The 72,089-nt window shown below is 45.9% G+C and overlaps 1 protein-coding gene across 2 annotated transcripts; it reads right to left on the reverse strand.

Moving 5' to 3' along the window:
• Positions 1–10,193: 10,193 nt before the first annotated feature.
• Positions 10,194–59,064, reverse strand: CBFA2T2 (CBFA2/RUNX1 partner transcriptional co-repressor 2). Of its 2 annotated transcripts, none has more exons than XM_066587756.1 (11): positions 58,930–59,064; positions 28,512–28,655; positions 25,566–25,807; positions 24,064–24,153; positions 23,802–23,980; positions 23,439–23,701; positions 23,246–23,343; positions 18,503–18,695; positions 15,789–15,857; positions 15,407–15,594; positions 10,194–14,751 (listed from the first exon to the last, which is right to left on the reverse strand). In XM_066587756.1, exons 1-11 carry the CDS (start codon positions 58,955–58,957, stop codon positions 14,476–14,478), a joined length of 1,770 nt encoding a protein of 589 aa, XP_066443853.1. In that variant the 5' UTR covers positions 58,958–59,064; the 3' UTR covers positions 10,194–14,475. The 2 variants fall into 2 exon arrangements, with proteins under 2 accessions (XP_066443853.1, XP_066443852.1); XM_066587755.1 differs by having other exon boundaries at positions 15,407–15,597.
• Between the last annotated feature and the right edge of the window lie 13,025 nt (positions 59,065–72,089).

A 72,089-nucleotide genomic window follows, 5' to 3' on the forward strand; every position in this document is an offset into this window, starting at 1 on the left:
AATCGCCCAAAAATAGGATATGCTGCAATTTTTTCGATCTCGGACGCTTGATCTAATAGAAATATCACCTATGTGTACAAACCCATAGAAAATAATAGCTTCTTTACTTCCTTACTGGTCTTGCTATCAGACAGAACTTGTGCATGAAAATGGTTTGTGTAACTACAGCCTTATGCATTAGGGGAAGGTAGATGGCTGGACATTCAGGTCAAATCAATCATAAGCTTTTTCTGAGCTGAACCTACTTGATGCTGTAGGTGATCACGGTGTAGTGTCCCAGAGTAGAGTAGGGACCCCACAAAACTCTTTCATGTTTTCCTTGTCATGTGTTGTCTGTGTTTGGTGTCTATGTCATTACCTTTAACGTGTCTGTGTCCTTGTCACCCTAACGTGCTCCGGGTTGGCGGATTAGTGAGTGGGCGGGTTAGGGAGAATGGGGTGAGTGAGAGAAAGTGGAGAAGACGAGATGTAGTCAGGAAGGGAGGACATGTGTAGGAGGCTCAGGCCCCAACACCATCATGGTCCGGGAGAGAGCCAAAAGGAAAACCCATCTTCTGCTTACCCACAGAAGGATGCAATGGGTCCGGCTGCACGTCTGCTGATTGGAGTATAAGTCGAGCGTGAGTGAGTGTATGGCGTGCTCGTTAGATTCAAGAAGAGAGAAACTAAAAAACAGAGAGACAGTCCGTCCATTGTCCCTGCTGCGCTGACAGCACTCGTTCAGGCAATCCACCGTTAGGTAACTGAGACTGATGGCAATTGTGCTTTTGGGCCAGACTGTTAGCAAACAGAAAATGGTTGGCAACTGTCATGGAGAAGATCTGTTGTTACTTAAGACTGTTACCGTATGTACTGAAGAGACCCATGTTACAAATGTTAAATAAACCATGTGCCTCTAGTTTAACCAAGGATTGGATTATTGACTCTTTATTGGATTCATCTGTTTCATTACTTTAAAGGGGCACTAATGTCACGTGAACATTTTCAGCTCTGGGGGTCTCCATGCCCGCACTAACGGTCCTATTACCTGGGCTGCGGGGGTACGGCACAGAGGAGCTTGGTGACCTCCCCTGGCTGCCATGATCCGCTACCACGGCTCTGGGCACAGGCTCCCATGCGCAGGGAGCATGCGCCTAGTTAGCTGGGTTGCTGGGGACGTGGCGGATTACCGCCCCACAGCGTGTCCCCATTGCCATGACACCTGGGCACGCTTGCTCTGCACTCGTTGTTGATGTCTGGGTTTCTGCTCTGGATTCTCTGCTTAATGTTTGGGTTCTGCTGCTGTCAATCAGCTGCCAAGATGGGAGTTCTGACAGCATTTAAACTGCTCAGTTCCTTCAGACCATTGCCAATGTATGTTTGGTCTTCAATTACACCCGCAGTTCCTGCATTTGACGACCAGCTTTGACTTATTGCTTCGGACTTTGACTTGTCTTTGCCTGACTGCTTGTACCTCATTCCCCTCTGTTGCTGACCCGGATTGCCTGACCTGCCTTTGTGTGTGTTTGTTTCTTGTATCTGTCTGTGTGTCTGGCTCCTGCCTCGCATCCCTAGCCAGTCTATGGACTGTCGCCCAGTTGTTGCCCTAGGGCCTAGCCTAGGGGGCAAGTAGGTAAGGACAGGGGTTGCAGGAAGTTTTCAGGGACTCCTAGTTACCCGGACCCCAGTTCCTTGACAAGATTGTTTTCATCTCGCTATCATTTTTTACCACTGTGAGCTGCCGGGTTGGGCCAATTAATGTCAGGGTGCTCTAGGGAGGAACAGTAGACCTGCCATTGACAACAACATCTTTATCCCCGCTGTCTCTTCCCGAAGGCCTACGATCGGCGGCAACAATGGCTACTTTACATTTTTTTTCATACAGACCCCTTGTTACCTGCTATGCACCATTTGCTCTACTCTCAACTCCCAAAAGAAATGGGCAGCACATTGTTGGAGCTTTAACCCTTTCCAATCCAATTTGTATCCTGGTTTTTCTAGAGGGGCTTACTCTTTTTCTGACATTATACAACGGCGCTATCTGCTGGCTAAAGCCAGTACTACATGAGGTGACACGTTGGATAGGCTCCGACAGCAGAGAGGCTGGCAATATACAGTAAGAGAACCCCGACAGATGTCTTCCAACATTGGAGCTGTACAGCCTTAATTCATAATGGCTTCAGAGGTCAGACAGTGGATTGGAGAGGGTTAAGGGCAAATCTAGTGACTTTTCTTAGTTCATTCCACATGTAGCTATTCCCCCAGTATATATAAGTGAGCAAGAGTTACCTTGGTCGATTGCTAAGCTCTTTTATTGGCTAAATCCCCTGTGATGTCCCGTAAACACAGCAAGACTGGAGCTATCAACGGAGACTGATGCGGGGGAACGAGCACCGCAGCGGGACACAGCATGAGTGGGGAGAAGTGAGTATATGAAAGTTTGTTATGTTAGTGCATGGGGAAGGGTTGTCCAGAGATAGAACTTGGAGAACCCCATTAACCAGGGGCGTAACTAAAGGCTCACGGAGCCGGGTGCAAATGTGCAGCTGGCGCCCCCACCTCCATCTGTACTCGTACCTGTACTTAAACCATGTAAATTTACATACATGATCTAGACCCTTGGCATAAGCTTTCTAAACATGACTCATTTCCTGGACTCCATGAAAATTTCTTTGTAACCCCTTTTAGGCCGCTTTCACACGCCTGCAAAAATCGCGCAAGATTTGTGCGTTGCAAGATTCACAAATCGCACAGGAATATGAATCCCATTCTTTTGAATGGGGGCATACACATGAGCAATGAAAATATCACAGCATGTCCCATCTTTGGGCGTTCCCTTAGAATGCCTTGCATCACCCATTGTTTTAAATGGGGCTGGCACAGCATAGCATGGCATGTGAGGTGCATGCGAGTGTGATGCAAGTTTTACCCAATGAAAACAATGGGAAACACACTGCGATCCTCCGCCACGTCTTAGAGCATCGCTACTTCCCCAATGTGTTGCGAGCAAGTTTTAAAGCAAAAACCCCTTCCATCCGTGGGGACATCACACGTTGGGGAGAGTGATATTGAGCGGAGTTTCACGGGAAATTGGCCTAAGGCCGACTGCTCACGGCCAGATTTGCAATGCGGAATCCGAAGCGGGAGTCCAACTCTGGATTCCGCACAAGTACCGCCCATAGCATGCTATGGAAAAGCATCTTTACCTGTACACAAGTAGAAATCAATTGCGATTATCCACTCATGGACGACAACCGTCTGACTCGTGTCCCTTTTGCAATAACAGGCGCAACAGCGTGAGAAAAGCACGGACTTATAAAAAAAAACAAAAAAAAACTGTACTGTGCATGTTCGACGGCTCGCTGTGCGGACCATCCACAGTGCAAAAAGAAGAAAAGACAGGTATGCGTTGTGTGCAGCCAGCCTGAGGCTGTGTTCCTGTTTTTTGTTGTATTTTTGAACCACAATTAAAATCACATCAAAAACTGCATGCACTATTAAAAAACTGCATGTGGTTTTAAACAATACATGCGCTTTTGTTTTTTTTTTTAACTGCATGCAGGCTTCTGATGTGTATTTTAGTTGTGTGTAGACTGTGCAATCATATACGGTATATACCTAGGTTATACCAGCGGTACATATATAATTCTATACAGTATATACCCAGGTTATACTATCTGTACATATATAATTCTATAAAATAGATCTCCAGGTTATATCAGCTGTACACATATAATTATATACAGTAGATGTCCAGGTTATACGAGCATGCTCCATAGCACTATATACAGGGAGAAGTATATATATATATATATATACATATATATATATAAATATTGTAGCAAGGGGGGTTCTCTTGCCTCGGGATCGCTGACCTCTCATACCAGAAATGGCGCACCACACGAGTAAACACGGCTCAGGAATAGCGTATGTCTTTGTCTGTCTCCTGCCAGCGTTTATTTCACAGCACGTTACAGCACAGCAAATCACAAATGTCCATAAGCACCCCAACTTGGGTGGGAGTCCAGGGGCGTCATCCCTGTCGGACTCTTGCCTTTCCAGGCCACCAGCCTCCGCTCTGCTTGGGTGAGTCCAGGGGCGCCATCCCTGTCGGACTCTTGCCTTTTTAGGCCACCAGCCTGCAGCACCTTCCTATGCTGCGCTGGACCTCTCTCTCTCCTCTTGTCTTTGGCAGGAACTGGCTTTTATCTGGTTCCTGCTCCACCCCTTGGTTAACCCTCGCACCAGAAGTCCTGTCTCTGGCCCTCTACAGGCCCTTCTGTGTACTGCACTACTACAATATATATATCCTGTATACCGTGATATTGGCTATGCTGGTATAAGGCCAGGTTCACATCTGCATCGAAACCTCTGGTCGGAGATTCTGTCAGAAAACACTGAAAAAGAAAAGCGTTCAAGGAGCAGGAAAGGGGAATTCCTGCGGCCGAACGGCTCCATCTCAGGATGTAACCAAACAGTGCTGGACGGACCCCATTGGTTTCTGCTCAGCTGTCCAGTTTTTAGATAGAAGAAAAAGCGTTGCATGCAGCACGTTTTTTTCTAGTATTTTGAGCTAGATTTGTGACACAGATGTAAAACTGGTCTTACAGGGAAACCTAGTGACAGATGTATGCAACAATGTAGCATGCCATTGTGACTGTCACATATTTCTATGAGCAGATATTAATATGTTGCCAATATGCCACTTCCACAGAAAACACGTATATCTTGTATATCCACATTAACAATCACAGTGATGCTTGCATCTTAATTGATGTTGTCAAAAGTAGCTACCTTTGTCACCCAAAAAATACTGGCCAAGGTAAAAGGGAGTGTGGTATAGGGTCATAGTTTGGGACATGGCTTATGACGACGTATGATGTTATTCCATGTGGCAATGCATGAATATACTGACAAATGGCTGATACCCTTCTTATATTGTAGCGCTATACTCTAAGGTCCCAAGCAAGAACTATAAATATATATATATTTTTCTGTAAGACAACATTAATAACATGAACGACTCAGATACAGCAGCTGAATTCTAAGATATCTTTAAATAATAGACCTGTTAGCTGTACACAGTGATAGTGATCACAGCTGGTGGCCCTGGGTGCAAAACTTCAGCTAGGATCCTCCACCCCCCCCCCCCCCCCCCCACAAAAAAAAGTAAAAATATACTATACATTGGAGACAACATAATATATCAGATAGGCATATCTATGAGACAACTATTATAAAACAGCAGTCTTAAACGCAGCAGTCGTCATTAGGGGCGTAAGTAAAGGCTCAGGGGCCCTAATGCAAAAGGTGAGCTGGGCCCCCCCCCCTCTATCTGTATCTGTACCCGTACCCATACCTAAACCATGCTGCACAGAAACATAACTTGAAGCTTCTGGGCCCCAATGCAAAACCTGTAACAGGGCCCCAACTATAATGCTTTATTCATAGTACTGGGCTCCCTATATGGAGATGAGAGGCCTTATGGGCCCCCTAAGGCTCTAGGGCCCGGGTGCAACCGCCTCCCCTGCACCCTTTATAAGTTACACCCCTGATCGTCATCATATAACTGTCAGATTGCATTGCTACTCCGTGATAGTGATTATAGTGCAGTTACCTACAGTGATCATAGGTGACCTTCCCCTGGACTTGAGACGTCCGCTTTAGTTTATTTGGCCCACCGCCATAAAGTCTTTTTACAGCCATGATTCGCAACTTCCCATCCTGCTGCTACCCCTATTAAATGTGTCAGTAATCGCCCCATAGAACTACTGCCCCCTCTATGATCCCAAGTAGTAAGTGTGGACCTCTCTTGTTTGGCCCAAATAGTAATGGTGACCCCCCTCTCTGTGATGCCGACAGTAATAGCAGACCCATCTCTGTGGCCCCAACAAGTAACCTGGCAATGCTTTCACTTAATCTCTGTTCCAGCTGTACTCCGAGAAGACCCAAACTCCCCCCACCCCCCAGCATCTACGATGTGCAGGAGCGTGCAGATGCCGGGGGAAGAGGTGCTCAAAGGAAGCAATAATTTTTTTACCGGCTATTAACATGGCCGGGAAACAATAACTACCAGCAATGGTGTCCTGGATAAATTACCAGCCAGGCCGGTGGTTTACCGGCTGGGGGACAACCTTATATACTTCCGTCATTGGAAACCCTTGCAAAGTCTATAAAGAATAAAAAAGTAAATGCAAAACGTATTAAACATTATGTAAAAGTATTGAGGGACAGATATACAATATTTCTAAGCCTTTTAGGCATTAGTGAAAGTAAAGCTCAGAGGGACATCTAGTGGCAGGCAAGGTTACAAGTGCATAAAGACGGTCAACAATGTGCTGCAGAGAAAGTTTTTAGACTTTTTTCATTTTTCAGGCCGCACTTTAGAAATCCTGATATTGATATATGAATTAACAATCAGTGGCGTACACAGAAGAAATGGGACCCCATAGCAAAAATCTAAACGAGCCCCCAATTATGGTGTCCGATTTTGCAACACAGGACAGGAGGGCCTGTTTTTTGTTTCCCATTCTATGCCCTTTAAATGACCATTGGGCCAGTTCTGTACCTAATTGGTTGCTAACAGTGCACTTCCTCTTTGTACAGGAGTTCTACATGTGTTCTATATGCTTATTAGCAAAAGGGATGGTGCAGTCAGAGATAGGGCCGCCTTTCCCCATAAGAGTCGCACGATCTGCCTTTATGGCATGTATGCTCTTGATTAACATCCATAATTCTATAAAGTCCCAGATAGATAATAGAGCACGCGTTGCTCTTAGAGTGTCATGCAGTTTCCAGACTGTGCCATACAGCACTCATTTACGGTATACTATCACAGACAGTACAGAGTGCCCAAATACACTCATTGTCAAAAATGCAGGATTGAGGCGCTCACCCCATGGTATTCAGACAGGAACACGGCCGACATCAGTGCCCAAACTAAACCTGGGTTTATCACTGAAGCCACCCCAGTTGCACTCTGTAGCATCCAGTTTAGTCATTCACTACACCACTGCAAATAGAGGCGATGGTGGGTGGGTGTCAAAGGCAGTACCTGCAATTGGCTCTGTGAGATCAAATGTCCTTCAAACAAGCACCTGGAAATGGTTCCGACAAACATGGAGGCCTGTAACGATGGGGCCACCTGTCTTTGGATGGCGGACAACGAAACAGTTGGCACTACTCGTGCTTGTCGGACGATCCTCTCTACTTATGGGCTGATGAGGGCATCCTGAGCCCGGTCGCCTTGTTTGCCCTCACACATTCAATGGCCCCAACACCTCCTAACAGTCTGGTAAGAACGGCCCAGGCGGCGGGCAATTCGTCAATATGACCATCCAGCTTCGTACTTTCCAATAATGCGCCCCTCTCAAACTCTGTTAACTGGGCGAAATCTCTTTGATTGCATCATGGAGACGTCTAGTGGTCAACAAGCTCCACACGAGCAAAAAAAAACGTCACTGCACACAGGGAGCCTCTGAGAGCCTTTTATAGGCTAAGCGTGGAACCACTTTTAGGGCCTCCAGTGGCAAGCCCATTCATCTAATCACGCCACAACTCTAATCATTTGCATATCTGCCTGAGATGTAACTGCATGCCGAGTTTTGCATGAAAATGACATTACAGTTAGCAATGTCCCATAGACATCACTAACTAGAGCTTCCTACAAGCTTCCAAATTCTAAAGCATCTCCTAGCTTCCGGACTGGACAGAACAGAGAAAAGGACAGTTCATGGTCCACAGTATCCACTTATACTAAGCTTAACCCCTTAATGACGCGTCCCTTTTTTTCCCCCCATTTTTGTTTTTTCCTCAGCCCTTTTAAAAAAAATTGCAACTCCTTTATTTATCCATCGACATTGCATGATGGCTTGCTTTTTGCGGGACGATTTGCATTTTGAATTGGTACCATTTAATGTACCATATGCTGTACTGAAAAACGTAAAAAAGTGGAGTAAAATAAAAAAACAACAACATTCTGCCATCTTTCAACGTGTCTTGTTTCTACAAACTGCAACAAAAAGGACATGAAAACTTTATTCTATGGATCAGTACAATTGCTACGATACCAAACATATAAAGGTTTTTTTGCTGTACTACTTTTATTTATTTTTTCAAAAGCATATAATTTTTAAAAATTATTTTCTGCCGCCATTTTCTGCACGCAAGGCCTCATTTTTTGCAAGATGTCCTGTAGTTTACGATGGTACCATTTAGGAATACATACGACTTTTTGATCCTCCGCAGGGGGAGATCACAGGGATCGTAACCGGGCGTTATCTTAAAGGGGTTGTCCCGCGCCGAAACGGGTTTTTTTTTTTTCTACAGCCCCCCCGTTCGGCGCGAGACAAACCCGATGCAGGGGTTAAACAAGAACACCGGACAGCGCTTACCTGAATTCCCGCGCTCCGGTGACTTCTTACTTACCGGCTGAAGATGGCCGCCGGGATCTTCTCCCTCGGTGGACCGCAGGGCTTCTGTGCGGTCCATTGCCGATTCCAGCCTCCTGATTGGCTGGAATCGGCACGTGATGGGGCAGAGCTACACGGAGCTACACGGAGCCCCATTGAGAAAAGAAGAAGACCCGGACTGCGCAAGCGCGTCTAATTTGGCGATTAGACGCTGAAAATTAGACGGCTCCATGGAAACGAGGACGCTAGCAACGGAACAGGTAAGTGAAAAATTTCTGATAACTTCTGTATGGCTCATAATTAATGCACAATGTACATTACAAAGTGCATTAATATGGCCATACAGAAGTGTATAGACCCACTTGCTTTCGCGGGACAACCCCTTTAAGTCCAATTGTCACTCGTGACGCCACCGTTCCTTCTTCTGGAGTGGATCTTGTAGAAGAATAAAATAGTCCAACACCAGAAGGATATATTTTGGCACAAAACCAGGAACGGTCGATCTTGTCCATTTGCCTAAATTCTCATTAATGTTGATAACAATAGCAGTAATTACAGAATACAAGACTTTCTATCTCGGTGGGACTCACAGGGTATTGGATCAATCTACAGTCCAAGTTATCTGCAGGTCCTTACACTCCTGGCAATCACTTCTTCCACCGGCAAAAACACTCACACTTGTTCTGTTCTCTTCTCGCTGATAGTACTGAGAGAAAGAAATCGCCTAAGCAGTAGTACAGAGGATTCCTGGGTTGGTTAGGCCCAGGCTGAGCATCAGGCAATCGATCAGCCTCTTCCATGCTCCACTCACTTGCCTCTCTGTAGTGTCTGTGTAACTGACTGACTTACTGACTGACCTGCATTGCATCCTTTGAAAACACATAAATGTAACACCATCACGTGACCACAAACAATACATTTTCCAAAAATGACAGAACATACCAGACATCAACTCTTACAGTTCTGCAAACATCCAATACACATACTTCAGATGCATTCTACAAACAAGACATTGACACGAAACAAACATAAAAGATTATGGAGGGTCCCCACTAACTCTGGGCCATTACACTACCCCACATAGTAAGCACCAGCCCCATGTAAGCAGCAGCCGCACAGAATTTCTGTGATTATTTGCATTTTGGGAAATTTGCTGACACATTCTTCCTCCAACACAGCCATACCAAGTCTTGTTTTTTGTGCGACAAGTTGTATTTTTTAAAGGCATCATTTGTGGGTACATCTAATATAATTCCACCATTTTTTTAAAATTTCATTTCTATGGTGTTGAGTGTGCAGAATAAATAAATGATGTGGTAACGTTATTCCCTGGGTCAGCGAGATTCCAGCTATACCAATTTTATATAGTTTTGTTTAGGTTTTGCTATGTCTGTACAGTAAAAACACGTTTTTTTGCATTTGTGTTGCCGCATGCAAGAGCCATAAAATTTGTATTTTTCTATTAACGGAGCTCTAGGAGACCTTGTTTTTTGCGGGACGAACTGTAGGCCACTGTAGCTTGCAGGGCCAAAGGCCATGTTCAACCATCCAGGTGCCTTAGAAACCCATCGGACTCCCGAGATCACATCACGGTGGTCCGATGGGTGCCAAGTTGTAACCCTACAGCTCGCACCAGCTCCCCCGGCACTGGAAACCCATGCCAGGCTTTTGATAAAGTACCGTAAAAAGGTGCATGCATCCAAATAAGGCCCCTTAATGACTGCCTTCAAAAGGCACGTGTTCACATACGGACGTGCCTTTTTATTAAAAGCCGCAATGAGTATAAACAGCGATCTTTCCGTAGACATTGATAAAACAGAATTTATTGAATAAACTTGGTAATAAACGCCCAGCTTCTCCAACCAGAATACACATTTACATAGCTTATTTATGAAATATCTGATAATATAGAAAATTCGGGCTTCTTTAAGGGATGCAGCTGTGAAGCAAACCAAAAACTCATTTAAATAAGACAGACATTTGTGTAGAAAAAATAGACAACTCCAAGACAGACACAGCGAGGTTTGCATTTGGTGGTGCATTGTCTTTGGGTGTAGAGGGTATTCTCCATTACTACTGACAGAGTAGGAGTGATGCAGGATATAGGGGATGGTCAAGGGCTGCGGAATACACACATCATGATGTAACCGGACCGGAAAGGCTGCAAGCCCAACTGCTGATTGTAGATCTTGTACAGATGGAGCAGAGAGTTTATCATGTGCCTCAGCTTCTGTAAACCAACTCAATGCATTAACAATGAGACCAGAGAGCATGAAATAACAAATCCGGCTCTGCTACATTAAAATGTTACGACAGAACAGTTGATGGTCATTCTGAGCAATGGGCAGAGTTTAAGCTAGGCTCAACGGGAAAAAAAACATTTGCTGCCCTGTCCTGGAAAGGGGCTTGTTGGCCCTACCTGGCAAACAGAACCCAGGGAATGTGCCCTGTCTGGCATAAACTGAGCCCAAAAAAGTCCGACTTGTGCAAAGAGTTGCACAAAGTGCCAAAATTGCTTAAAAATGGAAATTTTTGTGCTTGGCTCGCCAAAATTTGAAAAGTGGATGTGGTTTACTGGAGGGGGCATGGACAACGCCTTTTAGACAGATTTATTAAGCCCACAGCCAGAAAATGCCGCAAATCTACGACTGCTCATAATAGGCATGGATTTAATTTTCTGACGTTAGGACAGTCCAAAATGCGCCAAATTTATTAAGAGGAGAACACCTTTTAATACATTTGGCACAATTGATTTTAATGTTTTTTTTTTCCTTTACTGTAATAAATATTAAACCTGCCCCAATTTTTGCCACTTTGGACATTTTGTTTCTTTCTTCAGCATCTAAAAATATTTTAAGAACACATGCAAAAAGTCCTTAAGATAAAATCTCCTGTTTTGCGTATACAGCTTGTCTCCATAGCTATTTATCTCAGGAGGTAATTTCCTGGTCACCACTTCCATTTTAGGGGTTGTAGACAGCTAATGTGAGGGGCTCATACAAAGGGGCGGGGCTTAGACATAATAAGTTACCATGGAAGAGCTGTGAGGGGAGGCTCCTTCTGTAGTCACGCACAGGATTGTGGGTATTACAGTGAGATAATATGGCTGATCTCTTGGAAAACATAAGTTTTTTTTAAAATATATTTTTCTTTTTTAATTGCCCGAGATGCTCAGGCACGACTCGCATCGCATAGAACATGGACACCATGCCCGTGTTCTGTGCGGTGTGAAGGAGATCAAATATCCACATGTTTTACTCTCGTGTGAGACTCGTATGCAAATAGGACATGAGCGATTTTTCAAAAAATTTGCAGCGTGTAAATAGACCCATTGCAATTAATGGGATCTGTTTGAGCCCGAGTTTTCTGCATCTCACAATGCACAAAACTCATGTTAGAATATCGGCTGTGTAAATACAGTCTAAAAGGGGAGGAGGAAAAGCTAAAAAATACTTTTATGTATTCCTTTGAAGGTGGTTGGTAAAAGAGCAAAATAGGGGCCTTTTAGGGAGCTTTTCACTCGCACCAGAATATTCCACAATCTGCCGCCGAATATTCCGCCGTGCTGAAGAATATGTATCGGGATCTAACATGTAGATTCGAAAATGGCTTTATTTTGCCGGCAATTACGTAGCAAAATCTGAATTTAGACATGGAAATTTTGGTATAGATTTTGACAGCAGAATATTCTGGCTGTGGGATTTAAGCCTTGTATTTCAAGATTTGAATTCCACAGCATAAATAGACCTGCTACAAACTTAGAATCTGCAGAGTTTTTCAAAAACAGAGATATCTGAAATGGCTTGTACTGTAAATACTGCAGAGCATCTGCAGCAGAATTCACTGTGGAAATTCCATAGCATTTACAGCCTGTGTGCCCTAACTGTGGAGACACATAGGCCTGTGTGCCCTAACTGTGGAGACACATAGGCCTGTGTGCCCTAACTGTGGAGACACATAGGCCTGTGTGCCCTAACTGTGGAGACACATAGGCCTGTGTGCCCTAACTGTGGAGACACATAGGCCTGTGTGCCCTAACTGTGGAGACACATAGGCCTGTGCGCCCTAACTGTGGAGACACATAGGCCTGTGCGCCCTAACTGTGGAGACACATAGGCCTGTGCGCCCTAACTGTGGAGACACATAGGCCTGTGCGCCCTAACTGTGGAGACACATAGGCCTGTGCGCCCTAACTGTGGAGACACATAGGCCTGTGCGCCCTAACTGTGGAGACACATAGGCCTGTGCGCCCTAACTGTGGAGACACATAGCTCTGTGCGCCCTAACTGTGGAGACACATAGCTCTGTGCGCCCTAACTGTGGAGACACATAGCTCTGTGCGCCCTAACTGTGGAGACACATAGCTCTGTGTGCCCTAACTGTGGAGACACATAGCCCTGTGTGCCCTAACTGTGGAGACACATAGCCCTGTGTGCCCTAACTGTGGAGACACATAGCCCTGTGTGCCCTAACTGTGGAGGCACATAGCTCTGTGTGCCCTAACTGTGGAGGCACATAGCTCTGTGTGCCCTAACTGTGGAGGCACATAGCTCTGTGTGCCCTAACTGTGGAGGCACATAGCTCTGTGTGCCCTAACTGTGGAGGCACATAGCTCTGTGTGCCCTAACTGTGGAGGCACATAGCTCTGTGTGCCCTAACTGTGGAGGCACATAGCTCTGTGTGCCCTAACTGTGGAGGCACATAGCTCTGTGTGCCCTAACTGTGGAGGCACATAGCTCTGTGTGCCCTAACTGTGGAGGCACATAGCTCTGTGTGCCCTAACTGTGGAGGCACATAGGTCTGTGTGCCCTAACTGTGGAGGCACATAGCTCTGTGTGCCCTAACTGTGGAGGCACATAGCTCTGTGTGCCCTAACTGTGGAGGCACATAGCTCTGTGTGCCCTAACTGTGGAGGCACATAGCTCTGTGTGCCCTAACTGTGGAGACACATAGGTCTGTGTGCCCTAACTGTGGAGACACATAGGTCTGTGTGCCCTAACTGTGGAGACACATAGGTCTGTGTGCCCTAACTGTGGAGACACATAGGTCTGTGTGCCCTAACTGTGGAGACACATAGGTCTGTGTGCCCTAACTGTGGAGACACATAGGTCTGTGTGCCCTAACTGTGGAGACACATAGGTCTGTGTGCCCTAACTGTGGAGACACATCGGTCTGCACAAGAGCTGTATACATGAAATGGGAAAAGGTAATCAAGACTATTTACAGATTTTTTGATGCACTGGAGCAGTGAAAAGGAAAAGCCCCATTACTACAGCGTGTATTTACAAATGATGACTAGTTACACAATGAGAAACGTGCTTGCCAAATCTGGACGTATTTAGAGGATCGGTAAAGCTAAAGTCTGTCAAATCCCAGTTTGAAACATGTATACGAGCTATTTTGCATAGTAACCGTGCAGCACATTTAATTTTCCTGTTACATCCCTATTTCTAGGACTGGGCTGGTTCTTTAGGACAACCTCTGTCTCACGAGGCCAATGTCCCTTATTAGCGTCACCTTTTACCTATTAGAAGGATCACTTTCTACCTGAGCCGGCCCTTTTTCCATTACTTCCGATCTACTCTTCTCAGTTATATTCCTAAGTGAAGGGGCTTAGCAGCCATTTTCCATAGATACACATTTAAAGTCAATTATAAAAATGAAGACCTATGTACAAGAAGGGGACATAAAAAAGAACATGCACAGTAACAATGTGATTTCTTGTGCTGCCATTTTGGTGTAGCTCAGTTTATAAGTCTTTGAGTCTCAGCCAGGCCAAGAAGTTCTTAGCTTATAAATCATGGATTTCTATCTTCAGAACCAAAATTGGAGGCAGTACATGCCGGCTGAAGTGGTATCAATGGCAGAGAACTATGTGAGTGATATTTGGTTGTGACAGCAGTTCTTCCATGTTGCAACTCTTTGAATGGTTTGGTCCACCATGTACACGAAACTAAAGAATATATCAAATTCGGCAGGGCTTCAGAGGAACGTTTTTATATATATTCTTATAGTATAATCCAAAGTCCTTGTAGGTGGAAGTCGTAACAGATGACACAGGACATTGTAGACCATGTTTCCCCATTCACAAGCTTTCGACAGCGGTGACAGATGCAGGAGTGGAGGAACGTGAAGTGGCACTGGATGACCTTTCAACACCAGGACTAAGCAAAATGGGGTCTGAGGGTTTGGGTACTAAGGAGCGGACAGGAGTTAGTGCCTTGGTAGGGCCATGTAGGGTTTGTCCGCAGATGCGATGGTGCTTTTCCCAGTCTTTGTGCTGGCAGAATGAACCGCAGTATCGAGCAATGTTACACCCGCTGCAGGTCTCACTGGCTTTACGACCGCAGTTCCAGCAGCTCTGCAAAAAAGTATTGTAAGATTATAAACATACAAGGATTAGGTACAATACAAGAGAGCTGAACTTGGCTATTAAACCATCCCCACCGTATTTAGTTGTGCCATAAAACAAGTGAAAATGACCAATCAGATCATTTTGTCTAGAAGAAAGGGGTGGGGGAATCCCTGTTCTTACATGTGCAATTTTAGAAGTCAGACCCTTAACTATCAGAGAAATAGCTTATGGATAATCCATAAATGTGCAAGAATGGAAAGCTCTATAAGAGGACTGGCTGGTCAATCAGAGTGTACAGGTAGTGGAGACCCCCACAGATCTCTTCAGTTAAAGGGTTGTACCAGGCTCACAATTTATCCTCTATTCTGTGGATAGGGAATAACTCACCGAGAACCTCACCGATCTTGAGAAAGTGAATGAAGCATCCATGCACTTATGCGACTGTTGCTCCATTCAGGCTCCTCCTCTCTGCAGAGCATACAGTAAACCCGCAGTGAGGAGGATGGGGCAAAGTAGACCCACGTTCTTGGGATTGGTAGAAGTCTCAGAAGTGAGACCCCCACCAATCAGTAAGTCATCCCCTAGCCTATGGATAGGGCATAACTTGTGATCTTGGTATAACTCCTTTAATGGATCAGGATCTATATTGTCCATTCCATACCTCGGTTGACTCTTCCTGCTCATTCACTACAAGGAACGCGTCTTCAGTCGCCCTTCTTTTAGCGTCAGCAATAGTTTGTTCCATTCTGGCCCTCTCCGATGCAATCATCTCAAACGCTTTCTGTTCAGCCTCGGAGACAGCCTTTTGTACCTCAGACATGGCCTGTCGCTTCACTTCATTAACCGCTTCTTCTGTGCAAGTAAGAGGAGAATTAAAGGCAACAGTTCCATTTACTGTATTAATATCTTAAATGGTAAAATTAACATATATGTATATATATATATATATATATATATATATATATATAATTAAAAATATTTCACTCAAAAATACCATTTCTACTGAAAACACAAATGGCAGTACAGTAGATGATGCGTAATACCTGCTTTCCTCCAGATTTCATCAGTAACATAGTTTCCTCCAGTTCGGTTTCCAAAGTCCCTCTGAGATTCTGCAAGGAGAAAAGTATAGGAAGTCATTCCATGACCCTTTACAATTGTCGTGTTCATTGCAATCCACATACTTTGTAATTTATTGGCCTCAATAGGGGTTGGGGGTGGAATATGATCTTCATGCTCCTCTCATATATTTAATGGCTAGCTGTGGGAAAGGGAAAGTATCACATCTGCGATGGAACCTCTTGTTGGTGGTTTCTTCGCAGGTCCAGCTCAAACACTGCAAGAAAAAGTGCCGCATGCAGCGCCTTTTCTACAGTCCAAAAGCTGGGCGGAAACCGAATGGACACCGCTATAGTTATACTCGGCACTGGTCGGAGATGGAGCCATTTGGCTTCGGGGATTCCCCTTTCCAGCTCCCCGAATGGAGCGGGAAAGCAGAACCCAGAGCGCAGATGTGAAGCCACCTTGAGCTTTGCATTTATTTGATATGAAGAGATATCCTTGTTCTTGTGTTGTTGCCTATTAAATGTGCTCCTGTTTTTTTTCTTAAAGGGCACATAAGGAGTCGAGGTGTCCCTCATAGGACTGATGTACTTATTCCATACTATGTTTTTCTATACCGATAAGGTTTCAGAAAAACATCCTTATGATTTTTAACTGTGTATTTGGGTCTTCTATCGTCACCATCTACAATTCCCTGAGTGCTTCTATCAACGCTACCATGGTCCCATTCTTAGCATTTATTAGTAGAACTTCATTATTAGAGATGAGCGAGCATGCTCGGATAAGTCAGTTACTCGAGCGAGCCTCGCTCTTCCTGAGTAACTTAATTCTTGTCCGAGTGTGCTCGGGGGGTGGCGGGGGGTAGAGAGAGAGATCTCTCTTACTCTCTCCCCTGCTATCCCCCGTCGCCCCCCGAGCACGCTCGGACAAGAATGCAGTTACTCAAGAAGAGCGAGGCTCGCTCGAGTAACTGACTTATCCGAGCATGCTCGCTCATCTCTATTCATTATCAACGCTGAAATTCTCAAACAGGTGGAAACCCATAGGTATTGAAGCCATGCTGTTGAAGATGCAATTACGCTGGGCAGGACCCATTTCCAGGATGGAGAATCATCATTTGCCTAATATTATAGCGAGTTCAGAACTGGTCACCAAACACAGGGGCCAAAAAAAGTGGTATAGCAATTCTCTGAAGAGGCCCCTTGAAGCCTGTCATACTTATTACAACGAGTGGTCTACTCCAGCCTCCGATTGTAGAGCTTGGAGGCATGTCACGTACCAAGCTGCCTCCTTTTTTGAGGATGCTCGTTGGGGTGATCTCAAGGACAAGAGAATATAGATACTGAGACAATACTGTCGCACCAAATTCAGGACAAACCTTCTTCTGCAATCGCTGTAGCTGCTGATCCCAAATTGGACTAGTTAGCCAACGCTGAGCCTGTAGCAGATGCGGACAGTCTCCTACTTAAATCTTTGTTTGCAAAGCAAATCCATGCCTATACTATACCTCTCCTTTCCCATTGTTATGCGACAGAGACCCATGTTGTCTTGTGGAGCGAGTAGCACTGCATTAGGGCGCTTTTAGACGGGCCGATAAATCGTCTAGTGTAAATGCATGCCCCAAGGGAACGACGAATGAGAATTAGTTTGTTTCTCGTCTGTAGTTTAGTTTCTGCATGCAGAAAACTGAACCACAGATCGGCCCGTATAAACAGGCAGTCGTTCATGTATGTAGCGAGCTGCAGTGCTGGATCTCAGCAGCTGTGGAGGGAAAGGTATCTCTTCGTTTTTTTATTTTCACACAGGGGCGTCCTATTGAAAAGTGTCGGTCCACTAACTGGACAACCGCTTTAGAGGCGTTTTCCAGGCAAATCCTATTGATGATCTATTCTCAGGACACGTCAATAGTTGATCGCCACTCAAGATCCCTGGTGATCAGATAATCACACTGCCTGTTGTCAGTGCAGAAAAGCTGGACATTGTCATCGTGGTCGGAGGCAGAAGCATCACAGAGGGCTTCACTCCCACTGAAATAATGGGAGCTGAAGTCTTTGGTTACACTTTCGGCACTTCCAGTACCAAATTCGGGGTCGGACGTGGACTCATTGATTTTAATGAGAGTGAAGGCCTCAATGATGTTTTTGCCTGAAAAATCCCATTAATTTGGATCTATGAGGGTTCCAGCAGATAATTTTGACCGTAAGAATATTGCTATGTACTCCAATGCAATTGTGAACAAAGCTTCATTAAACACTTTCTGTGATCAAGCTCGAAATTGGTAGGTTGAGTTCTCATTAGCATGGCTGCCTCTAAAGGGTGTACATACTATGAAGACAGACCATGTGGATGGTTCCATCCCCTTTGCTATTGAGGGCAAGAACACATGTAGGACTTCCTTCTCCAGGCTTATACGTTGTTAGCAAACTATTGGGTACATAATTGTAAAAGACCATGGAAAGACTATCTACAGGGAATTAAACACCATCTCTCTTCTGTTCTGCGCAATAACGGGGGCCCAGTTTGGTCTTTGCTATGGGGCCCTCTCTCTTCCAAGTATGACTGTGTCCAATGACTTTCATATTCCAATCCAATGCAAAATACAAGGTGCAAAAACATTCCACTGACTACAACCAGTTCAGCATTATCATTATACAACTATATACCATTGAAATGTGTGTTAGAACGTTTTTCTCACCGCTGGTGCCCGAGTCGGTAGAAGTTGGACTGTGCTGTCTGCTTAAGTGCTCACTTCCTTTCCTAAGCTCGGAGGACTCACTGTAACGTCTCTTCCAGTAATTTAGCTCATCCCTGTCCACTTCTTGACACCTGCGCAGTACCGCCATAGAGCGTTTTGTCTTTTCCACCATCTCCATGATGCAATTCAAGGCCTGTGCAAAAATTACAGAAGCAAAAATATTCAATATGCTTTCTTGAACACTAGAGGGCGCTGTAAATGTTCAGCAAAGTCAATAAATGCGACAGTGCATGTCTTATACTGGGGAAAGCATTGCTTTAAATATGCATTTCTCAATTCTACGTACGCAAAAGATAAGAGATAAGTACTATAGAAAATTATCCGTCTGCTGTCCAATGTGACTTACCCGTCTGAATAAAGCCTTAGGGCCATTTGGCATGGAACGATTATTGTTCAGTTAATCGCTGGATTGTGCGTGACAGAATAATAATTGTTCAGTTTGAACACAACCAACGACGAGTGACAATTGTTTGCTTATTCAATCTGAATGGAGGCAGGCAGCTGGGAAATATCTGTGGCGCACTCCGCCTCCATTCAATGAAAGATTATCGCTCCTGTGCTGGGCGCTTAAGCAGTTTGCAAATGACCCCTTCTCAAGAAGTAAGAAAACTTTCTCCTACCAGAGACTGCATGAGGTTTATTACCCCTTACCACTACAGAGGAGGGTACTGCTTAGCTGGTAAAGATGCCTTAAACCGAGATTTGGGGTGTTTTACAGTGGATTCAAAGGCGGTTATGAATAAAGATGGTAAACCCGATAACGGTATAATTAAAGGGGTACTCCGGTTGTATAAAGTTGATGTCGAATGGTTATCAAAAGTTATTAAACTTTGCATTGTGGTTCTGCTTTGGATCTTGTGCCTATGGTTCTATGAACCATCATCTTCTCCCAGCACTTCAGAAGTGTTTATTCCCAGGTTGCGGTGGATACGACCTGTAGGTATTTCAGCGCTACAGGACAGGCATGCTCGGTGGGATTGGCCAGGGACGGTTTTTTTATGTTCCGCTATCGGGACTGGATTGCTGACTCATAACAGGGTGGGGCTTACTGGGGTACGTGTAGGTAGGAAGTGCAGAGCGGGGAATAGTGCAAAATGTAGTTTCAAGCTGCATGTCGGCAGGGATGCAGCGGCCATCTTGGAAAATGGTGAATCGGAGGACAGGATAAGAAGGTAATGGCGGCATGATTTATACCCATAGCCAGTTGTGCATAAACATGGTGCAAATATATCTGCCATTTTTGAGAATTCACTGCAAAACCAGAATACCCCTTTAATGTGGATTTTACAGAACATAAAAAAACCAGAATAATCAGTACATAATACATAAAGTACGAGTAATTAAAGGGGTTATACCAAGATTACAAGTTATCCTCCATCCACAGTACATAGGGTATAACTTGCTGATTAGAGGGTGACCTCCACCGATCAAGAGAATGGAGGTCCCATGTCTCCCCTCCTGCTCACTGCCGCCCCCGTGGTGAGGATGACACCAAATAACGCACTGCTCGCGCAAACCCGACGACACTCTATTCACTTTCAACGGGGCTGCCTGAAACAGCGGCGCATCAAGCACTTAGATGTTTCCGTCAAATTGACATGAATGGAGCACAGACAGCGCATACGTGCCAAGTGCGCCATTCACTGTGACGTCACTGCGGAGGGGAGAGGCATCCACTGCAGTGACAGGCAGAGGGAGACATACCTCGTTCCTGAGATCGATGGGGAATACTGTGGATAACTTGTCATCTTGGTACAAGCCCATTAAATAAAGTAAACTAAGCAAAGACTTATTTAGGTTCGGTCAGTAGTCGTGTGATGGTGAAACGTGACGGCGGTAATAGACATAGGAAGGGCATCATTTTATCAAAAATAAATTTACTGAACAGCAGCCACATCATTTCCCCCCGTGAAGAGGGTTCTCCTACTTAGACATAGCGTAATAACGCCTCAACAATTGCTTCCCATTCGGTTTAAGCAGCAATCACTCAATCTTTCACATTCCCTTATACAGTGAATGTGAAAGACTGAAGGATTCTCATTTGAACGAGCCAACAGATTGCACGAGAGCAAATGAGCTAGAGGGGACGTCACTCGCTCGGTCAAACGAGAATCGGCTTGTCTACAAAGGACCCTTATTGCTTTCTAGCTCACTCTGCTGCCTCCCCTTCTGCTGCCTTGCTCTTGCAGCCGAGTCACATTCCTCTCTGTGGCGCAGCTCAGATGCTGTTATAGCGGGCAGTCTTCGGGCAGGAGGCGGACTATTCCCATACACTTTCCCTACCTGGGCAGGCGTAACTTGAAGCTTCTGGGCTCCGGTGCAAAACCTGTAACAGGGCCCCCAACTGTAATGCTTTATTCATAGTACCGGGCACCCTATATAGAGAAGAGAGGCCTTATGGACCCGCTAAGGGTCCTAGGTCCGGGTGCCCTAGGCCCGCATTCTCTATAGTTACGCCAGTGCCTGGGCCCAGATCTTCCCAATGGTGATGCACTAACTGCTGTCACTGTTGACCTCCTCATAAGGTGGAGCCTTTTCTCTCCCCACCCCAGCTGTGACACTGGCCAGCGGTAAGGAGTCCGCTCTTCAGCTCTTACAAATGAGCATTGATTAGCGCTGTTGGAGGTACTTCAGTGTGCCTACATTACTCTGTTCCCTGCTACTGTCCTGGTGGGGTAGCAAGATCTCTACCAGGCACCTACAGTTCTGGACACAGCGGGCAGCTGGGAGTTACATAAGCTGGTTTGTTATTTTAGCACATGGGTAACATGTTTGCATAACAGTTAAATAGGTCAAATAACTCATTTAAGTTACTTTTACATGGAGCGACTATTGTCCAGATAATGGCTCAGAAAAGTCGCTGAAGCGTACGAATGACAGTTGTTTGCTTATTGTTCATTAGTTTAGTGAGACGTCATTCATTCACAGGTTGTTCAAATATGAAGGACTTTAACTTTACGCCAGACGACTTTTCACCAACCGCCGACTATTTTTTGGTAAGCTGAAGTTAAACGAGTAATAACTATTGAGCGACTTTTTGCTGGTTAGCGGCCATTGTTTACACCCTGTTAGCGGCCATTGTTTACACCCTGTTAGCGGCCATTGTTTACACTGATCAGATGTTAGAATTTGCTCTTTTGAGTGATTAGGCCGTCTGCACACGGGCGGGTTGGACTCGCATTCAGGATTCCCGCAGCGGAGTTCAACCTGGTGCCTGGCCGGTGACCCCTGCTTACCTGTTAGTGTCTTCTTCTCTGCTGCTGATGTGTCGGCCGGTACATACGGTACGTAGTACAAAGGACTTGGTGCTGTCGCTATTGCAATGACGTGGCTGCCGCGACCGTTCTGCAATGATGATTGCAGAATAGCTGCGAGACAAACGGCTTCCGTTGACTTCAATGGAAGCCAGCCGTGCGCAGCCCGCACAAAATCGCAGCATGCTGTGATTTCTCCCCCACGAAAGGAAAATCGCAATTGATTTCCACTCATGGGCAGGAAATTGCGTTTTGCCATAGCATGCTATGGGCTGGATTTGCTGCAGAATACAGAGGTGGACTCCCGCTCCAGTTTTCGCAATGCAAATCCGCTCGTGTGCAGGAGGCCGATAAATAGGTACTGTACCTATACCATGACTAATAGAGGACTGATTGCTCTTTTAGATCAGCTGATTTACTGTTTGAACGGGCAAGTGACGTCATCGCAGTGTTTTACCGTTCTGTGTGAGCCAGCAAAAACCACGTATGGCAGCGAGTGCACTGCATGTGAAAGCGTATCTCACGCACGCGGTCATGCTCAGTGTGACTGCCTTTTTTTTAATAAACTTCCTACTCTGTCTCATAGGAGAGATTGGTATGCATCGCTGCCTGTACGCACTGTATTGTGTATGTACAGCGTTGTATACGCTGCCCGTAAAAAAGAATATGGCTCAGGCTGTGTGGTAGGCGGTGACATAGAGCATGCTGCAATCTATCTCTTGAGCATATCTACATGCAGTGTTTGCATGCTAATGTGAATGGATCAATGAAAGTTCATTTACTTTCATTGACCGCCCTGACCATGTGTCACCTGCCCATACATCATAGGTGTAATATGTGCGTCGTGTGAATGAGCCCTAAACAATACGCAATGCTGATTTGTATATAATGTTGTTTGATCTCCCATAAACCCCTGCTCCGTGTTTGAAGATAATTAGCTATTAAGTGCTGAAACCATAAACAAAAGTCAGTTCTTACTTACAGAGGGCATAGCCTTTTTTATTGAAGAGACATAGCACAAGTATAGGTACTTACTTGTTCTCCATGGTGCATTGCCTTAAAAATATGCAAATTAGCTTTTCACCAAAAGGAAGAAAAAAACTCTTTCCCAGCAGCATCTAAGGCATCTTGACCAGCCACCCAACCAATAAACCCTGAAATAGTTGTGCTTTCCCATGGGAGTCCCTGGTTTGGCTGGTACAAGAAAATGTTCTTCCTTCTTTAAGAGAGGCTTATTTGCATACTTTTTTTTCCCATGGATCATTGCCAGAAAAATACGCCTCTACACCTGAATCTCTTCAATGAGAACCAGTATCGCACTAACATCATACTGTAGTAGTTGAAGTATTCTTATAAACATAAAATGCAGGAATGAAGATAATTTTAGAATCGCCTACAGGTGAAAAGAGAATAAATTAAGTGCCCTTACATGATCCAGATGTTTCCATTCCTCTGCCCATTCTCTCTCCGTCAGCCGGTGATCTACAAGTTCTTCTTGGTAACCATTGTTTAAGCTACCATTGATCCCTATGAACAGAAAAATAAGATTATACTATAAGTGACTGAAGAAATTAGATCACACTTTTCAGGGATTTCTCTTTGGAAGGACATGTAGTTCTCACCTGCTGTTACAGCATGGTGGCGCTCTCTCCCCTCCCTGCATTCCATAATCTTGCCCAGTGGATCCCGGTATAATTGTGATCCTGGCATATCATCCAACGAGTAATGCTGCAGAGGTGGAGGCGTGGGGTGAAACTGGCTGGAAGGGTTCAAGAGGGGCAAAGAAAGAGCCGGACTGTGTCGGGGGGCAGGGCTGATGGTGCAGACCCTCTTGACTGGTGGCTCTGGAGGTAAAGGCTCTCTTTCAAAGCCATTATCTTCTCTCCTGCAAACAAGACAAGGCTTTGACTTGCAATATTCTTTCACTAGCTCTATAGTCTTGACAGTCCTCTGGCATTGGGTTGTGCATGCTCTTAACCCTTTACCTTTCTGGGCTGTGTCGCTTTCCATTGCCATTGACTTCCATGAGCAGCTCGGAGGAGTCAGATGGAGACGTGTTGGTATTGAGGAGGATGTGTTCATGTTGCGCCAAGTACTGTGAAGGAGTTTGCTTGGCAGCGCGCGCACAGTGCAGTAACTCCCTCTGGAGAATCGGCAAGTTGGCCTGAAAATAAAAATCAGCGTCCAGATTAAATTTAACCCTACAAAGTACTGCCATTCAGCTGAGGATATAGCTATAATTTTCACCTTGAGGAAAGGGATGACAAACGGTCGGAGAGGGAAGTTGGTGGCCTCTTGGAGCTTGCAGTGAAATTCTTCTATAGTTACAGTGGAATTCTGTAGAAGATACAAGACATTAAAATGACCACACAGGCTGATGGGATCACAGGATTATACTTCAGGTCAGACCTCAGCCCGTAATGGAGCTCAGTGATTTCCTATTATCTGTTAATATCCCCACAGCGGTTTTCGGACTTCTTGCTTAGTTTCTACATTACTACCAATCAGTGGACTGATCATGATTTGTCTTTACCTGATTTATTGTACAATATGTTGTGAAATGACAACTTCAAGGCTGTCAGGGCATGCTGGGAGTTGTAGTTTTCCAACAGCTGTGGTATGACAAGTTGTGGACTACTGGCCTATGGTATTACCTTTAATTATTAACCCCATAGTGACCAGCCATGTGTGTTTTTACAATGATCACTAAGGGGGCCACTGTACAAACACGGCAAGTCTAAGTTAGTCATGGGAGTCCCATGGCAACAAGAGCCGAGGTTCTGGTGTCTACTGACAGCCTGGCTCCTGCTCTAATGGCCAGGAGTGGAGAGACTTCTGCTTCCAAGAGTTTAAACCATTACATGCCACAATCAATAGTGAATGCAACATGTAAGGGGTGATGGGGAAAGGGCCTTCCCCGGTCATCCAATGATCACAGAGTGCCAATGGGTTTTCATGGCAGCCGGAGGCCTAATTAAGTCTTTCAGATCTGCCCACCATGCCAACCTATAAGATCCTGCCTTCTAAAAAAAGAAGCATATTACGTATAACTAGGGATGAGTGAGCATACTCAGAAAAGCACTACTCGCTCGAGTAATGTGCTTTATCCGAGTATCGCTGTGCTCGGGTCTGAAGATTCGGGTGCCGCTGCGGCTGACAGGCGAGTCGCAGCGGGGAGCAGGGGAGAGCGGGCGGGAGAGAGGGAGAGAAAGATCTTACCTCCGTTCCTCCCCGCTCTCCCCTGCAGCTCCCCGCTCCGTGCCGGCACCTGAATCTTCAGGGACGAGCACAGCGATACTCGGATAAAGCACATTACTCGAGCGAGTAGTGCTTTTCCGAGTATGCTCGCTCATCCCTACGTATAACCCATACTATATCCGTTATCACACAAGATGAACAGATATGACCCGCAGAATAAAGATGACATTTCATGTTTTAACGTGCAGTGGACCCAGTTAGAAAAAAAACTGAAAAAAAAAAAACTGTTGGAATTTCAGCTTTTTCTATTCCCCCGCAAAAAAAAAAAAATCAATAGAAGTTAAACACAGTACATTATACCTATGTACCCCAATCTGATACTGTTAAAATATGCAACTTATCCCACAAAAAAACATGTCTATAAAGACAAAAAAAATAAAGAATTTTTGGCTCTTGAAACGTAATGATGTAAAACAAAGTAATGCCTGGTCCTAATTGCGTAAAATAGGCCAGTCACTAAGCAAGCATGGTCTTCGCTTCCCTCAACTTACCACTAGAGCAAGAACGAGGGTTCGGACCTTCTCCCCAATCTCTGGAGAGATATCATTGCCAAACTGCTGTAGTGTGGTGAGGAACCTCTTCAGTTTGCTGAGCTGCCGTACTCCACAAGTGGCAGGGAGCTGCTGATTGGCAAGAGATGAAGAGGAAGATGAAGAAGGACCATTGCTGGAGCGCTGTGGTGGAGATGGAGCCCCATTCAGGGAGGGAGGTGAATGGTTCATTCCATTAGACACTGCAGAGTAATAAAAGAGACAACGATTAAGAGTGATAAGGGAGGAGTCCTATGATGTCAGCAGCATAAAATTAGGGAATGTCAAAAGGAAATATATGGCACCGTTGTCTTACTACTGTCATCTGTATTTCCATTTGTAAGATAGTAACAGTGTGTAAAGGCTGAAAAAAAGACATATGTTCATCTAGTTCGGCCTATTAACCCCCAATGTTGATCCAGAGGAAGGCAAAAACAACAATGAGGTAGAAGCCAATTTTCCTGATTTTAGGAAACGTCCAGATATACAAGATCCAGTGACTCTCCTCGGTCCAGTCTAGAACTTATCTCCTTGTAGAAGCTGATCAGGTTGGTTTGACAGGAGCGACCCCTCATAAACCCATGCTGATACGGAGTTATACAGCCATTTTCTTTAAGGTCCTTGAGCATCTCTTAGAAACCCTTCAAGCATGGTGCTCACAATAGAAGTTAGACTCACCGGCCTGTAGTCTCCAGGTTCACTTTTTGACCCCTTTCTGAATATCAGCACCATATTTGCTATTCAACAATACCGTTGAACAGACTCCGTCACTGTAGAGTCCTTAAATATACAAATCTGATCAACTTCTCCGAGGAGGTAAGTTCTAGACTGGATCTGGGAGAGTCATTGGATCTTGTGTATCTGGACTTTTTCAAAAGCGTTTGATACTGTGCGGCATAATAAGTTGGTATATAAACTGAGAACACTTGGTCTAGGTGAGAGTGTGTGTAAGCAGGTAAGTAACTGGCTCAGTGATAGAAAGCAGAGGTAAATACTCTGATTAGGTCACCATTACTAGTGGGGTACCACAGGGGGGCAGTATTTGGCTGTAGGGTGTGCACCTCCTGCATTAAAAGATTTTGTTTTCCTGCTCCATTATGGGAGCAGGAAAGGGGAAGCCCCTGGTTCAATTGATCCATTTATGACAAAACTGAATAGCGCTGAACAATCAAAATCCTCAGCAACTCCAGGTAGATGTATAAGACACCTGGAAAAAGAATTCTGGGTGTGACGAAAATAGTACCTGCGAAGACCAGAGGCATCATCCAAAAAACACACTATTTTTATGGGTTTAAAAAAAAAAAAAAATTGGCTATATCTGAAGGGAGTCTTAGGGTAACATTGGCGGCATGTTGCCAAACCCCCAGCTACGACAGTTAATGGCCATAGAGCTTTACCGCAAAATCATTTAGCCATTTGTCACTGCCAGTGGGCATAGGGTGACGTGTGGCCAGTGGTATTATGTGGCTTCACCCGGGTAATCAAGCCAGCATCCACTCAGACCCTCACGATCTCTAGAATGGGATACTCCAGTCTTCCCCAATCAGCATGTGGGCAGTAAGGAAGAGATTACATGGTGCAACAGTCAAGCATGTGCATTACTTCATACAACTCATTGCAAATAGCTGAGCGCTCTCCCTCACCTTAGGGCTCATGTCTACAGCCGTTTTTTCACCGTGTATTACATGCTCGGCTGGTGATACACAGTGAATGGGGTCAATGAAAGTACATGGGCTTTCATAGATCCATGCACATGAGCGTGTAGCTACACATGAGGAATGGGTTGCAGCATGCTCTACTTTTGTATAGGCACTGGCAGTGTATGCAAACGCTGTCCATAGGCAATACATTGCATATGGGCAGCAATTTCATATGCAACCCACTACGGTATTAAAAAGAGTGGAAAATTAGGAAAAAAAACATAACCGAAGTGCGACTCTATTTTTACAAATACTGGTAAAATGCTGCGGGGGGACCCAAAGCGTTTTACTAGTACGACCGTGGATGAGACGCTTTAAGTGTATGCTTCACTGCCGTCCCATACAAACTCCAACTTGTGGTCATGCTGGTGGAGGTGATGGGGGATTAACCCTTTCCCATCCACTGTCTGACGTCTGAAGACATTATGATTTAAGGCTGTACAGCTCCGATGTTGGAAGACGTCCGTCGGGGTTCTCTTACTGTATATTGCCAGCCTCTCTGCTGTCGGAGCCTATCCAACGTGTCACCTCATGCAGTACTGGCTTTAGCCAGCAGATAGCGCCGTTGTATAACGGCAGAAAAAGAGTAAGTCCCCCTAGGAAAACCAGGGTACAAATTGGATTGGAAAGGGTTAAGGTCCCCTGTTTTAGTTATTGATTGGGGGTTCCTAGAAAAAAAAAAATGCAAGGCAAGTATTTGTCAAATTTCTATTTGGCCATCTCATGGGAAAAATGCGTGATGACCAATATGGCTACATTTACAACTGCCAATAGGGGGGTTATACGATAATGTAACTTTCCGTTCATGTTATATCATTATTTAAGTTTTTGTGTTCTGTCACAGGAACAGAAAAATGAAGACAAAAACGTTGTAGGTCCAACATTTGACAGATCCCAACAGCGCCTGACAGAACTCATTATCCGTAATGGGCTTATCAGGTTTCGGTCATGGTGTCCATTATTTTACCCTAAAAAAATAATGTCAAACGCTACACTATTTTTTTCCGCCGTGACCGATGGGAACCCTGGCTTGAGGCGCCTAACCGAAGTCTGAACAGCAACCAAATCTACCTAACAGGTATCCGGAAAAGCACAGGACTGGTTGTGCGAGATGTAAGGTCAGCCATATTGGACATCACTGCTATATGCAACTTACAAATCAAGGAGTGAAACCTAATATAATCCATTTTGTAGTCATGATACATACGTGATGAGGGTGGGAAGGATACAGGCCGTGGGCCACTTGGGTTGATAGGTGGCAGAGGTGCCATGGTAGGTGGTGAGGATCGAGAATGAATCTTCACTTCCATGGGAGACCCAGGCATTGAAGGCACCCTCTTGTCTCCAGTGACTGCAGGTAATAAAGACAGCATAGTATAAATACTGACATCCTGGGGGTATATATCATACACTTAAGGCCCATTTACATGCAACGATTATTGCTCAAAATTCATTAAAACGATGGCATATGAGCGATAATCGTTGCATATAAATGCTCCCATCGTTTACTCTTCGGCTGAACGATGATTTTAAGGTGAGAGTAGATAACAGGGACCGCACGCTGTGCTCTTCACCGCAGGATGTGTTCTTCACTGGAGCAGCCGATTACATTGTATTCATGCCTGCAGCCCCTGACAGCCCATGTGAGAACAAAGGAGCTGATTGCAGAGCTAGGACCACCTGCTGAGTTCTGCAGGCAGCTCTGGAGGCTCATTTGCACGCAAATGAAGCTGATATAGTACAAAATGATAGCTAAAACTGTCAATCTTTCAATCATTTGAAAGATTGCCTTTGTGTGTAAATGAGCCTTCACAGTCTATGTATGGCCAACACTAAAACAGATCTGCTCGTGAAGTTGTAATTTTAGTAGGATACTCAATCTAGGGCTTGTTCACCCAAGGGTATTTGCGCCAAGTATTATGTGCGCAATTCTGATTTCAATAGGTTCATGCACATGAGTGAATTTTTTCACATGATGGGCGATCACGTGAAAAACAAAAACCCCAGCATGTTCTATTCCGGGGGCATATTAAGCATCACAGACGCCCATTGAAATTAATGGGCATACGTAAAAACGCAGGAAACCTTCGTATATATGTTATGAAATCAGTGCGATTTTTGCGCGATGCATTTTTAACATTAGAAAGTCCAACTGACTCTTGCGCAAAAAAAAAATTGAGGCAAAATTGCAATCACCAGTGTGAAGAAGCCATATCCACAAAGCGCACAGAGGGGCGCTGATAGTAAAGTGTGAACATACCCTTATGCTGCGTTTACACGGAACGATTCAGAAAATCGCTCAGACAAACGAAACGGAGCATAATCGTCCAGCTTAAACGCGAACCAACAACTGAGCTACTAACCAAAATCGCGCAGTTTAAACAGGGTGCCCCAGCGTAGGCGGGTGGGTGATGACGTCACCAGCTCGGTCGCTCGAGCAAACGAGAATCTGAGGATTTTCGGTCCGTGTAAAAGGGGCATTACTCTGGCGATCATCTACCCCACACGGCCATGTTGCTCAGCAAGGAAACCAATTACAACAGTATCACTATGCGCCAAGCAGACATGAGTCTATTTGGTACCGCTCATTCCGCCATCACAATATATTATCTGTGGTTTTACATAGGACTGCAGGTCTATCTATAGGATTGGCCCTGGAAAAGTAGGCTGGCACCACACTCTTATGAAAGCTGTGTAAACTGGAATCTGTCTTTGTTGCCCATGGCAACCAATCACTGCTGGAGTTGCCACCTTTGTCACGAAAAAATACCGGCCATGGTAAAAAAAAAGGGGCGTGGCTTGGGAGGGGGCGTGGCTCATCAGCGGGCCAAAATTTGGTTCTGCGCATGCGCAAGACTAGAAACTGTCCAAAAAGCTGTCCAGCGGCTGTGCCCGGGATCCAGGCCAGAGTGTTCCCGCGAGTACATGACGTTTAGTGTGAATCACACAAAGGGAGCCTTCACACAAGCGAGTTACAAGCAGTGCATTGGTGTGTTCACATGTCCGTGTTTTACAGGCGTGATCCGCGCCCCATAGGGATGCATTGGACACCCGCAGGTAGTTAAATACCTGCGGATGTCATTTTCCCCTTGAGGCGCGTATTGCGTGTGTGGGAATACACCCGCAGCATGCACCATTGTAGTGCGGGTCTCCCGCGGGGACGGCTCCCGCAGGCTTCTATTGAGGCCTATGGAAGCCATCTGGATCCGCGACACACCCGCAGCTGAATTTCTGCTCTCCGGCGAGAGCTAGAGTTCAGGGAAAAAAAAAAGAGTGCACGGCGGATGCGCCGAGCACATCCCCCCGGCCACCAAAAGAAGATCCTGCAGTGACGGAGGGCAGATCCGCAGCGTCCGGACAGGTAAGTAATGCTTACTTTTTAGCCTCATGTCCGCGGGAAAGGAGGGACCCGCTGCAGGATTCTGCATGAAGATTCCGCGGCGGGCCTGATTTTACCCGTGGACATGAGGCCTAAAGATAGGACATGCGTGCACTATAGGGAATGCACTCCTTGTCTTCAATGGAGCCGCGGCTGCTAGTAAGGGGAGTGCTGAGCCGGGCACTCAACACCAGGCTGTACCCTGCAAGTTGCTCAAGGACATCGCGGCCAATACTGGCGACAGCCAATGAAAGCCAGCACTGGGTTAACCAATCACAGCCATTCAATGACGTCATGGAATGACTGTGATCTGTCAGCCCAGCGCCGGCTTCTAATTGGCTGATGCTGGCGCTGCCTAGCCAATCAGACGCCATTGAATGGCTGTGATTTGTTAATCCAGCGCCGATGCTGCCTGGCCAGAGCATTATCTTTGCTGGAGGTGGGAAATTCAAGCCCCACTTCCAGAAAGAATTAAAAATACTGTCCTTTAATATGGCCGGTAAAAAAAAAATAAAAAAATACCGGCACCGGCCTGGCGGGCAAAATACTGAATTACCAGCCGGGTGGCAACCCTAATCACAGCACAGCTTTCACTTCTTATGCTGCTGAGGTAAAATGAAAGATGCGCTGTGATTGGTTGCTCTGGGCAGCAAAGATTTTCTTTTAGACTGCTTTTCATAAGAGTCTGGTGTCCACAGCAACCAATCACAGCGCAGCTTTTATTTCTAATACTGCTGAGCTAAAATGAAGGCTGCACTGTGATTGGTTGCCATGGGCAACAAAGATTTTCTTTTAGACAGAGTATGGTGCTGGGATCAGAGGCAGGCTACTTTTTCATGGCCCACCCTGTATTTATTATCATGGCTCCTATGTTGGACCGACGGACAGATGACACAGACGCCTACACAAAATAGAATTAAAAGACGTGAAATAAAATTCTTTAGCTCCGACTTTCCCAGAATCCTCTTTGTGTTTTTCCCTGAGCGCAGTGGTAAAGCCACTTTCCATCTGTTTCCCATTTCTGCCAGGCTGAGGTTTTCCTCCGACATTAACCTCTATAGCGCCAAACAGAAGACAGCTTCTAACACTCTGCAGAGTAGAAATGCGTAGAAGTCGCAGAATAACCGTATATCATCCCGGTATATATGACGCTCTAGCAACGAACGCTACACTAACCGCCTGCATCCCGTGAATATACCCTGTAAAGGGAGGAATAGCGCTAAGACTATCTTAGGAGATTTAGGTCAGGCTAGTCTGCGATACATTAGTGGGGCTTCAAGGCCCCGCCGAAAATTGTTCGGAACGGCGGCTGCCTGTCCACGAGCGTTGCGGTATCCCGTGGCGTAGATCCACCGCGGGATACCGCGGCCCGATGCAGGAGCCGGCAGACAGATCTCTGCTGTCAGCCTATCTGGCAGAGAATCGCGGTAATTTCGCAGCATGCTGCAAATTGCCGCCCGCGAGCGGAGAATCGCAATGATTCTACGCTCGTGGACAGGGGGGGGGGGGGGGAAAGCGCTCTCCGAAGCAACACTATGGAGAGCTTTCACTGTGTTCCCCGCAGCCGGATTATCGACACGGGGAACGCAATTCAAACCCGCCCGTGGACAGGCAGCCTACCTGTTTCCTCTGAATGGAGGCGGCTGGGTTGGAACGATTTCCGTCCTGCTCTGCCTCCTTTCACTAGCGATGCTCGTTCCTATGTAAGGCCTCCTACTCACGGTCGGATAATTGCTGCGGAATTCGTCCGCACTGCGGATCCGCAGCCAATTGTGCCCGTTGCATGCTATGGGAAATGGATTCTTCCTCCACAATGCAGCATGCTCCATTTTTCTGCGGATTCCACGTGGGCGGATCCCATTGAATTCAATGGAAGCTGACCGATCCGCAACCCTTCCGCCATGGCATTGCGGAAAGGTCGCGGATTCCGCAGGATTTCGAATGATCGGGAGGTGATTGTTATCCAGTTCCCATAAGAGTCTATGGAGACTCCTGATATCAGGTCAGGTCCTATCTTTTCACGCTGCACAGACCTTACATACGTGCATTGTACACACGTCCTTTCTTTGGAAGGTGCAAGTTTTTTTGCACGTCTAAAATGCCTTCATGTGAACGTTTCTGTAGGAAACCATTGGTTCTACTAGACGCAATATATGGAAATGACGCCCGTGTGAACCCTAGAATGCATGCATTTTTACATGCACGCTTGCCGTATACATCAAACGTACGTGAAAGTACCAGTGTGAATAAGCCATGACTGCGTGCAGACAACACATTGACCTGTTACAGCCAATAGCGCTCTGCCTGGACGCCAAGTTGTTTTTTTGCATGGAAGTAAAGGATAAGACAGGCACAAGCAATGCCTACGGGCATACCCACAGATCAAAATCGTTCAAAATCGTTGTTTTTTTCAACGGACGGGGGGCTTGTTCACACATTTGCGCATGTAATACATTTCGATGGATTAGTTCACAAGAGCGTATTTTTTCATGTGATAGGCGATCACATGAAAAATACATGGCATGTCCTATCATGGTGCATATTATGAGCACATTACAATCAATGGGCGTGCGTAAATACCCATGAAATATGATCTTGTATGTTCTTTTTGTCCACGCACACTCAATGTATTTGTGCACACAAAAACAGGCCGGCGAAATATGCAGATATAAGCCATTTTCAGTTGTGTAACTACGCTTGCGCCCAGGTGAGTGAGCGCTAAAGTCGGACGCGCTCATCTGCATAAGCCCTTAGAGAGCCTTCACACTAGCGTGTTTATGTGCGTGCATACGCGTGCACAAAAACACACATCTATTACAACCACTGAATTCCCTATGGTGTGTCCACATTACCATGTTTTACAGGCGTGCGCCTGCAAACATAGGACATGCGTGTACCATAGGTCCTGCCCGCATTGCCTTCAATGGAGCCGCAGCTGCTGCCGGCGGCTCCATTGAAGGCAATGGTCTGCCGGCACCCCTGAAGTGATTTTCAGAGAAGAGCTTTAAATACAAGCTCTTCCCTGTAAATCATCCCTTGTAGGCCGCCTGCAGATGGCTGGGTTAGATCCCCTGCGAGAATTCTCGCAGCGGGATCCGACCCGCGCCCCTGCAGGGACCAGTGCTGGTGTCACCTGCTCCCACGACTCAGGCTCTGTGATGTGCTGGCTGCCGAGAAATCCCGCCGCGGAATTCCGCCCGTGTGCAGGGGGCCTTAGTGTAAAAAATAAATAATAATAAAAAAATAATAATATTATATTATATTTATATACTTACCTGTCCGCCGCTCCAGTGTCCCCGCGGGGATGAAGAATGCATCTGCCACATGCGTCAGATGTTTTCTTCATCCCCGCAGGGAATAAAGAATTCCTTGCTGCACCTGTCACAGATGTGACAGATGCAGCAAAGGAGTTCTTCATCCCCGCGAGGAATAAAGAATTCCCTACCGCAGCTGTCACATATGACAGCTGCCTCAGAGGATCCAGCTGATGGCACCCTGTAATTGTTTTTCAGGGAAGGGCTTTAAATATAAATGCTTCCCTGAAAAACAACCCAAACTGGTGTAAAAAATAAAAAAATAAATCATACTCCCCTTTCTTCAGCTGCCAGGGTTCAGCCGCTTCATGTCTCCACTGTCTCAGTCTCTGCACTAAAGTTCTTTTAGCAGGCTGGAAATTAAAATCCCTGCTGCTGAAAGAGCTGCTTCTGATTGGCTGAGGCGCTCAGCCAATCGCAGGCAGCTCTTGCCTGTCATTCATTGAATGGCCAACATATTTCAAATCTACAGTGTTTTTCAAAAATGCTGAAATAACGTCAACATATGTGTGTGTGTGATACATTATTGTCACTCTGCTACCAGGGTGGAAGACTAAAAAGAGAGCGTAATATATATATATATATATATATATATATATATATATATATATATATATATATATATATATATATATATACACACACACACACACACACACACACACACACATTATTTCTCTGGGGTCTGGATAAAGCTAGGGGTCTGGTCTGGGGTGTTAAATTAATATCATATAAAAGGGGCCCGACTATATTTAGAGGATCTGATCTGCAGTCTGAATATATTTAGTGAGTCTGGTGAGGGGTCTGAATTAAGTTAGGTCTGATACAAATATAGGAGTTTCGAAACTGAATATATTTAGGAAGTCTGGGGTCTGAAATTATTTTAGGGGGTTTCATATTAATATAGCAGGTCTGAATAAATTAGCCCCACCCATTTATATAAACCACTCCCATTTTGCCATGCCCTGCTGCTCAAGCATCACCTTGTGAAGGACTCTCCCTGGCATCTATGCCATATGGTATATAGTTATGCGGTGATGTATAAGGCCGCCTGTGCACAGGCGATTTTACATTGCATGATCCACGTCAATAATCCGCACGCGAATCACTCATAAAATGCTTTCCACAGGATGCTTATGGAAAATGCAGCCCGCTGTCCACGAGTAAAAGTCCATTGCGGTTTTTCGCTCGCGTAATAATAATCACGGTATGCTGCGATTTGCTATGAATCTACGCGTTGAAGCTTCCATTGAAGTCAGTCTTGCGATAAATCGCAATGACTTTAATATTCTTCCGCGGCGGAAATCCGCTTGCGAAATCTGACCTGCCCGTGGACAGGCGGCCAGCCTAGGCAGATTTTAAAATTCCTGCATTTTGGGAAGCTGGATGGCATCCTAAGGTTGCCTTCACATTGCAATCGCGATATTGCTGCGGTTTTTTTTTTTAACGTGAATGTCAATAGGACTTTCTAATGTTAAAAATGCATCGCACAAAAATCGCAAGGCATAAACTTGCGATTTTTGTGCAATGCGTTTTTAACATTAGAAGGTCCTATTGACATCCGCGTTAAAATAACGCAGTGATATTGCAAGTGTGAAGGCACCCTTATTGGTTCCAGCTGTCAAGTCTGACCCGTGGGGGTCTCACCGCTGAGACTCCCACCAATCCTGTGAATGGGGTCCTGTTTTGCCCCGTACTCCTCACTGCAGACTCGCTGCACGCCCTGCGGCGCGGAGAAGATTGAATGGGCTATGGCCGCGCATGCACGGTGCTGCTCCATTCATTTTCAATGTGACATCTGGAGATACCAGAGTACAAGCGCTCGGCTATTTCTTTTAGCCCTATTGAAAATAAAGGAGCACAACTGCGCATGCGCGGCCACAGCTCCATTCATTTGACATCACTGCGGGTGGGAGAAGTGACCCCATAATGATTATTGTCAATGAGATCCTATCCATTAAGCTTTTATCGCCTATCCTGAAACCCAATGTCCATTGGCCGGTTTGATTTGCGGAATCCATGCGGGAGAGCCACAAATCAAGACGTCTACAGGGAAGCATTGGCGTCCGCAAATTAATTAAAGCATGCAGATTTGTTTTGCGGACCTTTCATAGGAGTTTTATGGACAGCTTCCATAGGAGTTAACGAAAGCCATCCGATCTGCGGCACGTCCACAGCTAACACTGCGGACGTACCGCGGATCGAGCGGGAAAGCAGAATTTGAATTTGTGCAGGTCCAACGGTGAGCCTTGAGGACTATGCACAGTACAGCAAAGTGGAGAGATCCGTGCGGACGCCGCTGCCGGAAAAATACAGGTACGCAGGGGTCACTGGCCGCGGGCAGGGCTGGATTCCAGGCGGGACGATTATCGCTCAAAAAAAATCGTTCAAATGAGCGAAAGTGAACAATAATTGTTTGATGTAAATGGACCTTTAGAGGAATATAGTGTTAGTCGTGGAAAGAAAAAAAAAAAACTGCAAAAAGCGTAAAAAAACTAATATTTCGGAATTAATTAACGGGGGTAAACATTAGTCGCAGTCCTGAGTTTTATAAGGTTTGGGTAGAGTCTTACCTTAAAGGCCAGATCTACAGAATAGATCCCCATCTATATCACCACATCCTAGTAAGGCATACCGTATATACTATATCAGAATATACTGCTGCTACACACATATACATAGTAATTAAAAAGGCCGTATCCAAATAGTAACATAAAGCGAGGGCATTGTGTAGTACATGCCCATATCCATCACAGCACGAAGCAGGATAGAAGGATTATCATTAGAGATGAGCAAATAAGAAAAAAAGAAAATCTTCGCTTAATACGCCGGATAGCACCACGATAACCAAAGCGGTTAACAAGACGCGCTCTTAAATACGTAATACTTTATTATCGCAGTCGTCTGAAGGCTTGCCATTAACCCTTCCATTAACGTCTTACAATATCTGCAGTAGGGGGAAGAAAAAAAAATATTGATCTGTATCCAAGGACATATGGAGGTAGCAGAGGGGAGCGCACTGAAATGCGAATGACTTACCGTTTGGGGATCTGCAGGCGTGGAATTTTAAATAGGATATTTTCTTGGGTTGAGTTGAGTGGGATCCCCCTCCGCCCCTGCCTGTGTTTAACACATCTGTGATTCCTCAGTGTGTTGGAAGAAGCAGGACTGTTCTGGCGCAGATGGACTGCAGATGTGTTGTCAAACTGAATTATCCCCCCCCCCCCCCCTCTACCAAGGAGAGAGACACCCCCTCCTGTCTATAACTGCCTGGCGCTCTCCCTCGCTCTGTTACTAGGGCTTTCTGCATTTCTATGTCACTAGATATACACCTACCGCTGGCTCAGAGCCAATAGGACTGGAAGTCCTTAATATAAGCAGGGCTTGTTCATGGCCGGGTGCACCAGCAGCGGGGAGATTTCCTGCCCATCACCGGGGTGGTAGAAAGAAGGCCACAAAGCTGCTGTTATTGAACCCAGCAGCACAGGGGAAAAATACATAATTGATCTTCCTATATTTATCTGCAACTTGGCGAGCTTCAAAATATTTATTTATGTTGTTTTCTTTTTTTTTTTTTTTTTTAAATCTCCATGTTTTTTGACTTTTTTGATTTATTGTACTTTTTTTAATGCTGCACTATAGGTTTAGGGTCCTGGATCAGTCGACCAAGTAGACAACTTCACTGGATATTTCTATAGGGCGGTATGTCTTGTAGGTTTGTTATAGGGGTGCTCTGATCCACATTGATATGTGTTGGTGTAGAAACAAAAGGTTGTGTTCTTTTATTACCATTTTTGTATTTTCTACTAATGTGTACTATTTTCTTTGGTGGCAGAGCGCTGTGGTTTGGGGGAGGAATCAGGTGCTACGGAGTCTTCAAGATGTAGGGCATATATTAAGAAAGTATGGTTTCTTGCAGGGTTCGTTTGCAGCTAGAGCAAGTTGATGGTAGGGGGACCTTTCGTCATTGGTGCTGACGTTAGTGGTGTTAAGCACCAGTCGTCGTACTTGAGCTCCAGAATAGAGATGATCAACGCCGGTTTAACATGCGAGAGTCTATTTCGGCTGATCCTAACTTCAGACTACAAGTAGTTTGAGTCTTGCACGCCAGCTGAATTGTTACGGTTCATTTTGGGTAACGCAACCATGTAGTCCGGACCCATTTCCCTGCTGCATCAACCAATGTTAACCAACCCCTACAACAGAGACTTCTTCTAGAAGAGAGCCACACTAAGTTCCCAAGTAAACTCTTGGTACTTTGCCTTTAAAGATCCTGCACCACTCCCTGAGCCCGGCTTAGCTCCGGCTTCATGTTTAGGGTCTTTAAAAACACATACTGAAGGTGCCCCATCATGTCTTGGCACGCAGTAAGGTGCCCTTGTGCCATGTGCATGTGGGTAGGGCTAGATAAAACCCTTGCTCTGAGGGGGCAAGGCGAGTGAAATTGTGGAGTTGTTATGAGCCATTGAAGCAATGGAGAGGGGACGCTCCCATATGTGTCTAAAAGGAGGAGAGACTTGTATAGAGCGAAGAATGATGTAGAACTCCGTGAGGGGAGCCGAGTGGAAGTGGGAAGAAGACGAGTACACTAACATTCAGAAAAATGTGTGCAGACTAAAAAGGGTCCACACAGGGTCTGTACGAGGTCAGCTGCAGAAGGAGATGGCCAAGTGAGAGAGGAGAACCGGCTTTGAGTGACTGGTGTGAACACTGCATATAAGCGTCCATCTGATTGTAGCTGCCGCGAAAAAGGAGACAACAATAAAGACTGTGCTATCACAATTCAAGGTCTCATCGTCACACAATTAAAAAAAAGACAGAACTACCTGTGGTGAGCACTTTTATAGTCACGAACACAATATAGAACACATGAAAGTCACCATTTTAAAGGCAATTTCAAATCACAAAGCCATAGAAGAATATGGGGGTACAAATTTATAACAACTTTTGACACTTTCAACAGATGCTTCAAGAAGATTCATGTGTGACTGGGAAGTATGAGAGCTATATTGCAGAGATAACACTCTGGCCTGGTGACCCCCTAACACTAATTCAGAGACCATAAATACATACAAACACAAATATATATACATGCCTCTTCGGATCTATTTCATTATGCCTGAGGAAGAACCCTGAGAGGCTCGAAAGCTGGCTATAACATCATGTATTTTTGTTAGCCATTAAAAAATATATCTACAAGATTACTTGGTTTCTCTTGCTAGCAACAATTACACTTTTATCACAATTCAAGTAATGTTTGTTTGCAAGAGGCCATGTAGGGTCAGAAATAGTCTGTTATGTCATCTCACATGACGACTGTGTGGTATGCAGCTATGGAGCTGAGAATGGGGCAACTGCACCTGCATGGGGCAGAGTTATCCTGGTGTCAAGTTCTCAAAGACTTGCTCATCATATTATAGGCACTAGTCCCCTCATCATCAAACTTTTATATTGCCAACCAGAAATGTAGCAGTCGCACTTAGGCGCCAGTACCTGATGAGATCCAAACTGCAGCGATAATATAAATTGCACATGGTAAATAAAGGCTCCGTTACAGACTCTGGCCCAGGAACTTCAAGTTACATTAGTAATTTCGATGCTACAGTACCCTCCAGAAGTTGGAGAACATGCCATGTTTACTACAGCAAATCACTAGTGACTCATCTCTGGGAGGATCTCCACCAAGGATAGAAACATATCCTGACTCAAAAACATAGAGGGAACCTTTCACATCCCAATATCATCCTAAAAATAGTTATGCTGCTGTTAGGGGATGTGACAGGTAGCCAGGTGAGGTATTTTCACCAGCTCCCTGGTTCTAGTGGTGCTGGAAAATCTGACTTCTTCAGAGTCCCTTGCGCACTCACCCATAGACTTCTGATAGCAGCATTTAAATGTCCCGATTGGGGCCTAGATGTTCCGAATGGCCCGCCCTTATAAGTTCGCCACGGATGTTATGGCAGAATGGGGACTTCTGAAAGTTCCCAGGGCTGCCATGATCGTTTTCCTATTAAAGATGTGCCTATGGCATGTCTTTACTAGGCAGTCTGTTAAAATATAATATAATGCAATACCATCATATTGCATTATACTACATAAGCGATCAAACACTCACAGATTCAAATCCCCTATGGGGAATAATGAAAAAAAAAGGAAAAGGAAAGATAAAAAAATATTTTTCAAATTATTCTAAAACTAAAATATATTAAAAGTTATGGGGAAAAAAACAAATAAAAAAACCTTCCAGTCATCACATCTATAAAATAAAAAAACTAAATCTAAATCATCATGGTTCAAACTGTAGAGGAGAAGAAATTGCTGTAGAGTAAGAGAGAGGAACACAGAGGCACTAGTGAGTGTTGTATCTCATCTCAGGCTGAATTAACAGGTACACTGCTCAGTACTGCTGTATAATATCCTCCATGCTGCTAGTGTTTTTCAGGGTGTGCTACAGAGAGAATGCAGCAGAACCTTCTGTGTGTGCAGCTTACGGGAGACATCATAGCAGCTGATCTACACCCGCTAAGGGAAAACTGGGAATTAAAAATAGAGCTTGTAAAGGGGATCGCTAACGCGAAATGTGGGATGCAAGTCATGTAATGGCCAGAAACTACTCTTCATGGACACACGTCAGATTATTCTGAAGTCAACTGAAAATTGAGTTACACTTTGAAATCTACTGGATCTAAAGAAATTCCAAACTTAACGTGTAGATACACACTAGGTAAAGGTGTGCTGAACCTGAGAATTTTGGCATGATTGGTTGACCGTCTAACATGTATGGGGGGGGGGTAATCATTTACCTGCTAGAGTTTAACGTGTCCAATCTTTTGTCTGCGTGGAGAATATGTTATAGGTGGGGTTACCACTAGGGGCGCCGGATGAGGTGGAACGCTCGTCTTGGAGCTGCGGGGGCCCGGTGGCTGTGTCTGGGGTTCCCCTGCTCTGGTGGTTGGTCGCGGCGGCCGACAACACGCCCTGGGTCGTGCGCAGGCGCACCTGTCTGCTGGTCGGCCGTGCAGCGCTCTGGTCAGTGCGTGCCTCCGGGGGGGGACCTTGTGATTCCCTCTGGTGTCATGTGACTTCTCCCCCCCTCTGGGCGGGGAGTTCTGCTTATATACCTGGCCGGGCCAGACACTGGTTGCCAGTGTTTGGTTCTGACTCCGTCTGCCTACACCCGCATTATTGACCTGACAACTTGTGTTCTGACTTTGGCTTCTATTCTGACTCTCTTTTTGGTTTGCCCTCCTGTACCGCGCACATGCCTTTCTGGTTTGACCCGGCCAGTTTCCTGACTTCTCTCTGGTTGCTTAGTTGTTTGTGTCTTGTCAGCTGTGCGGTACCCACATGCAGGTCTCCCTGTCCCTCTTGCCCCAGGGGGGCAAGTAAGTAGGGAGACGGGAGAGGGCTGGCGTAGACACCCCCTGTCCACCTATCCCGGCCAGCCGTAATAGAAAAGGGCCTTTAGCACACACCTATTCCTTTCTCCCCATTGAAAACATATGGACGTTTGTCTGCACACTTACACGTGTCAGGAAGGAGTCAAGCGGGATAGCGGTCAGGCGAACCAGATACTTAAAGTGAATGGGTGGCTTTACTATTCGACTGGTCTGTTAAAAAATACATTTTTGCATAAATAGCTTTTTCCTGTATAGCAAGAAGTGGTGTGAACGCCTAACCTCTGATCTTACGTAATATACAATACCACAGTGTGGTTATAGAAATAATGATTGCCGAAATATCTTCACGAGTCATTGAAAGTCTTCTCTAAAGTATTGCAGCTCGCCGGCCATATTTTGTTTCAGTAACCACATGTGAGGCCCTCAAAAGTTAGGATTGCTCACAGCTGAAGACAGTTGAATTCTAGCAGAATACTCGTCCATCGACATTGGATATATACAGAAACCTGCTGGATGTATCCCATGTCCACGAAAGAGAGAACAGAAACAAACATGGACCATCCTCCTGCATACGGTCCCTAGATCACCACTAGTAGCATATTTTTGCAGTATACGAGTGGATTTATAGATATCTTTGTCGCAGTTTCCGTATAAACTGGCGTAGTTTTGCCATGATTACGAGTCACACAAATATCCTCAGAGTTCATGTCCACAAAAAAAAAAAATGTGTAAAGTTCCACATCATTGGCGTGGATTTTGTTACGGCGGGGGCAATAAAAAGAAAAATAAAATAAAATAAAATAAATAAAAATCGCTACATGTCCTCTTCTCGTCCGTGTTTGTGTTCCTTGCAGCTCGGACAGCACTCAGATGGGTGTCTATGTGTTGCCCAATGTGCGTTGTGCCTGAATTTCTAAAGTGTAATATGCATACAACCATATGAATTACCCCAAAGTTTTCTTTTACATGGGTCGAGTCTTGGCCTGATGTAATGCACGCCAATCAACACAGCTTGTTGATCAGCACTCGTTTAGATTTTTTATGAAGGGCAACTACCACCTCCTATAAGCACCATGTTGCTTATAGGACTTGTGCCGCTCAGCCCGGGGGTGTAATTTTTATACTTATCGAACTCCCCAATTCCATGCCATCACCCCAGGAAGTTGGCACAAGGTCAGTGAGTATGACTATTCCTTCAGTCTATGCCCGCACACTTCCGTATTCTCCATGAAAGCGCACGCAAAGACTGAGTGTAAAGAGTCATACTGAGCGCCAATTTCCCGGTAAGTATATAAATTACACTCCTGGACCCAGCTGGACCTCCATTATAAGTCCAACTTAGTCTATGGAGCTTATGGGAGGTGACAGTTTCCCTTTAAACGAGCTGAGAATCGCTAGTATGGTGGTCAAACATACACGGGGTGATGTAGAGCCAATCCGAAAACGCATGACTCAACCGCTGATCGTGGCTTCTTTTACATGGCCCAACGATCAAGTGTAGAAAGGCCTTAATACGGCACCTACAGAAGCCTACGGTGCTTTACCGTACCCAAGTGTCCTTCCTATTTCCCTATAGGATTCTGTATGATCAATGGGGCATCATATTTGACTAGATATTCCCCCTACTGCTTCTGGGGTAGAATACAGTGTATTCTAGGGTGCTGGGCAAAGCACAACCGATGGCGCACGGAGCTCTAGACTACAACGCTTACAAAGCACGTCTAGTGCGGTTATTTATACATCCGTCTTAAGCATATGGACCACGGCGGTGGTCTAGGAATGGAGATGATGCTCTTGTTGGGCGCTTTAGGAAATGATATCTGCAATGAAATGGGCTTTCTATTAGTTTACTTTCTCCATGCACGAGGCGATGCTGCAGATTTTGGAAGCAGCAGTTCATTTTGCAAACACCTAGATCTCGCTTATTGCTCATTTACTATATACATTATATACGGGTAATGACGTTATTGTGCGTAGCCTAATGTCATCTGTTATTTCACTTTCACTATGGATGAAACACAGATGGTATTAAGTTCTCCAGCATTTGATTTCTGTGATATCCTGTTAAAAGGTTCCCATGACCACAGATCCTACAGCCATTAATTGTCCCCCTCAGTAAGCAGCAGAGTGAGGTTTTGCTTGCATTCCAAAGGAGCAGCCTGCGGCTCCAGGATGTCTGATGGAGGCTGAGCTGCTCCCAGCTATTCATTTCACAAGGAAGTCAGCCACCCACCTCCATTACACAGCATGTCATTACTACATAACCCTGGGGCCAGAGGTGGGCCATACCATGTGCACACCGTATATGGGGTCAGCATGGACGCAGCCTGCAAAACAAAAAGGTCATTCCACCAAAGAAAGTCCAAATCCTGCAGAGAAATGGTACAGCGGTACTGCTGCAAGCGGAAAAGCCATAAATATTTAATAAGTCCACTTGCAGTCTTATAATTTCTTCGTTGGAGCCGTGAATGTCAAGGATACAATAAAAGCAGAATTTGGTTCTGATAGATGAAGAGATTCGTAAACTGCAGTGCGCACTACGGGTGGCCATAATGTGGCCTTTTTAAGCCTACCGACTGCAATGGAGAAGGGAAACCACAATATAAACCAACATGTTAAAAACTTTTTGGAGAGTGGGAGGAGGGGATCTTTCTTCACACGGATGGTACTGGATTTTTTTCTATCCCCATTGACTTGAATGGACGAGTCTCGTCCGTAAAACAGATCGGAATAGTCCATGCCAGGAGTAATATGGGGCCGTATACTAATGGTGTGTAGTCTGTTTTTTAATGGACTACACATGGGACTAAAAAACGTTACTGTGCCGGAGGCCTTAAGGCGCCCCTCTGCTCTCAGGACAAAAGCTTGTCCTAGACCAGAGGAGCCAAGGGGTATATTCGCTGCAGTTGTTCTTCTCTACTAAGTGTCTGATCTGTCAATTCTGGGTTTTGGGTTTTTGACTATCCAAGATGGCCAGCGCAATCTTCAGACTAAGTAATCTCCCACATTGTACTGGATCAGCACTGGCCGATCAGAGAGTAGTCCACAGGTATATAGAAAATTGTGGCGGCCATCCTGAACGACAAATCCGGGACTGCAAAATCGCTGATCTGCTCTTAAAGGGAGTCTGTCGTAGTTTTTGGGCAACCAACTCAATACACAAGTAGATAACCAATGATATAAAGAGTATATTGGGACCTTTATTATTTTCCAGTGGGACTCCACTTGCCGGATATAGCCCGGTCTTTGGGATACGGGCTATATGGAGATTAGGGTAGTGGGTGATCCCACTGTGCCCGAGGTCTAGCTATCTCCCTGCCCATTGCTGAAGAATCCATACCCACTGGGTATTTTATGATGTCTCCAGCTCCGCCCGCTGAGGAGGATGCATGCGCGTGACGTCAGTCCGGCTTGGAAAGAGTCATAGCACATGCGCCTGCAACTCAAGTGCCGTGACACTGGAACCCGAATGAGACCAGGACCTCAGATACAGCAGGAACGTCCATCAGATGTTGCTACCCTCATTTGCATATAGCCAACGACCCAAAGACCGGGCTACATCTGGCGAGCAGAGTCACACTGGAGAATAATAAAAGGTCCAAATATACTCTTCATATCATTGGGCATCTACCTGTGTATTCAGTTGGTAACCCAAAAACCAGCGCAAGACTTCCTTTAAAGGGGTATTCCACCCCAGCAGTCACGTGCCATTCATGCAGACATATGACTGACGAGGCCGAAAGTTGGCTGAGTGGTCACGCGAACAGCAAGAGACCATTGCAACAGATCGGAGCGGCAACGTGGTGGAGCTGGGCAACAACTAAAAGCTTATTTTTTGTCCCCTTTATTTAGTCACTCACCTGCCTCTGTTAACAAAAAGGGGAGTTAATGTCGGAAAACCCCTTTAATGCAGTAATATATATATTTTTTTAAACTGGAGTTAGAGTCGTCACATTTTTACCTGATCCACACAAGCAGACTCCGACCCCACTGCCCTGGCCACAGGTCTGAGCACACAACTCACTACCCTGTTTCCCTGAAAATAAGACATACCCTGAAAATCAGACATAGCATGATTTTCCAGAATTTTTGAGGATGCAAAATGATTTTTCAGGCTTTTTGAGGATGCTTGAAATATAAACCCTACTCCAAAATTAAGCCCTGCTAACAGCTAATTAAAAAAGTCAATTTAAATAGTGTCCAGGCAGCTATACATGTAAAAAAGTTAAACCTTTTTGAACAAAAATTAATATAAGACACTGTCTTATTTTCGGGGAAACACGGTAATACAAAACTATAAGTATACCTATTAGGACTCCTTCCCACAGGCGTATTTGCGCCCCCAATTGATTTCAATGGGTTCATTCACATAAACGTATTTTCTGCGCACATTTTGTTTGCCGTAAAATACGCAGATTGCCATTTTCCTGCGCATTTGACACAAAAATATTGAACTAATTAATTTCAATATTTTGCGTGTGCATTCCGGTCGTGAACCCCCCCCCCCCCCCGTCCCCAAAAAAAACAACACATTTGCAACTCATTAGCCATTTCAAGCTGTGCGTTTGTTTGCCGTACGCAAATGAACACGCTCTGTGGGTGGAAAAAGTACGCTAAAATATGCGCCCAAGAAAAAAAATTGTTCGTTCCGCAAAAACGCAGCGCTCAGGCGCATACAAACGTGCATGTGCTCGTGTGAAGGAGCCCTACAAATCCCTTCTAGTAGCTGCAAGGGCATCCACTAATAACTGACGGAGTAGCGGGAACGCCAACTTCCTCGCACTCGCCCTGCCGCTTCCATTAGACCGCACGTACGTTGTGTACTATATGCATATTGGTCTAACTTGCTGGAAGACAAAGATGGCTTCCTCCTGTGAAAATCCCCTTCCCCCGCAGGTTGAGCAATTTCAGGAAATAGAAATCTGTATTTTCTCATTTTTACCCATCGGTGCAGAAACCCGGCGGTAAATAAGCCAGAGTCATTAGTGGAAGGAGAATTGTTTGGAAGTGAACCGAGATCATAGCGAGATTTCTTTGTGCGCGGCGACCACATCAGTAAGTCAGCTAATAGGCAGCTTTCTGCAAAGGACTCTGGGAGGGGTCATTAGCCGCACAAAGGCTGCTCCTTCCATGAAGGAAATGTTTTGTCACCCAGCTGAGGGGGCCGTTAACATATAAATACAGGGCTGCATCTATTCACAAAACCCGCATCTGGCTCCAATAAGATTCCATTTCCGAGGGGGAAAAGGAAAAGACATATGGAGAGCAGGGATAAGAGGAGACGGGACGGGTGTGACAGCAGATAAGGGGTTAATTCCGCACCGCTACCCCAGCTGGAGGAACCTCGGAGACCTGGACACCTGGTGCGAACCGTGAAAGGAGTCGCACACCTGCTCCGTAGCCGCACACACCTGGCTGCTCCCACGCCCATCAGCTGCACGTATTGTCACCGCGCCTCGGAGCGACAGCGCCAACATCTATTATTTAATTAACGACTGCAAAACATCATCAAAGGGTTCTATAGGGTCGTGCGTATGCGACGGGTTCGGCACGTCCTCAGGAAGGTCGCATTTACATGGGCGACAAGTTCCGTAGGAAGGCGAGACACATAGAGCTCGCACGTTGTAACAACCCATTGTTTACAATGGCTGTATTTACAATGTTGCAAGATAGAAACAGCGGCCATTAAAGTTATCATATCTACAAGATTAGGGTGAATGCACACGGGCGGAGATTTCATGGCGAGGTTTCCCGCAGAATTTCCGCCCGGTGCACCCTGCCATTAGATGACATTGGTTCATGCAATCCTATGCAGATAGACGCGATTTGACCACGTGAAAACTTGCGCGGTAAACAAATTGCGGCATGGTCTATTTCTGTGCGAGCCTCGCACCGCTGATGCGCCGGCTGTGCTCTGCGCATGTGCGGCTGTGCGCCAGCCGGCACGTCACAGGGCTGAGAGAAGACGCTGGAGGAGGTGAGCTGCGGGTCACTGCAGGGGCGCGGCGAGAATTCTCACAGCGGGATCCGACGCAGCCGTCTGCATTCACCATAAGGGCGAGCGCAATATAGGCATATTGCGTATGCAATTTTCACGGGAAATTGCGATCCTCAAATTGCGCGTGATAGGATTGCAAGTGTTTCCCGTTGACTTCAGTAGGAAATACCACAAGAGGAAATGTTTTAGATTAGCGATTTAAAGAGCGTTCAACAGCATTTTTAACGCACCCCATCGTTGCCTTTGATCAGGAGCGCAGACAAGAAAAATCCTCAGCACACTCCGTGCTCCTCAGTCTATCTGAAGAATCCCCGAAACGCGTTAATACTGGCTGTTTTTTAATTTTTTTCTACTGGGTATAATACTCCTTTTTTTGTGAGAGTTGCGCCGAGGCTGATTTGACACGGGCAAGTACAGTGTTGGACCATGACACTAGGCCTGAAATCGCACTCTCCAACGTGCAATGCCCCACAGATGCAAGGCGTTTTTTTGTGGTAAAACCGGCCAGCATTACTTCGAAGAAGTAGCCATCCTCCGCCGCGGCTTTTAGCCATGACGGAAGATCAAGCAGTTTTTCCCATTGTTTTCAATGGGCAAATCTCGCATCACACTCGCGTGCACGTCATGAGATACTGTGCCGAGCCCACTGAAAACAATGGGCGATGCAAGGCGTTACGAAGATACAAAAAGGTGCATGACCCCATTCAAAAAAATGGAGTTCATATTTGTGCGCCTCGCAACGCACAAATCTGGTGCGATTTTAGCCGTGCGAAAGCAGCCTCATAGTTACTTATGTTTCATGTGCAACTTTCTAACCTGGTTTATGCAACAGACCCCGTCACGGTCCCGGGAATGTGGTGTGCATGGTCCCAATCTCAGTGGATGAGGCATAAGAATTTGCTGAACTAATGGTAGAGCGTGTGGCGCCCTGCAGGGAAGTGCTTGCAAGTGGTACACATGGTGGGATGTGGCATGCAAGCGTGGTTGTTGCCACTGTGGTGGAGAGCGCCATTGTGTGGAGTGCGGTAACAACTACAAAAGGTCTGTGGGAGAGGTTAGGTGCAGTCAGAAGCCATTGAGCTGTGATCGGACCCTGGAGCCTCCTGGCATTGGGAGCAGAGTGAGCTCCGGTTAGTGACCTACTCTCTTGCCAAAAGGTTGGTAGCCTTACCACTATGAGACTAAGTGCATACCCATGTGTGCCGACGAGGTGACCCAGAGCCATGCTAGGTCTGCTGAGTGCCTATAGAGACTGTAACTTGATCCCACAAAGGGTTGCAAGGCCGAGACTGTTTAGCTCTTTTCTAAAGACTGTGTTGCAGATTCAAGTGCCAAGCATAGATTGTTACAGTTGACAGCAATGTGTGTTCCGTCTTTAGGCTGCGTTCACACTATGCAGCAGATTTGGTGGCAGATCTGCAGCGGATTTCCCCCTTTTGATGGTATTCAAATTGAAGCGGTAAAATCTGCTGCAGCACCACCCCAAAATCCACGACAACATCTGCAGCAAGTCAGCGACTTGTCTACTGTTAGCATCCATCATGCCGACCGCCTCATCAATGAGCGTATATGTATAGGGATATCAGTAGAGACAGTGTAGCCGCGGACGAGCAGGCGGGCAGCCAACAGCCACCTGATGCATACGGCTGGTTTTCGGATATGTTCACACATATTAACCGCTGCAGCCAGATGTTACATTGTTGTGAACTCAATCCCATACGAAGCATCTGCTTTTTACGGCGTGCCGTGTTTACAGAAGTTTACGTCAATAGGAAAAATTACATATTACAATCCAACTTGTCCGTCTAACAGGCAGGAACATTGCTGCAATTTTCACTCCCGTGACAGTCAGCCATTATAGAGACTTGCGTGTAAATGTGAGTACAATGCAATTTTTTTTTTTTTTTTCTGGACTGGATGTTTCTTTAACAGAATCGCCCAAAAATAGGACGTGCCGTAATTTTGCTCTCGCATCGCTTGGAGGGAAAAATCGTACATGTAAACGTACCCAAGAAAAACAATGGATTATATCTCGCAACGCACAGAAATCGTTCGGGAAAAGTGTAAACGCTCCCTTAGGCTACATTCGCACGGCTGAAAAAATTGGCCCGATATCACGCTTGTCAACGTGCATTCTTCACAGCGATGGAAAGCGTTCTAGATTTTAAAACGCATCGCATCACTTCTGTGCAATTGGCATCATCACAAACGTGTTTCCCATGGACTTCAATAAGAAACATCGCATGGCATGGCATGCAAGGTCTTTCAAGACGGAACGCCCAAAAATGGTACAGGCTGCGAACCCGCTCATGTGACTATATCTATTCTAAGAGCGTTTTTTGTATTTGTGCGGATTTTATGCGCATCACACAAAACTCGCATGGGAAGATCGCACGTGTGAATAAGATCTTAAATAATGAATAAGGCCGGCTGCACACGGCCGTGACAGGCTCCGCCACGGAATTCCGCGGCGGAGCACGTCACGGCGCCCCCCAGAGACCCCCAAACTTACCTGCGGATCCGGCGTCCTCGCTCCCGTATGACGCTTCGGCGTGACGCGCCAGCCACGTCACGTGACACGCCCGGCCCTGTCATATGACGCGCCGGCCGCTTCATATGACAGGGCGGGGGTAGGCGGAGAGGCGATTTCACGCTGTCTTCCGCTGTGTTACAGCGGAAGATAGCGTGAACGGACGGCTTCCATTAACTGCAATGGAAGCCGGCCCCGCGTACACCCGCGGCAAATAGAGCATGCCGCGGGTGAGGACGGGAGATTTCACGGTGCGGAATTCCGTGGTGGCATTCCGCACCGTGAGCACTGAGCTATTAGGTTCAATAGAACCTAATAGCTGCGGGCAACGCAGCGGATTTCCGCCGCAAATTACGCGGCGGAAATCCGTCCGTGTGCAGCCTGCCTAAAGTAAGTGCACGCTTGTGCGGAAAAAGAAAAAAAAAAGACGCATGTTTTGTGCGTTTGCGATCACATGTCCAAATTTTACAAGCGCACCTACAAGAGATAGAACATATGGATGGCAATGGACGTGGTCACACGCTATTTTTTGCACAAATAATCGCCCGTCTGACTGAGCCCTGAATAGTATGGGGCTGTATGCGGTCCGAGTCTGGTCCGTTTTTTTTAACTCAACAGCACACGGACAGGAAACCAACTAGCATGAACCAGCGAAATACATAAATGGCCGCGGTTGATATTCCTTGTATGAACATGGCGAATGAAGAAATGTCATTGTGACGCTGGCCTTTTTCCTCCCTCTGTATACCGCCATATGCCTCCATATACAAGAGGCCGAACAGCAACTTGATCGTCTTGTGTGAACGAGGCGCAAAGCACTCAAAAGGACAAATAGAAGGAGTCCAGGAACTAATTAACGGAGATATTTACGGTATACAAATAATTCTCTGCAAACCCCGGAGGCCGAGGCAAAAATCTGGCAGCTAGACAGTCTGGCTCCAGAGATGTATTGTTAGCATGAATCTCCTCTACCTGCACACACGTGCGTTACATATGTGTATAACCACCACCATCTGCACGGACGCTCACACACTAAATACTTGGATTTCCCTTTAAAGAGTAAAAAAAAAAATCCTGCTTCAAGAAAACTTCTATTTATATGCGAGCGCGCTGCGTCTGTCTAATCAATGGAGTCTCGGACGTTAATCTATAGCAGCTGCTGTCAGAGACGGGCTGGCTCTGCGAAACCTCACACACCATAACACAAACCAGGCCTGGACCCGGGTAATGTCCGCCGAGGGACGAGAATTCAATATCCTATCCCCTCTGCGTCTTGTCAAGTTTATTTCTCCGTGGCGAATGTTGCTTTAAGTCATTCGGCATATTTAGATTGCTTCTGACTGAAATGTGTCCAATACCAACCGATCCAATTTGGGTTACAAAATGGGGGCAAACATGCAATTATTGGCCAATATCAACTTCCAACGTCTATTCCTCATAGACCCGAAACACAGGAAATCGTATTTATTTGGCGGTATACATATGTTGGCGGTTAATTATCACAACACTCTACGAGATATTCTTCAGCGTAAATTGGTTTATAGATATGGAATGCATCCAAAGGAATCTATTCCAGTGTCCGGGACATATGCGGATGTAAAGCCTCTACTGCACATGGACGATAGGAAATGGATTTACATATCCTATGCCAGTCAAAATATTCACCATGGAAGTTACAGGCTGGGCGCCAATATTTACTCTATTGTTGTATCCTCATGGCAACACATCCTGTTCTATGGTCTGAGGTGGTCCTTGCCATAGGGACATTCTGCGTAAAACCCTGGTTGTATATTTACTTTTCCAATCCTCCCCCCAGGCCGATTCTCTTGAGGCGGTTTCTGCGCTGTTTTACTGGCCTTACCCATTCCATGATGGGTAATATGGCCCTTCTTGCACTCCGATTCGAGAAAATGGAGAAAAAGGGAATCTACTGGTTGTCCCACTTTTTAGAAAAGCTTAGCACTGGTGGACTGTGGCCTTCTAAGCAGAAGTCTCCTTAGGAGACCATGGTCTGCACACCCCAGAACTTGAGCCTGTTCCCTTCCCTCCTCTTCTACTTCACAGAGCGGTTCATTCCTTGGACCGTCCGCATGGGTCTGCAACTCCCTCCAGTCCCTCCAGCTCTAACCCTGAATTTTTTTAAAGCTGAATACGTACTCTGGAAACCTCAGCCGTATTTTTTACTGGACATTCCTGGCCCTTAACGACTGTCTTCTAGACGCTCGCGTAGATCTTTTTCAACTAGGGATGTTAGGAACAACTCTTTTTCCAGTAAGAGTGATTCATCTTCAGATAGACACAGGCGCCGGTAGCATACACGTAGACATGTCCACTTCCATAGAAGTCAGGATTCTCACTGTTCTTGCAGCCGCAAGAAAGGCATTGGCAGCAAACATGCAGACGTGTCCACTTCCATAGAAGTTGGGATTCTCACCGTTCTTGCAGCCACATCACAGCCATCGTTCCAAGATTGTCTTCCACTACCAGCCGAAACCCTGTTAGGCACAGGTCATCTAATGATAAAAGTGGCCGTGGTAGAAGGCGGGAGAGGTATTAGTGCATCTTGACGCCACTGCAAGCTAGGGGTTTGCCACGGCGCACTACAACCCGACCGGGCCTGACAGTGCTTCCTGTTGGTGTCAAGATACACTAATACCATCAGGAGAAACCTGTGGGGGTCACAGAGCATGCTGGTTCCTCAGTAGCTACTGTGTCGGCCAGTGCAATGCCCGCAGTCCCGTTGCCTTCACATACCTTGGTCAGAGTTCCTTAGTTCCTACTTTTGATAGCGAATTGGTCTTGCCTTTGGGCTTGAAAGAAAAATGTTTTTGACAGATTTTGCATGTACTGAGGAATGAGATTTCTCAAATTTGACAAGTCTGCATAGGCGTTGTTGATGCCTGCAGGCTTGCCCTTTAGAGACTCGCATTTTTGTAGTTTCGCCCCTTTAGCCACCCATGTATTACCGGAGACCAGGGAAAAAGGTAGTCAAAGGGGAATATGTTGACATCTCGTCATTAATTTACAACTGCTGACAAAGAAAAACGGTATGAAAAAGGTGAAGACAAGAAAGGTAATTTAATTTGCCTTTGAAAGATCAGATGACCACAGTGAGTGTTCAAAGGATGCTCCTGTGCCTCGACAGCTACCCAAAGAGGGAGCAAGCCAACCCGCTCCTTAAAAAGGTTTTCCCAGACGTTTTTACATACTACATAATCCAACATCAGCTGTCTTATTTACTGGCAATTTTAAATCGATTGGTGAAAATATGGAGAGAGTATGGGAAAAATTTGGAAAAGGAGGTAATTTCGGGTAGGATGGCAGGCACTTTCAATGATCCACCATTTACCAAATTCCATATTTCCTCACTTGTTTTGGTCCCCAAAAAGGATACTGAAAAACTCAAATTAATTCTGTTTGCATTCTGTGTCCTGCACTTTGTCTTTCTGTCCAAACTCCTCTGTCTATAGTCTTCACCTGTGCCTTTGTGTTTCCTTGCAAACCTGTTTCTTCCCCCGTCTCTTTATTCTTCCCAGGCCTGTTCTGTCTTTTGTGGTATAGACGTTCTGCTATTTCAGGGTCAGGCAGTGCCTAGAAGAAAACTGTGGGGTTGTTCTTATTAGGCCGTCAGCCCTACATATAGGCAGAGTCTTCCTTCACCCTCATACTAGCTCAGGGCTAGGTACCTTCCCTAGTTCTCACCCCTGGACTGGGTTATAGCCTTCAGGTATTTCACCCTCCACAGGCTAGAGGATCAGCTGTCAGCCTTGCTAGATCGGGTCATCACATATTCGGGAGGTTGACACAGTGGATGCACCTCCACATTCTTTACAGCCGTGATAAGAAGCAAGGATTTACATCCACTGGCAAGCGAGAAGGCTTGTCTGTGCCTGGACTACATATGGGCCCTGGTGGAAAACAAAATAATTCCTTTGGCCCAGAATTCAGTTTTGTCAACTACATAGTGTAATTATCAGAAGGCTTGGTAAATTTTGGTAAATTGGTTGGCCTAATGACAAACTGTTCTCTCCTCAGGCTTGTAGAATAGCTACATTAAACCGGTATTCCTGGTGGTGTCAAAGTACAATAATACCCATTAAACCTGTTGTGTAAATTGAGGGGAGAGGACGCAACAATATCATGCATTTGTAAAAACTGCACAGAAGTTACTTTTTATATTGAAATAAGGGGGTTTTGCTGACATAACGAAGGATTTTGTGGTGTTGGAAGAAAGAAACAGTAGCGAAGGATAAACAACGTCTGATTTCTACACACAGAAGGTAGTTGAATTCTCGGGTGTCTCGTCATGTCAGATCCATGGGAGGGGTGGTGATTAGGTAACGGTAATTGGAGAGAGACAAGAAAAAAAATTATGTTACAAGATGGTGTCCATAGACTTAGACTTAGATATTTTTTGTTGTCTCGCCTCCATGATGCCATTGAGCGGGCTCTTTTTCTTTTAGGTGGGGGTGGGAGCTCGGTATAGGTTTACACTGTTCTTCTGCGGCACTAGAAGGACTTTGTTACTTAATATTTTCTACAGTAGGAGTCACCAAGACATCAGATTTACAAATGCCGGCTGAAAGAACTGCCGTGGAACATGCTGGTGACTCTGCTTTTTGCTATGCCATTTCCATGCAAGGTCTTTCTTAGTATAAATAAAATTGCTGCAGCCTACCCACATGCACTAAAATTCAAACTTGTCTAGGTCACTAGGGGTTGAGTGTTGGCAATCTGCATGCACCCCAGGCATACAAGTTGGATGGGGAGTGGGGTGGGCACTGGTTTGCTGGCCCTCTTCACCTTTTTTCAAATCATTATAATAGGCCGGCAGCCATATTTTTTTCCCTCCTCCTCAAGCTCCCTCTAGGGAGGACAGGCTTAAAGGATGTATAAATAGGTCAGCCTGGGAGTGGGACTTCCTTTTCAGATTCTTGCTCCCAGGCTGATCTTCTGAGATGGTTTTGGGCATTTACCCTCTCTCCCGCCCCATTTTCAGTTTCTGTTAATATTGTCATTATTATTATACTATGAGACATGCATCTGAGCACACGTAAACGATACGATCAGCCAAAGAACAAGTGTTTGCTTGCTCACTGGTTGATCGTCTGTCCTTCAACGCTGCTCGATTGTTGGGCGAATGACCATTCTTAAGAACACTTGGGCCCAATAATCTACCCATGTAGAAGGGCCAAAAATTGTGATTTTTGACACCTCAAAGAAGTTTCTATAGCAATGCTCATGAAAAGTCCCTTTACTCTTGCACCCCAAAACGCATTTTATTCATGCGGCCAAGGACAAGCTGCAGCGGGAACCACCTACATAAGTAACTCAACTCCATAGTGTGTAACTACAGTGAAATCTAGCAAAAGTCACCTGTTTGAAAAAGAACTTGTCCTCAATTGCTTATCACATGATCTCTGTAGGATACTACATATATCCATCAAGTCCACAGTATGGATGCAATGTGAATATTACAATCACCGCACGTACAGCATCCTTACGATGGACATGTCTATAAGCATAGGGGTCCCTCCACCACTATAGCTGCATTCTCCAGATCAGCGGCTCTAGGCTAGGGTTTACCCTATGAAGTCTGTTCCCACCATGTGTTTGCACTATTCCCATATGGTGATGGAATCATCCCCAACTATATCCTCTACATCTGGGTGCACGGCTCCTGCAGAAGGCTGACAGTACAATAGGGCTAGGTGCACACTAGCGCATTTTGGGGTTAGTGTGCTGTCAATTAAATTTACACACTTGATGTAGCCGCAGGACTTCATTCATTATCGCGTTGGTTCTCTGCCTCTAAAATCTGGATATTTGTGACGCAGTAATTGGCGTGGAGCTGCACGTAGAATCCGCATGCAGAATTTCCTGCGTTGGAATTCTGCATGTGGATTTAGCCCATTGAAAGGGCGAAATCCATGCATGGATGCATGACAAAGAAAATGTCAGAACGGCACGCATTTTAGAGGCGGAATATACCCTTTCTTTAAAATGAATGAAATCCGCAGTGAATTTTCTGTAACAAATCAACGCATGCTCCGGATTTGAGAATTCGCAACATGATGTGAAGGCCCGGCTCACAGGGGCAGATTCCAATTGCAAAATCTACGATTGGCGTCCGCAGCAAAACACATGGTATTGAAAAAGCATGCAAATTTGTTTTTTCACTCACAGATATGAATTGCGTATTCCGTGAGCAGAGGAAAAAAAAAAAAATCGCAGCATGCTCTATTTTGCTGCGACTTCAATGGAGGCCGCCTGATCCGCAGCCCATACTCAATTAACATTGCATATGGGCTTCAGATACCCGCGTCATCACTAAACGACGGCACGGGAAATACTAACTTTTAAAAAAAATTGTACTGCGCATGAGCGACGGCGAGCAGCCACGGTAGTCCCCAACACAGTAAAATAAGGTATGCAAGGTCGCTGGCCATGCTCACAGCTAGAATCCGGTGCGGGGCTCCTGCATGCAGAATCCGGTGTTCACACATTGGATTGTGAAGTAGAAATCCGAGATGGGCCGTCAATGGAGCAAATCTGCATGCAGCCGCCTGCCGTAGATTCTGCTCAAAAACTGAAGCAAGAATCGACTTTTTATTCTGCAGAACCGATGCGTTAGGACACAGATTTGCATAATAATAATAGCATATGGAAAACACACAGATTCTGATGCGGAATCTTTGCAAATATTCCCTCGCATGAATGGCGCCACAAAGAATTTACATTGAATCACATAGCGATAATGACTTTGCCAATAGCACAGGGTCCTACCTACAGTACCATTTCGGGAACTGCTGCCACTGAAGTGTAAATACAGTGAAGTATGGAGGCATCATCTGGCCCATACACAACAACCAAAAAAGGACAGACCTTGTGCTACTGTGTATATAGGACAGACCTCCCGCTAGGCTCTATACATCCTGTACATTTTACAGGGAGATAAACAAAGCTGAGTGGAGACATAATATTTATAAAGCTGAGAAGGAGCAGCGACTATCTATACACACTCTTCACATCACTACAGGCCAACAAAAGATACAAGAACATCTGCTCATTCGGCAACAGTTTGGAGAAAGGACAAATATCATCAAATCCAACATGTTGTCCTAGATGTAGAAGGATCCGACGTGCAATCGGCATGGCAAGGTTTGCCCGGGACGATCCGACGTGCAATCGGCATGGCAAGGTTTGCCCGGGACGATCCGATATGCAATCAGCAACACAAGGTTTGCCCGGGAAGATCCGATATGCAATCGGCATCAAAGGTTTTGCCCCGGAAGGATCTGATATACAAACAACATAGGAAGGTTTGCCCGGGAAGATCCGACATGCAATTGGCATTGCAAGGTTTGCCCGGGACGATCCAATATACAATCGGGATGGAAAGATTTGCCTGAGACGATCCGATATACAATCAGCACCACTAGGTTTGTCCGTGAGGATCCGCTTTGCAAACAACATCGGAATGTTTGCCCGGAAAGATCCGATATGCAATGGGCATGGCAAGATTTGCCCGGGACGATCCGATATACAGCCAACATTAGAATGTTTTCCCATGAGAATCTGATATGCAGTTGACATCAGAATGTTTGCCTGGGAAAACCGATATGCAATTGGCATTGCAAGGTTTGCCCGGGACGACCTGACGTGCAATCAGCATGGTGAGGTTTGCCCAGGCCAATTCCAAAGCGCAATCGGCATGTGAAGGTTTGCCCGGGACGATCCGACGTGCAATCGGCATGGCAAGGTTTGCCCGGGACGATCCGACGTGCAATCGGCATGGCAAGGTTTGCCCAGGACAATCCCATATGCAATCAGCAACACATGGTTTGCCCGGGAAGATCCGATATGCAATCGGCATCAAAAGTTTTGCCGCGGAAGGATCTGATATACAAACATTGGAATGTTTACCCAGGAAGATCCGACATGCAATTGGCATTGCAAGGTTTGCTCGGCACGATTCAATATACAATCAGGATGGCAAGATGTGCCCGGGACGATCCGATATACAATCAGCATGGCAAGGTTTCCCTGGAACGATCCGACATGCAATCAGCACCACTAGATTTGCCCGGGAGGATCCGTTATGCAAACAACATCGGAATGCTTGCCCGGGACGATCCGATATGCAATCTGCATGGCAAGGTTTGCCCGAGAGGATCCGATATGCAGTCAACATTAGAATGTTTTCCCAGGAGAATCTGATACGCAGTCGACATCAGAATGTTTGCCTGGGAAAACCAATATGCAATCGGCATTGCAAGGTTTGCCCAGGACGATCTGATATGCAATCAACATCGGAATGTTTTCCAAGAACGATCCGATATGTAATCGGCATCACAAGGTTTTCCCTGGAGTATCTAATATGCAAACGACATCAGAATGTTTGCCCGGGAAGATCCGATATGGAATCGACACCGGAATGTTTGTCCAATTCTAAAAATATTTTGGTCTGCAAAAAAATAAATCTCCAGACCACCAACTGTGCTGAATTAGCAATGTGGTCTACAACGTAATCTTAACAATCAGATCATGACGTATTCAAGAGTCAAAGATTCTCTCACTCGGATTGGCTAAAATATCTTCTCCGCCATGAGTTATATTTAACATCTTATTCTCCGCAGCATCAATCTGCGTCCTACTTAGCAGCCACGTTTCTACAGTATCCGACTGTATCTAGCGTTGTGATGTCATCACCATGGAGGCTCAACAGCTACCTATGACATAATGAATCCGTAGTGCAACCCATTCACAACCAAAGCTAGTCTCCAGGAGGTCACTGAAGTTTCCGTATGTGTTCATATCATCAAAACACAAGAGGCTCCTTTTAAGTATGTTCTCTCCGAGCTGGAAGGAACGAGTTAAAAGAATGTTCTAATAAGGAGGATCTGCAGGATTTAGAAGCTTTTAACACCGTCCTTTCCAGAGCATATGGCTTAGTAACTCCAACAACAAGTAAAAAGGAGAGAATGAAGCAGATGATACTTACACTGGAAGGATCCTGGGATTCCTACCATCTTTATATCCTCTGTAGGGAGACTATATAATGTGTGTCCGACTGCTCCTCAACACACAGGAGGTTACAGGGCCTCTGCTGGAGGATAGGGGGCTGGGAAGAAGACAAGAAAAGGGGGCAGGGAACTAATACTCCTTCCCAGCTACTAGGGTGGACCTTCCACTCAACAGGAAACACCTCCCTCCCATAGTACATAGCATTACATGTCCACATAGCTGAGCTGTGCTAGGAGGCGGAAAGCAAGGATGGCAAACCATACATTAAAAAATGCATCGGAAAGTCTACAGCCTGCAGAGAATATTCACGTTTCATATTTTCTGGCTGTATATAATTAGTATTTTTTACGGACTGAATACAAACCCATTGAATTAAATTGGTGTATTCAGCCGTGTGGCTTTTACGTGCATAAAAGAAAAAAAATTGCAGCGTGTCCTATTTTGATCCGTATTCACGAACTAAAGTAGCTATGAAAGGCCGCCTGCATACGAGCGGAAATTCCGCGGTGGGATTTCTCGCGGAATTTCCGCCGCTGGAAGCCTGCATAGGATTGGTTAACAAACGCAATCCTATGCAGATGTCCGCGGTTTGGCCGCGCGAAATATCGTGCAGCAAACAAATCGTCACTCACCCACTGCCGACTCCGGTCTGCGCATGCGCCGGCTACCCGGCAAGCCGGCACATCAAACAGCCGGAGCCGGCGGGCGCAGGTGAGTACGCGCTGGTCCCTGCAGGCGCTCGGGTCGGGTCCCGCGGCGAGAATTCTCGCCGCCGGATCCGACCCGCCTGTCTGCAGGCGACCAAAGTCTAGGAGAGCGTTAAAACTTACAGTGAATAAAAATGTTAGGCCGTTTTCACATAAAATCGCGCAGTTGTAATAGTGACCCCCCACAGTAGCCTCAGTAGTAATAGTGACCCCCACAGTGGCCCCAGTATTAATAGTGTCCCCCACAGTGGCTCCAGTTATAATATTGACCCCCACAGTAGCTTCAGTAGTAATAGTGACCCCCACAGTAGCCCCAGTAGTAATAGTGTCCCCCACAGTGGCCCCAGTTGTAATAGTGACCGCCACAGTAGCTTCAGTAGTAGTAGGGTCGACCACAGTGGCCGCAGTTGTAATAGTGACCCCCATAGTAGCCTGGGTAGTAATAGTGACCCCCACAGTGGCCCCAGTAGTAATAGTGGCCCCAGTAGTAAGTTTCCCCCACAGAGGCCACAGTTGTAATAGCGACCCCCACAGTAGCTTCAGTAGTAACAGTGACCCCCACAGTAGCTCTATTAGTAATAGAACCCCCCCCCCCCCCCCCCCGCGCTGGAAACCCACATACTTACCCTCCTCTTGCCTGCAGGAGCAATTCCTTCCCTGACCTCTTCACCTGCGGAACTGAGAAGAAGAGGTCGGGGAAGGAGGGGAGGAAGATCCCAAATGCACACACTGCCACCAGTGTGTATATCTGGCTGCGGCGCCGCAAAATGATTACCAGCCGGGGAGTTGCATCAGCCCGGCTGGTAATCACCTTCTTGGTGACCAGGTGTCCCAAAAGTGGGACAAAAGCAGGACAAATGGCTGTCCCACTGGAGTCCTGACGGAAAGCGGGACACAGGGTCCCAAAGCAGGACGTCTGGTCACCCTAATTTATAAGCACTTTCATGTCTGCTGTCATCTGACATGCGGTGCCAAAATCTACTGGACATTAGCCGGAAGGTTCAAACACTATTGTCACACCGCCAGCATGCGCTTCTGACGTTGTGTGCTAATATGATAGGTGGCATTAGTTTTGGAGTGACCCTTGTATGTCCCTGAGAGTGTCAGCCACCCCCCCACCCCCTTGCGGCGAGTCACGGGTGGAACCCAGATTTTTCTCACCTGTCTCCCAGGCGCCTGGCTGTGCTATACAGAACCGTAGGCACTCCGTTCGCCCCTCTATAGCCTAACATAAATGGGGGACTTTAAAAAATTCTCTTATGTGTATAACCCCATTCAAAATAATGGGGTTCATATTTGTGCAAGATTTGTGCGTCTCGCAACGCAAATCTCGCGGTTTTCTCAGCAGTGTGAAAACGGCCTTAGGCTGTGCGCAGATATCACGTAACAATAACACTGTGCAACCAGACTAAAAACCTGTACCAAAATCCACAATGAAATCAGAAGGATAATTAGTATAAATACATCATAAAAACCCTTTAAGTCTATGATAGCGCAAGATATTGCATATGTGCACACAAATTACTCCAGAAACCAAAATGGCAGCCTTCTCAGGCCGGGCTCACATGAGTGTAATTTAATTGCATATTACGCGCGCAATGTACACCCACATAGTACACGGTGAATGGAGTCAGTGAAAGTACATTAATACTTCTGTGAAACTCAGATCCTCCATCGCTTGTTCCACGCATATTGAGGATCGGCAAGTGTTTCCCATTTATTTCAAAGGGACCCATCCCATTGCGCTCGCATGCACGTCGCATTCCATGTGTTTGCCTGTCCCATTGAAAATCATGGACGATGCGTTCCAAGAGATGTGGAAAAATAGGACATGCAGCGATTGCTTTCTCTACTTCGCAGTATTGTGTATGACTCTATTTAAAATAATGGAGTTCTTATTTGCGCGAGTTTTGTGCATCTCATATCTCACAAAACTCCTGCGATATTTACACTGGTGTGATTGCAGCCTAGGGCCATTTTTACACGGCCGAGAAAATCATGCAAGATTTGTGCGTTGCGAGATGCACAACTACGAGCCCCGGTCTTTTAAATGGGGTCATACACATGAGTGTATTTCCTGCATGGCACTGCGATGCGGGAAACAATCGCGGCATGTTTCGCCTCCCTGTGCATTCTCGCATTGAAGCCCCATTGTCTTCAACAAGGCCAGTGGCAGCAGCGCAAGGTCTCTCATTGAAAGCAATGGGAGAAACTCGCAATCCTCCGGCCTAAGGCTGCCTGCACACGAGCAGAAATTCCGCGGCGGGATTTCTCGCGGAATTTTTGCCGCTGGAAGCCTGCATAGGATTGCGTTAACAAACGCAATCCTATGCAGACGGCTGCGGTTTGGCTGCACGAAATCTCGCGTGGCAAACAAATTGCGGCATGCTCTATTTCTGTGCGGGGCTCGCGCAAAAATCGCAATTTACCGCATTCTCGCAGCGGAACCCGACCTGAGCGCCTGCAGAAAGCAGCGCGGCACTCATACGCTCCCGCAGCTCCGGCTCTTTCATGTGCCGGCTGCCCGGCAGCCGGCGCATGCGTAGACCGAGGCCTAGGGCCGGGCAGTGACAGAAATAGAGCATGCCACGGTTTGTTTGCTGCACGTGATTTCGTGCAGACAAACCGCGGCCGTCTGCATAGGATCGCGTATTGTAAATCAATCCTATGCAGGCGTGTACAGGCAGAAATTCTGCGGGGATTTCCGCCCGTGTGCAGGAGGCCTAAGGCTAATTTCACACGGACAAGTGCGATATCAGGCTGCGAAACTCAATCCAATATGGCCCTCGTGCGATATCCCTGCATGTGTAAGGTGTTTTTATGTTAAAACCACCTCGCATCACTTCAGGAAGCGACGGTGGAGTATCGCACAGTTCTTTCCTTTGTCTTCAATGGGTCAGCCTCGCATCACACTCGCATTTACCTCGCTACTGTGCCGACCCCATTGAAAACAAGGGATAGATAGGACATGTCAAGATTTTTTGAAAACGGCAAAAAAAAAAAAAAAAAAAAGTTGCGTATGTGTGCATGAGTCAAGCGCACACATACGCAATATTTTCTACACAGCGTTTTACCGTACGGCGGTGTGACCCTGTCCTGACAGCATCGCACACGCCGTTTTACACTATGATCTTCCATGGTCTCACAACACATTGCGTGCAAATGTCACTGCACCGCGCCAATCTAATGTATCATCCACAGACGGTAATGAGATCCAAGTCTGTATACCAGCTGTTTAAGATATCCTTTAAAAGGGTCATTAACACCTTCTAATCCATTACCAAGTCCAACATCAACCTGCAAGCATCTGCACCCCCGAGCATGGCAGCTGAACAACACCCATGTTTGCTGTGCAGTGTAAATATCCGTCTCTGCTCTGTTTGCACACGTGGCCTGACTTCCTGAGGACATGTCCCTTTCTGGTTGTCACATTGCATGTTCATCAAGTATCGGATGTCAGCAGGGCAGGTGGCAGGCTGAAGGCCACTTCACTGTTGGTGGAGACCAAGCGTGTGTCTTTTATATGCCAAACAGCTGATTTACATGGCAGGACTTCACATGGGTGTCCAGCCTGCAGGCTTCTTTATGCAGTCACATGTATTAGGACTCCCCTGCAGGGAATCTTCTGCTAAATCTTTGTTTGCAATGTGGGGCGCGGCTACTGAAAAGTTTCACAACTGCCAATAACCTGCTTTATAACAATGGGACTTCTAGGAAAATGTGCTCAAGGTAAATGGGGGAGGTTGTGCCCATTGGTAGTCTGGCTGCCACATCTCCTTCTGTTCTGGAAGTTCATTGCAAAAAAGTCTCCGAAATTGGTCATTTTTAGTTATATAACTATCTTTATTGGTTTAGTCGGGGCCAACTCTCAGACAGTATGGGCCAGTCCTCTTCACATGGTTCTGTTTTGTACGGCTTCTTCCAGTTCCATTATTTGGATGGTATCAAGGCAATGCAATCGTTGGCGACCAGGTCTTTTGCCGCTGACCACTCCAAGCATTATCAATGTTTCTAGTGAGTTATCTGTGGTCGAAGTATGAGAGTCTTTGTTTCGTCATTTTGCCCTCCAATGAAAACCTTTGGTTTGATGCGGCCTAGGACTCTTGTTTGTGATCTTGGTGGTGCAAGGCATTTGTAAAGGAAGGGGCCATAGCGTGGGCCAGCAGGGGCCATGGACAGAAGCCCTACATGATAGGGGTGGCTAGGGAACAGGCAGGAAGGGGTTAAGAATTATGAGGGTTAGTTGAGATGAGGGTTGGTATGACGCGGTTGGTAAGGGGATGATAGTTAGGTATATGGGGGGGTGGAGTAGATATAAGAGCGGTTGTTTGTGGGGTAGGGAATACCATTTGTGTTATGTTTGATACATTGGCGAGTGTGGTAGAAGTGGTTGGTTGTTGGAAGGGTGTTGTGGTCTGTGTGAATGTTTTTTGTCATGGCAGCGTGGGGGGGGGGGGTCATTGGAATCGGTTTTGTATTGGTTGGTGGGTACAGCCTCACCTTGAGTACTCGCTCCTTAATGTTATTTTGATGTCTAGTGCTGTGGGACACGGCCTATAGGGGAAAAATCTCTCCCGGCCAATTGGCAGCGTTGTAGGAAACCACCATTGAGCTAACCACCATTTTCTTACTTTCATCTTTGTAAAATATTTCCTTGAAGTTTTAATGGAAATCATAAAAGTACATAAAAAAATTAGTAACTGAGCTCAGATCTTGTGGTTCAAGGTCTGTAGGGGGTCAGATCATTTGTATCTTCATCCGGTCTCTATTGGAGAATCATATTTTAACACACAACAAAGGCCGTCTAGTACAGAAGTCATGAGATTAGGTCATAACATAGTAACATAGTATGTGAAGCCGAAAAAAGTCATATGTCCATCCAGTTCAGACAATTACCACCCAGTGTTGATCCAGAGGAAGGCAAACCCCCTCCTCAATGGGGTAGAAGCCAATTTTCCCCTTTTGAGGGGAAAAAATTCCTTCCGGACTCCAAACAAAAAAACTTATAATCAAAGAGAAAATTTTGCCTAATAGAAGTTAAATTCCATCTATCACATACTGGTTCATTGTAATGATCCTTCTTCACCGTGTCTGGGAGCCTGTGGTCACTGGACAGCAGAAATCAATAAAAGCTTGTCCTGCAAGGCTTGAAATTCAATTCTCATATTGATTAGTCAGCGTTACTTTTTGTTCTCTAATTGCCTATAGCTACCCACCGAAAATCCAGTCAATGATCGCAATTTGTCAAATGCTAACAGTGGGCAGTGCAGCATTGCATGGATTTCAGCGATTGTTTATATAGAATGGCTCTGGGAGATCGGTTTGTACTAGTATGATGGAGAAGGAAGGGCAGGGGAATTTTGTGTGTCCGGACATGACATTTTGGAATTCATGCCTAAAACCCAAAGTGAGAAAGTTTTCTTATCTGCAATAAGCAGTCAGACTTCCCTTTTTGGATTTGAAAGCTAAAGTATGATTGGTCGGTATGGTCAACTAGGTCCGTTGATATGGTCAACAAGATCCGGTTTTGATACTTAAAAGGGGTATTCTGGTAGGATGAAGTTATAACTAGTTGATTGGTGGGGGCCTGACTGCTGGGACCTCCACCGATACCAAGAACAGGGGTCCAGTTGGCCCATATGCGCTGCCACTCCATTTCAGTGAGAGAACCGGAGACTGCCAAACGCTTGAACACAACTATTTCCATTGCCATCATTAAAATGAATAGAGTGGTAGCGCACATGTGCGACCTCTGCTCCCTTCATTTGGGGACCGACCGTAACCCCAATTTCTAGATCGCTGTGGGACCCAGGAGTCAGATCTCCACCAATCAACAAGTTATCTCCTATCCTGTGGATGGGGAATAACTTCATCCTTCCAGAATACCCCTTTTAATGGCTTTTTATGCCCTTATTAGGGCATATGGATATCACAGAAGGAAGTTTTCAGCCCATCCACATAGGACACGGATAGTCATATAATGCTACTAGAGATGAGCGAACGTACTCGTTTCGAGTACTTACGCGCCCGAGTACCGCCATTTTCGAGTACTTCAGTACTCGGGTGAAAAGATTCGGGGGGCGCCGGGGGGCGGGGAGAGGCGTGGCGGTGCGGGGGGTAGCAGCGGGGAACAGGGGGGAGCCCTCTCTCTCTCCCTCTCCCCCCCACTCCCCACTGCTACCCCCCGTGCCGCCATGGCGCCCCCTGAATTTTTTCGCCCGAGTACGGAAGTACTCGGAAATCGCGGTATTCGGGCAAAAAAGGGGCATGGCCGAGCACGTTCGCTCATCTCTAAATGCTACATATGCAGGACAAATGCATGGAAGTTTTGACTTTCCCAGGTGAAGAAAACTGATTATTGTCCCTTTAACACAGAATAATTATCGTTCAAAAAATATTGTTGAATTGCGTAAATTAGAGCAATAATCGTGTAAAAACAGCCAATGATTGAAAGCCGGATGAGAATTTTTTTGCATCTCATCTTATGCAGGCATAAAAATCATTGTTTGCTCGTTTACACGTTGATGCGTGTAAACAGCGATTGTTTAGTCATTCACATCCACTGCTGAATGGGAACGAGTGAATGATTTATCTGCCTGTATAAACAGGCTGAATGAGTGAACTCTGTCATTGTTTGCTCACACGAACGGTTAATCGCTCTGAAGGAGCCTATGTTGGGCTGCTAATGGCCATGGCAGCTATCATAGTAACATAGTATGTTAGCCTGAAGGGAGACAATGTTTATCTAGTTCACCCTGTTTCCACCTCCCTGCTGAGAAGGGATTGTCTTTGTGAACCATGCCGTTAATACTGATGCTACACACAAACCTTTATAGCTCAAGGGTGGTGATAGAATGATAGAAACTGTTCTGTGGCAGTAGTAGTCCACATGAATATATAGAGTGGTAGGAGAGTTGGGAGTATCTTGAACTTTCAAGACATTCTCAGGCAACTTCTATACACTGAATAGTCACTTTATTAGAGATACTTGACTTTCACAAGTAGAGCTTTCCTATATGGAAATTAGACAAATGACCCCTGAGGACGCTGTTACAGTTGCATTCAGGCACACTGGATTTTGGATCCCTCCTCTCCCTGGTTCCCTGCTATTTTAACAACCAGTTAGGATGGATCCCACCTCTGAAGATATCCGAATGCAAATCTCATTGTTCCTTAGCACAGATGGGCTTTATCTGCAGACAACTGGTTCCAGCACCATTCGTGTGTAAGGGAAACAGAAAAGAAAGTCTAGGAGGCAAAAGTGTGCCAAACTTTGGAGTGGTGGAAAAACATTGCTTGGTTAGATGATCTACATTTCTGCTGCGCAATGATGATGGGTGGTCAGAATTTGGTGCAAGCAGCATGAATCGATGAACCCTTCTGGGCCAATGTGGAGCATTTCAGTACCGGTACCAGAATCCTGTCCGCATGAGCCAATATTTCTGATGAACAATATCAACTCTTAGGCTGCGTTCACACAGGGCAGATTTGCCGCGGAAATTTCGTCCAGAATTTCTCTGCGGCAAATCTGCCTGCGGCCACTAATCCCAGGATTAACCGGCCATGTGAAAGAGATTTCTCGGGACACAGGACGACAAATCCGTCGCGGCAAAGCCAGCAGAATCCCACAGCCAGAAATCCACAGCGTTATGCCGCAGCTATTAGGTTCTAGTGAACCTAATAGCTCAATGTTCATGCTGCGGAATTCTACCGCGAAATTCCGCAGCGTGAAGGAAACCGCGTCATGCTCTAATTGCCACGGGAATACGCGCGGCCGGCTTCCATTGTAGTCAATGGAAGCTGCCCGTCACGCTATACTTTTGCTGTAGCACGGCGGAAGTATCACGTGATTACGCGTCCCCGCTCACCACTGGCTGCATCTTCTCGTACTGCCGACGCGTCACGCGCTATACTGCGCAAGCGCCAGCTTCCCAGGAGGGACGCGCACAGCAGACCAGGAGAGGTGAGTATGGGTTTTTTGGGGGGTGCCGTGACGGATTCTACTGCGATACTCCACTGGTGGAGTCCGTCACGACCGTGGGCATGGGGCCTTAGACAGGAAGTTAAAAGAAAAGTGCCAATCAAAGTAAAAAAAAAAAAAAAAGAAGTGAATTACACCAAGTGATATAACGACACTGTATGTCTGTGACGCTATTAACACCCATATTAGACGTATGAGATTTATTGTATTGTTGTAAGTGCATTGCATTATTAGCCGGACCTTAGATGTTTGTTAGTGCATACAGTTACATATGCCAACTACTTTGGAAACATCCAACTTCTTTTTAGCACTTCTAAGGTTCCTTCCGTTCCCCCTACCCCCCAGGCTTCAGCAGCTTTGACACAGATGACCGTTGTAGTGCAGACTGAAATTGATGAAGAAACAGATGGTGGCGGTCCTGGTCAGGTCCCGCCTGAATCTTATGTATAATAGGATTGTACCAGCAGCTGGCCCAGTGAGAGCGTTAGGGGCACGTGGCAGGTAGTACAATGGGACAAGCAGCAGAGTGACCCATTGTCTGCGAGCAGGGGGCATTTGCCATCTGACTACTGAGCAGCCGGGATGGAGGACTTAGATCAGCCTAGGGCCTTTCTGTACAAGTATTTAGCATATTTAATTATGCAGTCTGAAGAGTGACAGCTGGAGAGCAAACATTTCTAAGTACAATGCGTATATGGACAACGAGAAATATACAGGGACCTATAGCTTTGTATAACTATAAAAGATCACACGTACCGTCCCCAAGTACTGATCGCGGGGAGGGATTGCGCTAATTTACATCTGTACATAGACTGGCATCTGATGTTAACGCATCACTGGTGCAGCAAGATGTCACAACTCATTATACGGGGTACCCTTTTCAGCAAATAAATGATATTTATGTAGTGTTAGGGGAACTTCTACAATTTTCCCATATACATTTTTCATTAATGCCTCAGAGTTTTTAAGAAATCTGCTTCCCATCATTGAATTGGAAAATCTGTCCTAGTACTGTGTACATAGATGCATGGCTCTAATGCACTTACTGTACCTGTGGCGCGAGACAGAGGGGGTACTAAAATACACTATTTACGTGTGAACACAGAAAACGAAAATGGGTAATATGAAATAACATGGAAGCAATTTTAGCTTTTACTGTATGTTTAACTAAAGCCGACTGCCGCTGGCTAAATCATGAAAGCAATCAAGTAATATCACTGGGTGAATCACTCAAAATAACTGTAATACTCTCTTAGGGCTTAGTCACACAGGCGAATCTGGGCGCCGATCTTCCTGCAGAATAAGACGGCCGCACTGCAGGTACGGACGATTCTCCGCACCACCGGCAGAAAGAACACATGACCGGCTCCATTGGGAGATGCAGCCGTGACTTGGCCACGACTGCCTCTTGTTCATGTGATTTTTGGCTACACTGCGGCCATCACGCGGCCGACCGAAGAAACGCAGCGCCCGTGTGAAAGAGTCCTCCTCCACCTGACCCTGTGTTAGAAGTAGAAGTGCTGAAAGTGTAATAGCTGCTCCAGCTCCAAATTTCAGTGTCCTCAATGACCACATCTGACCCTGCCACATTAACAGTGAGCCAGGTAATTGTTGAAGACCCCGAGCAACGGGTCTGCAGCTATTAACTATTGATGAAGTTAGCTGCAATGCTTTAACCCTTTCCAATCCACTGTTTGACCTCTGAAGACATTATGATTTAAGGCTGTACAGCTCCGATGTTGGAAGACATCCGTCAGGGTTCTCTTACTGTATATTGCCAGCCTCTCTGCTGTTGGAGCCTATCCAACGTGTCACCTCATGCAGTACTGGCTTTAGCCAGCAGATAGCGCTGTTGTACAACAGGCAAAAAAGAGTAAGCCCTCTAGGAAACCCAGGATACAAATTGGATTGGAAAGGGTTAACACAGACCATTGGTCCATGAAAAATAAAAGCACACGTAAATACATGCATTGACTTTACTGGGTATCAGTTTAGTCCAAGTTCTGTCAGTTTCAAACTCGGACATTACTCAGACGTTACATTCGTCCTTGTGAATAAGCCTTAGATAGCGAGGAATTGGAAGCAGCGATTGCAGCGTGAGCCCTGCGCACTCATCTCACTTGCAGCCTTTTCCAATGCTGCGCAGCACGCTCTATTACATTTTCCCCACAGTACACAAAATAAAAAGGATTTTCTCCTCCACACGAATCAACAACCACTAGGATTCAGAAACATTTCAATTAGCTCCCGCGCACTCCACAAGCTCCATTAATATCAGAGTAATAAACTAATTACAGTGATTAGCAGAAAATAATAAATTAGCAGTGAATGGCCTGGGAGGGAGCGGTGCGGGCGAGCAGTGTGAATGAAGCAGCTGGTGGAAAGGATGAGGGCGGAGGGGCTGGAAAAAAGACGGCAACAAAGTGTCAGCGAGGAAAATGGAGTATGACAGCGAGCGTATGTAGGTGGGAACACCCTGAAGACTGCTCCGAAATAAACTTACATGAGAGGACATGTAGACATACGTTAGGTGGGGTGTCTTCACTCATCTCTAGTTATTATTAACCCCTTAAGGACATAGCCTCTTTTGGGCCTTAAAGGGGTATTCTGGTGACATTAAAGCAACCCTCCGGTCCTGAACAAACAAAGTTGTCCGAAGCACTTCTCTGACTACCTGATGCATACTGTATATTGTTAGTCTAAGACACTACACCTACTTTGATTGGCCAGTACTCATCATGTGCGCACCATTGGTCAGTCAGAGCAGCATGTAGTGTCTTAAGACCCATTTAGACAACGATTCTCGCTCAAAATTCGCTCAGAGCCGTCTTTTGAGCGCTAAATGCGCAGACACCGTGCAGTTTTCGTGCACGAGTCGTTCCTCACTCAATTCTAGTTTTCTTGAATTGAGCGATGAACTCTTATCAGTGGTGCAGCCTGTTATCACAGTCAGCAGCGCTGATAAAATTCTTTCAGCTAGTGTCCCGCTGGTAGTTCACAGCAGGACGCGCGCTGTAATCGCAGAGAACAATACAGCTGTTTGCTTATACAGAACAGCTGTATTGTATTGATAGCCACAGTGTCCCGCTCCGCCTGCATAGCTCTTAAGTAGCTACTTAGCTACTATAGACTACACAAACATGATTGCTCAAAACTGTCACTCAAACTATCGTTTGAGCAACTTTTGAGTGATTATCTGTCAGTGTAAATGGGGTCTTAGACTACATAGTCAGAGAAGTGCTTCGGCCAACTTTGTTTATCCAGGATCAGAGGGTCACTTTCAGTTATTTCCTATCAGTGGGTGGGAGTGCTAGAACCCCCATGGTTGCCAAAAGAGGGGCCCCGTGTCCCCTGTGAGATTGTCAAAATGAATGGGGTTGCAGCGGCATGCTCGGCCACTGCTCCATTAATTTCAGTGAGAGCGCCAAAAATTGCCAATCGCCATTTTGGGCACTCACATTGATGCCAGTCTGTCGGTTGAACACAACCCCTGTTCTGGCAATCGGTGGGGGTCCCAGTGGTCAGACCCCCAGCAGTTAGTTAGTTATCCCCTCTCCGACGGGTAACTTATTGTTACCGGAATAGCTCTTTAAAGTGGTATTACCAGCTCAGACATTTATGACATATCCCAACTCTGAGACCCACACCTATCTTGAGTTAGGGCCCCTACCAACCCCGACCTCACCTAAATAGAAGTCAATGGAAGTTACACAAATAAAGTTGAACAACGAGCTACAGAGTTTCTGAGAGTCGTGGAAATGGCGTATCTCACAGTACTACACTGTTTGTCATAGGGTTACAAAAAACAGCATAGCTCAGCTGTTTCCGTCATCCTAGCCACCTCATAATCAGCAGGGTTCCCATTTCAGCCATGTTTGGCCAAAAGGGGAACATTCTCTTAAAGTGGTTATCTAGGATTACAAAGTCATGGCTACTTTCTTTCATAAACCGCGCCTCACTTGTGCATTGCTTGTGTCTAGTATTGCAGCTCAGTGCCATTAAAGTGAATGAGGTTAAGCTGCAATATCACATACAGCCCATTGGAGAGGAGTGGCGCTGTTTTGGGAAGAAAGCAGCTATATTTTCTAAACCTGGACAATTCCATTAGGCCGGCTTCACATGTGTGCAGCGTATTGCACACGCAGAATTTGCACATGCAATATGCAGTCAATAGAAGTAATTGATTTTAATGTGTTGGTTCACATGAGTGTATGCAAAAAAATACGTAGTTCCTATTTACGTGATGGGGTTGCGTTTTTGCGCATTCCTGTGCGTGTTCTACCATATTTTTTTGCATACGCAAAATGCACTCATGTGAACAAATATATAAAATAGAGAAGTCAAGGCAGAGGCGTAACTTGAAACTTCTGGGCCCCGATGCAAAACCTGTAACAGTACCCCCAACTATAATGCTTTATTCATAGTACTGGGCTCCCTATATGGAGAAGA

This window comes from Eleutherodactylus coqui, chromosome 13 (assembly GCF_035609145.1).
Source record: "Eleutherodactylus coqui strain aEleCoq1 chromosome 13, aEleCoq1.hap1, whole genome shotgun sequence".
NCBI classification, from domain to species: Eukaryota; Metazoa; Chordata; class Amphibia; order Anura; family Eleutherodactylidae; genus Eleutherodactylus; species Eleutherodactylus coqui.

Bases quoted from the DNA above. Each gene is read 5' to 3' on its own strand.
- CBFA2T2 (XM_066587755.1), bottom strand. From the start codon at position 58,957: ATGGTAGGAATCCCAGGATCCTTCCAGT. The intron at 23,702-23,801 runs GTAAAGGGTTAA...TCTTGTTTGCAG, and splicing joins AAGCGACACAGCCCAGAAAG to GAGAGAAGATAATGGCTTTG. The intron at 23,344-23,438 runs GTGAGAACTACA...TTCTGTTCATAG, and splicing joins CCACCATGCTGTAACAGCAG to GGATCAATGGTAGCTTAAAC.